Here is a 71,102-nt window from a genome sequence, read left to right as displayed (position 1 = left end):
GAATCATTAATAGCTTGTATGTGATAGAGCACTTTTCCTGGCCTTAAGTTTAACCCCCAATATTGAAAGAAAGACAACTCTGCTCTTGTGGACTTTTACAACCCAATAGGCACAGCCTGAAAACCCCACATCAGCATTTAGACACAGGAAACTCATGTTCTCTCCCTCTTGGCTTCCACTAACTCCCGCCATTCTGGGGCCTCTGGGGCCCGTAGTTTATCACCCTGTCCAGAAGAGAGCATATTCTCACTTGACTCGATGTCATCCCAACACTATGGCACGCCTTGGGGAGAGAGAGACAGAAATAGGGTCTGGTTCTATCCTTGGCACAGAGTGTGAAGATTTAAGGCACTCGAAGCTGGAGACCAGTCTGCTTGGCTGAGCCAATGGCCCAGAACCTGGGAATATCAATGACCGGAAATGTGCCTGAGATACCAGGAAGACATTCCCTCTACTGATACGTTATGACACTCGTGTTTATTTATACTATAGTTATTGGCATCTTCGTGATGTATCCCACTTTTTGAGCCCCCAGGCCTAGATAGCTCTGTTTCTACTCCCATGTCATCTGGTTATATGATTTTATGTATCTATATAGGACCCACGGTGAACATGCTGTATTGGTCTTCCTGAGGCTGAATCAGTTTGCTTAGTATGATTATGTCCAGTTGCAGACAGTTCCCTGTTCTTTCTGGGCTCAAATTCTTTGGAATCCACCCTGTTTGGGAGGGTGAACAGTTTCAGGGGAGAGTCATGCACTGGGGATGGACAAGTTTTAGCAATGCTGCAATTGAACACACGGGGGTGCGCTCTCAGAGGCTTCGTGCCCTACGCTACCTATGGCTGTGGGTGGAACAGGACTCTCGAATCCGCTAACGTGATTTAAGACAGAGAGCGATTCCCTCTCCTTCCTGGGCCTTGGTTCCTTGAGATGTAAGATTCAGTGTCCTTGCAAACAGGGTTAGGTTGCAAACTGACTGCCAGTTTAGAGGAAAGAACCTGCCGAGGTGCAGTTCCACGATGTGCCAGCAGAAGGCAGCAGGCAGTAACCAGCCGGTGCCATGCTGACTTTGTAGTTCCTCTAGCTGCCTCCTCTTGTCATAGAGTGGGCTGACTACTGACACCTAGTGGTCCGGCATTCTTTTGGCAACTGCCCCTTTCTCTTCTGGAATTCAGCTCTTGCCTCTTGCAGCTAAGGACCCTAACCCCTCTTAGTAGAACCCCAGTTCCTTCTCTGCATTTATTCTCATCCCTGTGTTTCCACACCCATCAATTCATAGCCTGTCCAACGTTGTCTCCTTCCCCTTGCCACACCCCCCAGTACACCATCCCTCAGGGAAGAAACAGCCATGCCCCGTCCCGCTGGCTGCCATCATGACATCTGGGAAAGGTGAGCTTGTCCTCAGACAGCTACATGCAATGTCTCAGTTCTAGACACATGAGGGACGTTCTCCACAAGCCTCTGCTTACCTGTCCCACCTTCTTCCATCCTCTGACTCTGCGTGTTGTGCTTCCTCCAGGGGGTACTCGGGACGGTTGCCCATTGATAAGTCTCACTTTAGAACTCAGCTCTGTGACCTCTTCCCTTTAGCTAACCTCCCTGTCCATCCCTCTGCACTCTTCACTTAACTAATCCAGTTAAAAGAGCAGCATCCATTTATGGGACTTAAGCAAAGGAGGAAATGGTGTTAGAGATTCCAGGCATCTTCAAGTACGGACCAGAAATTGTAGCATCAGAAGTGGGAACTGGACAGAATGACCTAGTTGTCCAGTCTAGGTAATCCCTGGAGTGAGCAAGCTTCCCAAGTCGCTCAGAAAGCAAGCAAGAAATGGCTGCTTTGGGTGGCGTGACAGGTTCCACCTTCCAACAGTGTCATGTGGAGAACCAGGCTTCTGACACAAAGGCCTTAGGGACGCGCTCAACCCACATCCAAACCCTAGCAGAAGGGCTCTGAGGACCAAGACCCACAGGGAGGTGAGCACACAAACAGGAAATGCCGGGAGGAGAGCTTGCGCTGGGCTGTGGAGCAGCTGCCATTTTGCCACTGCTCCGGGTTGGGGTAGTTTCCTGGAGATGCAGTGTTTCCTGCCGTTACTGCTGACAGAGGATGCCACGGGCTCTGGCTGGCTGAAGTAAAGTGCTCCACCAGGTTTCAGGGCTACCGTCCCACATTTTTATTGATATGTGACTAGGGGTGCCAAATACATTTGGTGATTTCTAACATAAATTCCATTCCATCCTGCTGCTTATTTCAAAGTCAGGATTAGTTTGTGTTCGCTGGCAAGCACACCCACCTTGTGTCCTCCATCAGGACGGTGAGCTGGCAGGGATGAGGTGTCTGTGAGCAACGGGCCTCTCCCAACCAAGGCTGGTGACAAGACTCCTGGATCCCCTCGCCTGGTGCACCATGCACGTCCCATCCCATCTGCTCATCGTGGGCACAAAGTGAGGGACTCGGGAGACGTTGGTTCTGCTGCCATAGCTCATCTGTCTGCCTGGTATGTGTGGTTTCAGGAGTTCTAATACCCTTCCCCCATGTCCTCAACAAGAAAATTTAACTGATACTTCCCCCCCGCCCCCAAAGTACTCAGTGAGCATCCAGTACACTCCAAGCAGCTGTAGCAGCATCTGGCAATCTCTCCTCTCCAGGAACTCGGCCTCCCACTACCCTACCCTCCACATCACTTATCTATTTCACTTATTGAACACAATGTAACCCTCACTGAAAAACCGAGGCAGCTCTTGAGGAGAAGGCAGCCTGGTCTTAGCTTGAAAACTGGAAGTGAAACCTATCTTGCCCTGTTGCAAAAGTATCTACTGACATCCTGGGGCCTGAACCATCAGCTCAGAGTCCGGGAGTTCTTGTAGAGCAAACTTGTCAGGCCCTCATCGATTAGAAAACAGCAATCAAACCGTCGCTTCCGAAGGGACGCATCCCTTGACACCACCCTGTCCATGACATCACTTGCACAGTTGGCCTGAGTGACAGGATGCTCCTTGCTCACTTGCCTGTCCTCAAGGCCACCGATGACTCACTGGCCACTTGCTTTGTTGTCCACTATTCCTTTATTTTCTTGTGGGAAGGAAGGTTGTAACAGGAGCAGAGCTGCAGGGGTGTTTGGGCTGCATCAGGAAGGACAGTGTTAGAAAAACCCCAGCAGCTTTAAATAACCACAAGGTTTAGGGAGCCCAGTGAATTATTTCAGTATGGCTTTGTGTGTGTGGCTTTCTGTGTCATGTATTTTTGCAACTCACCCAGTGTTACCCTGCAGCTGCTTGGGGCTACAGTAAATATGACAGCTGACACCTGGGAAGGGGCAGGCTGAGGGACCACGGAGAGCAGGAGAGTTGCTTTTCTCTGAGCCTACCCTCTCCACACTGTGTGAGGGTGGGGGTGGGGGACACACAAAAATAACCTCAGAGAGATTGGAGGGGACAGCTAACCTCAGTGCAGAGTCCCTGCGTTTCTAATGCATTAACACTCAGAAGACAACTTTACCCTCAATGCCTTCTTTGTCCTCATTTCCCTCCTGTCCCTTTCCAAGAGGACTCCAGGGCTGAGCGCAAGCTTCAAGCAGGCTGAATCACAGCAGGCTGAGGCCAGGGACCATTCTGATCCTGCCTATGGACTGCCTGGCTAGCTGGTGAGAATTCAGCCACCTCTGCTGTGTCTGAGGCATGCTCTGAACACACACTAAGAGGCACGCAAGGAGGGAACTGTGGTTTGCTGACTGTAGCTGCGACTTTTATAACAAATCATCCTGAGCTGGCAAAGGTTTTCTTGGGTCTCTGCAGGCAATTTGATTGTGCAGGTCAGGAGCTGGGACGTTAGCTGAGTTGAGAAAGCACTCGCCTTGCAAACACAAAGATCTGAGTTCGGTTCCCAGAACCCTTGTTACAAACATTAAAAAAGAAAGAAGAAAAGCAGAGGGTTGTGATGGTAGGCAGCCATGCTCAGGAGGAGTCAGCCAGAGCTCTGGATTTTGTTGGCTAGGCAGCCCAGCCTACTTGGTGAGCTCCAGACCACCAAAGCAAAGCTACTTTGTTTAATTAATCAATCAATTAATTAATTGTTTAATTAATTATTAGCACCGGGAATTGAACCCAAGAACTCAAACATGCCAGGTTCTCTGCCATTGGTACAGACCACCCCAGAGCCTCTTAAACAGTCTTGACTCCATTATCAGGTCATGTAACTAAATGTGGGGTCAGGAGAAATTTGACAACAGTCACAGGAGTCTTCCAATCCAGTGACCAAAAAGCAACTCAAACCTCAGCGAACAGTACATATGAGGTGTCTCTGAAAGCTGTGCTATACTCTGCGGGTCATGGCAGCCTGGACTCTCACCAGTGGCCCCTGTCCGAAACAGGCTGCTGGGATTCGACACCCTGAACCTCAGTGTTTTTCACTATACACATGGATGTCTATGCTCTTGTATTATGAAAAGACGCAATGTTTTCCAGCCGCCGTTCACCACCATATAAGTATCAAATTAGTGTATCTTGGGATGTTCTGTGTAAGAGAAGCAAGATATCCGTCTCATTGGTATGCAAATTTGCTTTTTATCTTTCGTAAATGGTAAAATTATATGTATGAGTGATAAAATTATATGTATATATCAAAGGAGTACTTTATGCTGTTTGGGGTTTTGGTGCATGTCAAGTCATGCTGTGGATGCAGAACCCAGTTCTCTCCCTCCACCACATGGTCTGCAGGGATCAAACTCAGGTCCTCAGGCCTGGTGTCAGGTTCCTTGGTGAACAGTCATCTCAATGGTCCCAAAAAAGGACTGTTTTAAATCTGTTTCTTTATGGTTTATTATCAGTAAAATCTGATTTGTAAACCCATTTTATATACCTATATACCCGGGGTTGTATTAAAAAAAATTATCAGGTGAAAGGGGCCATGAGTAAAAAGTCTTGGAAGCTTTGAAATAAAGCAACATCAGGTATAAAGGGACAGGAGCGGGACACCGACACAGACGTGGAATCCCACTGCTACTACCCAAGTGACAGTAACCCCTCCTGAGCTCTAGAAGATCCCTGGACACTCCTGTCTTCTTAGGGAAAGGCCCAGTGACACTTTTTGCTGTCCTTGTTTAGAGTAGCAGCCAGTATCTATTCTAAATAAAAATTTTAGTAAACAGATAAACATAGCATATTAAAAAGACAAGGTGCCGAGAGACGGTTGATTTGTAAAGTGCTTGCCTCCTCTGTGGCAGCGTGCACCTGTAATCCCAGTGCTGGGTAGGTGGACAGCAGGATCCCTGGGGGTCACTGGCCGGTCATTCCAGCTGGGATAGCAAGCTCCAGGTTTGGTGACAAGCTCTGTCTAACACACACACAGACTGAGGGATACATTCCTTTTTAGAAGCAAAGGTAGCATGGGGGAGGGATGCTTCAAGAAGCTGAAGAGATGGGGGTTAGCACGGTTTCCCCATTGCACCACCTTCTCTTTGTTTTCCCAGTTTGTTCTGCCTTCATGAATCTGGCAGACAAGCCCAATCCCTGAACCCACAGTGGGTTCACCTCACACCATTTCTACTTTGCCACCAGTGTCTCCTCCAGTTCTGGAAGCTCCTACCAGAATCCCGGTAGTTCCTGTCTGAGGGCTAATGTGGAGGAAGCAAGGTGGGCTTGAGCAGATATCATGGAAGTCCAGATCCTGGAACAGCCCAAGGGTGTGTGAGCCCCTGAGTCTCTTGACACCATTCTGTGCACACACCCCACCACCTTTCTGGAAACTCACTTCTGGCAGAAATGGCTCCTCAGGGAAATCATAGCAAAGCTAATTAAATGAGCAGCCCAGCTTCAAGCACAGCACCAGAGAGCCTGTCTCTGATAGTCTCCTGAGAAGACAAAGCTGAATGATTTTCTATTCTTTCTTTTTAAGACATCAGGTCAAAATGTGTTCCTTGGCAACTGGCATCATGGAGTTGTCATGGTTACAGGTGAACCAGAGACTGAGTTGTTACTGGCTTAGGCTCTGAGCTCATGGAGCTGAACACGTGAAAGACACACCCATGGTCCTCTTGCCATGACTGAAAAGAAGCTGGAGGGGAACAGAATTTCCAAGCTGGGTGCAGCCTGTGGACAGATACACAGCAGAAGAGGAAAGTGGAGCTTCAGGCCTCTCAGAAGCCAGGGCAAGGTGCCCATCCTTCATTTGTTCATCTCAGGGAACAGAGGACAAGTACCCTGTGCTACTAACTCTGAAGGAAGAAACTGGTCAGACCCCAGAAGAACTTCTTGGTAAGAAACAAGAAGCAATGCTCCCCCATTGCTTGCCAGGCTGCTGCTCTCTTACAGGAGCCCAGAGCAAGCCCTGGTGTAGCTTTGCAGCTTCTGGGAGTCATACTTTAAAAAGTTAAAGAAACTATCACAATTCCATGTCTGTCTGTCTGTGTGTCTATGTTTTTAGTCTAGTTGGCCTTGCACTCTCAATCCTCCAGCCTCAGCCTCCTGAATGCCAGGATTACAAACCTGTGCAATCATTCCCATATCCAAAAATAATTTTATTTAAATTATATTTAAATATATATCAAACATATATATTTAAATATATATCTCACTACATCAGCATGTTGTTGTGGGATTTTTACCAGAGAAGGCTATGTTTAAGACACATGTTTAAACCAAAAGGAAGTATTAGCTGCTGGCAACTACACTGGGATCCCAGAGTAATCCTGAGCCTTTCTCAGGGTGGCTTTTAAGCATAAAAACCATATCCTAGGCCGTTATCCAGAAGTGGAAACTACAAAGACCAAAAGCAGTGTTAGTACATTTAGAGACTTTCCCAGAACTGTAGACTTTGATGGATGAGGCCTCTGTTTTTGGCAGGTGGCGTTGTTTATGTGCTGAGTTTTGTAGCCTGAGTGGTATTTCTATCACGGTGTCAGTCCTGCTACAGTCTGGAACCTGTTACAATGTAATACAAAAACAAGATTTTACACTGTTACAATGTAACAGAACAAGAATTTATATTGATTTTATGCTATGTCTTTGCATTGTGTTGTTTGCACATTTCAGGTTTGGTTTGGTTTTAAAACACACTCACTCTGTAGCCCAACCTGGTCTAGAACTCAATATACTGTCTAGGCTGGAGTCCCACTCATGGCAATCCTTCTGCCTCAGCCTCTCAAACTCTGAGATTACAACTTTATCTTACTTCTCAATTAATCATATAATTTGTAAATGTGTTATCTATATCGGGAATGTATAAAGCTTACAGTTTAAAACACTGATTTGTGTACTCAAATGAATCCAAATATTAGATGTTTTAGATACAAAATGAGTATTGCTTTAAACCTTAAATTTAGAAAAATCACATGTGCCTCTGACATCTCACCAGCTGCCAGAGACTGCGGGTGACACTGGTGTTGCACAGCACAGATCTCAGGTTCTAATTCTCAAAGTGGTGTCCTCAGCCCAGTGTGAAGACCCTTCCTTCACGAGGCCCTGGTGTGGCTAGTGAACTCCACCTGTGGCACAGACAGCGTCAGTTGTTTGTAAAGATAACTAGTTTGACTCTGCCTCGGCTGCCTCATCATCTCCTGACCAGGGGCACTGCTCCTGCACTGAGAACACAGTGTATTCCCAGTATGCACTGCTCCTGTACTGAGAGCACAAGCTGGCAGCTGCCCAGGTCAGTGGCACCCAGAACCTCTGGCAGCTGCTCAGCCTTCTCCTGGCTCCCACAGCCCTACCACAAGCCTGATGTATTCTCTATGTCCCTGAAAATTCCTGAACCTTCTTTATTGTAATAAATTTAAGAAATTAAGTAGAAAGGAGGTTGTTTATTTTAACAGAGCCCTCAGCAGATCTGAGGCAGGTGGGGAGGGCTCAGCAGCAGAGCACGTGGTTGCTGTCCATTGTCCTGAACGAGGGCCTCCTTGAGCTCGGCTGCTTCTGCGTACCCAGCACACTGTGCCTCCGGAAGAACTTCAGATTCTAATGTGAAGGAAAGAAGACAGGAAGTGTAGCTGGAGAGCTCAAGGCAAGGAAATCCAGCCTGGTCTACAGAGTGTGCTCTGGTATAGCCAGAGCTACATAGATTTAAAAACAAATGCAGGCAAGGAAGTGGGAGTAAAAAATGCATGGGATGTGTTGATGGGAATTTATAAACTCGAACAGCCAGGATAGAGATCAATATGGAAACTCCTCATAAAACAAAACTCAGAACTGCTACATGACCCACCTGTGTGTACTATTCCTGGACACCCAGCAGAGAGCATCTAACTTAGCTTACTATTCTCTGGCTTTATGATTAGAGTCTGGCTTTGTCTCCTACCTTGGAACTCAGTTCTCTGACTCATAGAGTAAAGGGATTGGGCTACAACTCTGCTAAGTTCCCTTCATCTCAGTGGAGTAAAATATATTACTGTTGGAGAAAGTAAATCAGGTACACATAGCAGAAAAAAATGAACTTATTAAGCATAGAAAAAGATAATTTTTAATTGTCTGTGCCCATTTCCATGGTGTGTAAAGAAAAGTGGCTTTGGCTGAAGCTGAGTCAGGTCCCTCATTCCAATGTTTGTGATTCCCTGAGAACTATGGTCACATCCCAGCATCTTGCCAAACACTGCATATTGGGGAGGGCCAAGGGCTACAAAACAGGGTGCACAGTGTGCCCTCATTTTCACGTGCAGTTCCTACCTTCAAGGAAGGTATTGCTAAAAATCTACCCAAGGGCTGCCTGGTCGGTGGTGTTAAGGGTGACTTTAGATCATATCGTTTTAGCTCTGCTGACTTCGCCTATGCCTATAACAAGTATGTGTTGTGCTTCACTGGGAAGAGAAGACACACTTTCTCTGGGCACTCTTTATTTCCAAACTAGCACCCTGAGTAGTTCAAGCCTTTCAGAAGGACCTCAACTCATGTGTCATTTTATCAGCAGAGATCCAGCCACCTGTACCTGTGTGCTGGCTGCCACCACCAGCTAGGTGCAGCATATGCCCTTAACATCCCCAGGAAGGGCAGAGGGCCATTTATTGTCTTCAGGTTTCTGTGCTGTGCACACACCGCACCTTGATTGGCTGTTGTTAGAGTAGCACATGCCTCAATCCCAGCTCAGAAGCATGACCTTCTGGGCCACTGGAATTGTAAACTTCCATGATCAATACATGCAGAATATGGATCAATACTGATATGGACACTTGTCATTTCTGTGAAAGGAACACCTCCCAAGTCCCCAGGCAATGGGGAATGTGGAGCAATCCCCCTCTGACCCTGACCAACCTGCTTCAGCCAACCTCTGCACACAGGAACAAGCCCTGTGGGGAACCACAGAGCCAGCCTCTGTGGACAGACAGATGTGTGAGTTAAACAACAAATGTTGCTCCCTTTACGATCCTAAAAATACAAATGCATGACTCCTGTGAAGAGAGGGAGCGGGAGGAGAGTGGAGCTCGAGATGGTAACGGAGATGAACAAAAACCAGACCACAGCACATGTCTATGAGACTCCCACAACAAAACGATCGTCTTACAGAATACATACTAACCAAGAATATCGTCTTTAAAAGTGAGACTAAGGGCATAGTTACAGAGGCTGCTGGGGGATGTGCATGAACAAAAGTAAAAGGCACTGTGAACCAGACACCGGGGTAACTTATGAAGCCCTAGTCCCACCATCTACAGCACAGTGTTACTGTATGTCTTCCTAATGCTCTGTCCTGTGGGGAAATTGTAAGATGTGAGGGTGACACCGTGGTCCATTCCCAGCCCAACAGGGAAAATACGCTGTTATTGCAGGGCATCATGGTAGTCCTCATTGCCATTTTACAGACGAGGAAACAAGCAACTTGATGAGATCAAACAGCCTCCATGTGGAGAGTCTAACTAGAAACCAGTTGCCTCTCATTACAAATCCATTCACTGAGTTGCTTCTGCTGAAGCATCTGTAATGAGGAGTGTGGTATAGGTAGAAGGATGGGGAGCTGTGTAGTACGGACAGAGGAATGGGGAGGGGTGCAGTGTTGGTAGAGGGATGGAAGGGTGCCATGTAGGTAGATGGCCAGCCTGAAACTATTCTTCTCCACCTCCTCATTCTTTGCCCAGCTGATCCTTGTTTTCTTAAGCATTTGTCTTTTAAAAATCAGAATCTGCCCGACATGTTATCTGAGACTTTTAATTCCAACACTCAGGAGGCAGAAGCAGGTGGATCACTGTGAGTTCAAAGCCAGTCTTAACTGCATAGTGAGTTCCAGGACAGCTACGGCTATATAAAAAATCTGTCTGAAGAAACAAAAACAAACAACAAGACCTATCAACATTTACTGATATTGAACTTCAAAATATTATGCTAGGAGAAATAAGGCAATGAAAAAAGCGAAATACTGTGCCAAAGAGACAGTTCAGTAAAGACACTTGTCAAACCTAGTGACCTGAGTTCAATCCCTTGGATGTATATAATAGAAAGAGAAGTGACTCCTGCATACCACAACATACATAACACATACATCACACACATATCATACACAGGCACACACATACACACACCACATACACAAACACAGGAACACACCACACACACAGGCACATAGGCACAACACACACATAGAGGCACACCATATACACATATACACACATGCAAACACAGGCACACACCACACACAGGCATACCATACATACACCTTACATACACACATCACACACAGGCATACCACACACACACAAACAGGCACACACCACACACACACAAACAGGTACAAACTACACACATAGGCATACCATACACACATCTTCACACACACACACACAAAATAAACAAACAAACAAACAAATATAATAAAGTAGTTTTCTGTTTGTCTCCTTATTTGTTTTCAACAAAGGGTTTCTCTATGTGGCCTTGACTGTCCTAGAACTTGCTTTGTAGACCAGGCTGGCCCCAACTCACAGAAATCCACCTGCTTCTGTCTCCTGAGGGCTGGGATTAACAGAGTAGTTTTTAAAGGCACATATTGCCTCATTCTACCTGAGACACAGAGAGTAGACAGGCTCACAGAAAGCATAGGGTGGTGTCTGGTGTTGGGAGACCTACAGAGAATGGGAAGTTATTGTCTAGGGGTTTCAAAGTGTCTATTTTACAAGATAAAGGGATTCTATAGATAGACATTGGAGTTGGTTACCCATTACAATGTATTCAATACCACTGAACTGCCCATTTAATAACTGATACAGTAAATTCTGTCATGTCTATATTGCTACAGTGGAAACTGAAAACATAAAATACAATTATGTGCTGTCCCAGCCTAACCTATTTCTGTGGTCTCCCTCAAGCCTTGAGGGCAGCTTCCATGACTGCATTCTCTGGCTCAGACTAGCCATCTTGTCTCACTGAGCTCCAGTCCTTGTTTTCCAGTTTCTTAGCTGCATCACACAGTTCCTGGTGCCACAGGGCCTTTCCACACGCTTGTCTTCTACCTTAGGTGCAGCCCCCATAGCCCTTATGCCTCAGCAGTGTTACCTTCTGAGAAACTCCAGTTTCTCTAACAATGGTCTGCGTTGTAGCTGTTCCCTCCCCAAGCCCTCAGGGGTCCTTTCTGTAGTCACTGGTGTTATTGTGTGTGGGGGGGTGTTTCTCTGATGAACCCTGGTCTTCCCAGCCACAACCTGAGCTCAGCCACAGAGTATCTGCCTTATTCTTTGCAGCAGACACAGTGTGTGGCACAGGGCTCCCTGCAAAGGGATACAGTAGTGGAGACACTTCAGCCAGTGCAGCAGGTGCTGTTAGTGCCTAGCCGCCTCCCTCTGCAGAGCTTCTGAGGGTATGGAAGGCTCCCTAAGGCGTCGATCTTCAACGCCCAGTATCTCTGTGATTTTTCAATGGGTGCATGTGGAGGAGAAGGAAGTGCTAATGCTTCCAGAAATAGCCCTGGCCCCTCCCACTCATTAAGTGAATGACTGAAGAACATTCTTCTGCCACCTCCAGGGCTCTCTGAGCTGCACCACTTCCCTTTCTGCCTCACTTCTTACTCCTTAGTTGTAGCTCCCTGTTACCACCTTTCAATAAATCCAACTTTGAAGATAGACACAGCATAGGGGGAAAGATGGGGACCAGCGCACATGCAGCTGGATTCGTTCAGGGAGGTTTCATGTAACATTGTATATGTTAGCTAGGCTGTGAACACCTGGAACTGAGGCAGGAGCCCGGAAAGAGCTCTGGGCTGAGCCTTTGAAAGCACAGGGGACAGGCAGCTAATGTTGGATTCCTTCCCACCTCAGGGAAGCAGCGACATCTCTGCTCTAACAAGCTGCCCTTGGCTCGTTTTGAGACTTCTCTTTCCCTCTTAGGACGTGACCTTCCTCTCTGAACTGGTGAATTTTAAAGCATTGGTGAGACCTCTGCTGTCTCAGCCACATGGGCATATCAGCGTTCTTACTATTTTTGCTTTAACAAAATGATGGGAGCACAAAGTATAGGACAAAATAAATTAAGGAAACCGGTCTTCAGCTGACAAAACAAGCCAAGGGCTGGCAGTGTCTCCTGAGGACCAAGAGGGGACAGTGAGGGCAATCCAAAGAGCAGGACAGAGGCCTCCTCACCAACCCCAGAGTCCTTCAGAATGTCAGTCAGGCGACTGCCCTAATTCAGCTTGGCTGTGAACCAACAGGATTAAATCACTCTGGAAGCATCTCTCGGAAAATGGACAAAGCAAGGCCAGTGAGCCTTCACCTTCACTTTGACCGACGAGGGGCACAAACGCCTTGCGTGAGGTCATGTGGTCTGCGATTGCACATTGCAGACGCCCTGAACAGTGGATGAATGAAGGAACCCTGGCACAGACCACAATGGTTAGTCCTCATCGTCAGTTTAACTGGATTTAGACAACAGGGCAGTGCCAGACTCATCAGGGTCTTCCCGGCTCAGTTAGTCCTCACAGACACATCCAGAAGCGTGCCTCACTAATCTCCCAGGTTATTCTGAATCTGGTCGAGTGAACAGTGTGATTTTGACAAAGCTGATAAAAAATACACAATAGTCCTGACTAAAGGGGATCCTGGAGAAAGGACCGAGTGGCTTGGCGGGTACAGGCGCTTGCTCAGAAACTTCAACAAGTAGATGCTAGTCGATGTCAAAGCCATTTGGAAAAACAGGAGATTACAGAGGGAAATCCTCCCTCTATCCCTCCTCCCCCTTCCCTCCCTTCTCTCACTTCTGAAACATCTTCACTTGGAAACGCTCCCCAATTTCGACAGGTCAGCCCCACAGGCTAAAACGTACACTGTCCCAGAGGCTTATTCTACCTGCCACGTTGCAAACCTATCCACAAAACTCCCTTTATGAAAGGAAGAATCCTTTTGGAGGTACGATCTGCTCGACGAGGAGCTACAGCAGACTACCTAGCTCTACTCTCATCTCAGAGCCCCTTTGCTATGCCCTCCACCTTGGAGATCAGGAGCCATGGACTCAGTTTTCGGGGCTCCTTACAGACAGGAGTCTCCCTGAGATGCAGGCTCTGCCCAGCGCATGCGCACTGCGACTCAGATGAAGGAAGAGCACTCCACGTGATGACTCCTGCGTGGGGAATGATGTCAGAGAACGCTGACCCCTTTATCGACAGCGTGGCGTGGTTCTTGGACATTGTCATCAGAGCAGACCCTAGATGCAGAGTCTGTTCCTCCTCATCCTAGTGAGCCCACATGTCGCCAAATGTTCCTTCACGTATATTGTTCTGCTCAAGCCAGACAGGGGAAGACATATTTCCTGAGACGAAGATCCCTCTGAGACAGGGCAAAGTTGAGGTCTGTAAGGGCCAGGGACCAGTTATGCAGAGCTTCCACAGACCAGGGGCCACCTTCTATGAGACCAAGAGAAGAGATTGTGGCTTTTTAAAAAGCCAAATTGGGGGGGGGGTAGAAAAAAGAGGAATTCAGACAGCACAGATAGGGGCTAGAGGAAGCAGGAGGCATCAGAGCCCTCTTCATTGTTACAGGCAAATGGTGCCCAGTCCAAACATGATCTGCCTTGTGGCGAGTGGCATTGTTCCAACTCTCTGTGTCAGTTCTTCAGTACAATCTGTTTGATCTTTTCACCCCTCTCTCTCTCTCTCTCTCTCTCTCTCTCTCTCTCTCTCTCTCTCTGTGTGTGTGTGTGTGTGTGTGTGTGTGTGTGTGTGTGTGTGTGTGTGTGTGTACAGGGCGTTGTTTAGAAGGGAGAGGAAGGGGGAGAGAGAAAGGTTAGTTTGGGTGAGTTTGCAATTACAACCATTGAGTGTGAAGCCAACTGAAGTTCTGGGATGGCTTTGAGCTAACTGGACCAATGAAAAACAAGGAGTGCAGAGGGTCCCTTAATATATACCCCACCCCACCCCCACCCCCACCCCGGTTCTCAAAAGGGCAAGGCTCCACGTGACATTTGGGGCATCATGTCAGAAGTGTCACGACTTCCATTTCCCAAGTGAGAAATCAAGCAGTTTCAGTCAGATCCTCCTGATGTCAAATCCAAGCTCCAACACTGTCCTCCGACACCCACTCATAACAACACCCACCAGTTTGGTTGTAAAGCCAACGGCAGTGCCCAGAAAGAGCATATGGTAGACATGGTAAGATACCCGACAAGAAGCCCGGTGAGGGAGGAGAAATCCATTGCCTCGGGTTTGAGGGGAGACGATCCGAAGTTAACTGAAACCTACAGTAATGACCAGGAACAGCTCTGTTCAGTTTTTGTGCTCATCTGCAGTGACTACATTTTTGTTAACGGCACCTTCGGCGGCCAGAAGAGGACTTCAGATTCCATGGATCTGGAGTTACAAGCGGTTTTGAGCTGCCGGACACAGGTACTGGGAACAGAACCCGGGACCGCCGGAAGAGCCGCAAGTGCTCTTAGCTATTAGCTATCTTTTCAGCCTCTTCATGAGTCTTAAAAGCGTGTCAAGGTATGGATTATTTTTCCATAGATTACGTATGGATATTGCTGTATCTTGCATTTAAATTTATTATCAGAACTCTCATAATTGGGCAACCTGAACACCAAGTAGAGCTTCTGGTCTTCCTAGTCTCGCTCATGCGGCTCGCTTGAAAACTACAATTCCCAGGATTCTGTGAGCCCAAGAGATGATCCTGGCCGAGGTCCGAGAGGCGGGTCCCGAGGCCCGCGCACGCGCTCCAGATCCAGAATTTGAGCTCGCCAGCAGGGCAAGCACACCGGGAACACCTGCGACACCCGGCCGGCAGGTGGGCAGCGCGGGGTCTGTGGCGCAGCTGGACCCCAGGCTCGGAGTGGACCGGGCACAGAGCCCGGCTTCAGGTGAGGCGCTGGGCCGGGCTGGGCTTGGTGCCGGGCCCTGGGCTTCAGGGGAGGCCGGCAGGCTTGCGGGACCCAGGGCGGTAGACGCCGCTTGGAGCAGGCGCCGAGGTGGGAGGGGTGGGCCTGAACAGCCCAGCCCCGGTGGCGCACTGGATCTTTCAGCTGGAGCCTGCACTGCCGCTGACAGCGGGGACGTACATGCTTGTGCCTGGGAAAGAATGGTGCACATTTGGCACAGGTGGCGTGAAGCAAGGAGAGATGAGCAGTGGGGGCCTGGGCTGCACCAGCTGCGTTTGCAGCGGTGCCTCAGTCGGCCCATCCCTGACCCTTAAGGCAGTTGGGGCTTCGTATGGAAGCACCTGGGTGGTTGGGAGTTAGGAGTTTGTCTGCTTGACAGTGCTGGGGGTAGGCGTGGGGGTGGGGGAGCACTGACGAAGGACCCTGATGGGCTTGCCTGTAGGAACCCTTCTTCTCATCATTAGTGGGAGTCTGGGGTCAAAGTTTGGGGCCCTCGACTAGAATCATGTTGCAGGTGTTGGGCAACCAATATCCTCTGACCTTATGCCAGCCAGCCCCCGGAGCTTGCTGGGGTAGATGATCTTAGGCTTCTGGGATACGTGAATATCAGCACAGTTCATTTTCCATGTGTGGACGGCTCCAGGCACTGGACAAATCTTTTCTCCATTACCGGCCATGTCCCCTTAAGTAACTCATTCACTTTCTCTGGTCCCCTCCTTCATCCTCTGTAAGAAGAGTTGCTGTGAGGATTCCACAAGGTGATGCTGGCGAAGCTTTCTGTCTGGGTTCTGAACACAGTGGATGCATCAAATGTTAACATGAACGACCACCATCTATAGAAAAGGAAAGGTTGGAGTTCCGGTTCCGGGTCCTGGCTTTTCCACAGACTAGCCGCTTCTAGGATCAGCCCACCCTTCCACCCGAAGGATCAGGGCTCCAACTGGTGACAGAGTTAGGAGAGAATTGGGACCTTTATCCTCAGTTGAGAACTGAGAGCCCCTGGGGGCCTTGGGAAAGGAGAGAGCCGGTGAGTGGATTCACCCTGGTGGAGCATCATCCTGGTGTGCAGGACTGTCCGGGCCATCAGTGTTTTGTTTGTTTGCTAAGGGTGAATCCAAAGCCACATGGGTGCTAGTACACCCCGTTCTCTCTCTACCCTTCGCTTTGATTCAGTCTCGCTAATTTTCCAGGCACACCTAAACTGGGATTTTCCTGCTTCATCCTCCCTAGCCGCCAGCCCAAGCTGACAAAGGGTTTCTAACCAACCTTCTGGTTGGCAAGTTCTTGCTTTCTGAAATAGCAGTAATAAGCAGAGGCTTCTAGAGAATACTGAGAGAGCCAGAATATTAAATTACTCCACACTCTGTTCCCCAGAGGCCTTGTCAGTCACCTCAGCTTGGTTGTCTGGAGGGACACTCTCCCTCAGGAAACGCTAAAATGATCCCCAGGGTTTTCTCAAGTTGGGTGAGAGATAACAGCGGCCTGCGGGGCGGGGAAGGAAGGATCCAGACGTGCTGCCATGGGCTTTGCAATAAAGGCCTGAGTTTGAACTTCAGCCCCATTCCAGAACAGCTGCAGTGAACTGAACAGTACATGTAGCAGTGACAAGCATATGTCCTTTAGTGCGAAATGGGTTTCACAACACCTGCCTTAGGTTGTACCAGGGATGAGACCACGTATGCAGAGTGCTGCCTGCATAGAGTCAGTCAATGGGTTTTTATGCCGCTGTTGTCTTTTAGTCTTGGACAATTGCCATCTGTAGAGCTTTGCTTCTGTGGGGTCGCTGGGTCCACAAACCTGGAACCTCCCCCGTGGAATAGTACAAGTGTCCTGTCAGACCAGTAAGCTAAGGTTCGAAGCAGTTAAAAATTGGTGTTGTTTCGCTGCTAAGTGGTAGGGCTGGAACTCACGTGACCTCTCTGGTTGGGCCATTCCACTCTCCCCTGCTGCCTCTGTGCTCTCCTGTCCTGGGGCCCAGTTAGGACGAATAGCAGACATTCCTGTGTTACAGTGGGGTCTGAGCCACACATTTGGGTTAGAGCTTGACTCCACATGTCCCGTTGTCCCATGGATGGTCATTCTGTAGGAGGTGGTCCCCTGGGTGAGGCCAGGGGTGAAGTATTGGGAAGAGGCACCTTAGCTCAGAACCGTGTGGGTGTGTGAGTCTACAGCCTGGGTAGGACCTAGAAGGCTTGCTTTAGGGGTCAGAGTGGGGCTTGTTTATCTGCTAGGAAAAAACATGTGAGTCGTGTGCATCTCAGGTAGGACCCTGCTCTCGGAGCAGAGCTCTTTGGGCGTGAGGTGAGGGAATTCTGCTGCAGTCTCCACGCAACCACTGTATCCCTGGCTGCCTGAGAGACCTCTCTTATAAAATGAAGACTTGAGAGAAGAGCCACAACTTCCTAAGCCACCAGCCATAGCCAGGCGCTTCCTCTGCCTGGCTGGGTGAGAGTAATTACAGCAAGAAGCCCTGAGTTGCTAAGTTACCATTGAAGGCCCGTGGGTCTGTGTTTCCAGAGCCTTCCACATCTGCTCAGCCCTTGAGTCATAAAACCTCACTGCTGTGAATTCTGCCCTGCTCCAATGCTGGAGATTCTCTCAGATAGGATGACGGCTGGGCATGCACAGGACCTAAAAAACGACCCTTGGAGTCAGAGGCCACCTCCATTGGGCTACAAGACCTGAAGGTGCAATTTTCTTATACCAAGAGAAAATTAAGGTCTGGGGTTGTAGTTCAGTGGTTTGCCTAATACATAGGCCCAAGTTCCCACCACAGGGAGTTGGGAACCCCCCAGGCTGTGCCTCAGCAGATGAAGCGAGGTGGTAGTCCAATTAGCCTTCCCCTTTTGCACTGGAGGCTAGAAGTCTCTCCCTGATCTGGACAAGATGTGGATAATTCGTTCATTTTCTCTGGCTTCTCACATTCTTGCCAGGGCCACCCTCAGGCCCCACGTGTCTATAGGCAAACCAGGTCTTCCATGCTGCCTGTGGCGACAGCTGTTGGTGTAGCCTCATGCTAACACTTGGTCCTTTTCTCCACTCTGTAGAGCATCGTCGGGCGTTCCTTGCCATTCAGTGAGCACTTGGGCCTGAGTCACGCCTCAGGAAGGAGGTCACGACCCCAGCCTGCTAAATGAGTCTCTTCTGCTGTTGTCATGGTAGTACAGGCTTTCTGTGGATTGCCAGTGATGAACATTACCCAGGGGCCTCAGTGGAAGTGTGAACAGGGACCAGGGCACATCCTGAGGTGGCCTCGAGAGCCACCAGAAGCTGTGTGGGAGGGAAATGCAGCAGCTAAGGACCTAGAGACGCTGTCCAGCTTTTTCTCAAGAGGCCAGCAGGATGACGTGACACTGCCAGTGTCCCTCACTGGTGGCTGTTCAGGCCTCCCTCCTTTTACCTGACTTTATCTTGCACTGCTTTTCCGCCACAAGCAATGGTGTCTACCTAGGCCGAGATAGCTTTTCTAGAAAGTTTCAGTGTGGACTTTAGTCATGGGAGGGGAACCTAGGCTGGAGCTGTCATTTCCTTGTGGTGATAGAAATTCATTCGGAGCATTGTGGTACCGTGTGATGGTGTTAGAGCAGCTTCACATCGAAACTGAGAGCATGGCAGAGTCATCTGGAAGTTTTATAAAAACATGGGTTCTTAGGAATCTGGGCCATTCGTATGTGGGCCGCATGCATAGAAAGAGTTGAGTTCTACCCCTAGTTGTTCTAGAACCCTGTGGGGTCCTGGGGCTTCCTTTCCCCAGGGAAGTGGCCTGATTCTTTACAGTCCTACATAGGGGACACTTTCTAGATCTTTCCCCACCTGGGCTGCCTCTAGGTGAATGTCTCACTAAGGTTCACAGAGCGAACTCAGGGGTCAAGCGTGTAGACTCTGATATGAAGAAACACCAGGTAAACCCAGACCGAGGCACATGCCAGCAAATATCTGTCTGGCTTAAAACTTAAGGTTGGTGCTGGAGAGACGGCTCAGAGGTTAAGAGAGAGCATTCGTTGCTCTTGCAGACAGCCGGTGTTTGGATCCTAGGACCACACAGTGGGTCATAGACACCGATAACTACTTGTAGAGTCTCCAACACCCTCCCTGGCATCCATGGGGACCGTACACATAGTACAGCATGCACGTGCAGGCGAAACCCTCACATGCATAAAATAAAAACAAACTGTCAAGCTCGTAGAGAAGCTGTCCCAGATTGGGAGTTAAGATGTGACTTTTTGTCCTGGGTTGGATTCTGGACACGGCATAGGGACCACTGACGAAAATAGTATCAATATTAATTTTCTTAATCTGCATTATATAAGAGAACATCGTTTTCAGAAATACAGACTTAAGTAGTTATGGCTAGAGAGGAAGATATCAGCAGAATATTCTTGGTGGTGGTTTTGTTTGACATGAGGTCTCACTAAGTATCCAGGCTGGTCTTAAACCCTCCTGTCTCTGCTCCCAAATGCCAGGGTTGCACGTGTATACCACCCCACCTGCACCTAGTTCATTTTTAGACAGTTCAGGAAAGAGTTTATATGTGACAGAGCACAATAGATGTGTTGACTTAGGGAAGAATTTAGGTAAGAATGAAGCAAAGGTTTCCTGCAGTCTCCATAAGTGTGAGGTTGCTTCCCATAAGAAGATGAAGGTGATCGCAGGTTGCAGACACTGGAGCCAGCCCCCAAGAGCAGGAGTCTCATGAGAGCTTGAGCAGGAGTCTCATGAGAGCTTGAGCACCTTCTGTTTCACCATCTGTAATATAATGAAGAGTGTCACTGTGGTAAAGCAGAGGACCCTGCACCCAGTAACCAGAGTGGGCATAAGCCATGGACGGCAGCGGCCTCGTCGTTAGGACAGGGGAGATGCCAGAGAAATGAGACTGCAGGAAACCCAAGCTGAGGCTGTTTCCACTCTCCTGTCGCAGGTCGCAGATTCCCTAGATGCCTGACAGCCACCCAGGGGTCTTGCCTACATAGGGCTTTTTAAGTTCCCCTTGAGCCTGGGGGGTTTCTCTGGTGAAGCCAGTGATGTGTTTATAAAAAGATGAAGAAGATATGTTCTATGGAGGTGTGGGGGAAGGGGGTGCCTCGTTGAGGTGTGCTGAGGCATCCCTTGCCCCTGAGGGACCAACCACACCACGGTATAGTATAGAATAGAGTTCAGGGGCTGGAGAGATGGCTCAGAGGTTAAGAGCACTGACTGCTCTTCTGGAGGTTCTGAGTTCAATTCCCAGCAACCACATGGTGGCTCACAACCATCTATAAAGGGATCTGATGCCCTCTTCTGGTGTGTCTAAGGATAGCAACAGCATATTCATATACATAAATAATAAATGATTCTTTTAAAAAAAGAATAGAGTTTATTCAGGGCATGGGGAAGGGAGTCAAGAGGTTAGTAGAGGCAGAAAGAGAGAGGGAGAGAGACAGAGACAGAGACAGAGGAGTAGAGGCCAGCCATGACCATGTGGAGTGGGGATGGGGGTTGGGGAAAGAGTGGGAGCAGGAAGGTAAGAGCAAGAGAGGAGCAAGAAAGAGAGCAGGGGACAAGCAGCCCCTTTTATAGTGAGTCAGGCACACCTGGCTGTTGCCAGGTAACTGTTGGGCGGAGCTTAGAATGCTAACAGCCTGGCTTCCTGGCAGCCTCATCTCCCTGCTGTCTCCACCCTGAAGTTCTCAGTGACCTGTGCATGCCGTGAGCTCTGCTTAGGCCAGGAAAGCATCCCAAGACGTAGAGGTCTCGTGGTTTGCTGGATGGTCAAGAGAGCTGGACACAGCCATACAACCAACCCACACGCCTCTGAGCTGTTGCCCAGAACTCGCCCAACCACCTCCAGGTAGAGCTTCTCTGGGTCTCCTGTTGTACCTGTATGTGGTGGACACTTTCTGGGGTCCATATCTGTCTCTCCAACCATGGGCTTCTCCTGGAGTCTTGATGGATTCTTTCTCACTGGGGTCTAAGTCCCATGTGACATGGATGTTTTGGGGACTGAGTATGGATTCACACCCTTCCTTTCCCATCCTCAGCCCTGCGTGTGACCACAGTGGTGCTGCTCTGTCACCAGAGAGGAGGTCGAGTCAGCTTCCAGTGACCCATTTGTGTCAAGCCGAGGGGGGCACCAGGCTGTGAGTGGATAACTGTATCACTAGAGAACAGTGCCTATTGAGAGGGTTGCAGGCCAGCAGGGAAGGCTGAGCCCACCTCCAGCTCACCCCAGCCCTCCTTCCTTCTGCACAAGCAGGGCAGGGGCTAATCGCCCATCACACCAGAGCAAAGGAACTTGAGTCCCTTGGGAGTTTTTCCTTTAGGAGTTGGAACTCACACTAGCTGCTAACACAGGGTTCACAGGCCAGCTCTGATTCCAGGGGGTCTCTTCCAGGTCGAGATATTAGCGTATGAATGTGAACGAGGCAGGGAGCGAAGGACGGAGAGGTGGCTCAGTGGTCAAGATCCCTAATATCTCTAACTCCAGCTCCAAGGGAACCCAACACCTTTGACCTCTGACCTCTGACTTCCATGGCAACTGTACTTTTTGTGCCTCCAATTAAAAATAAAACAAAAATCTAAAAACAAAACAAAAACTACAAGCACTCGAGCTCAGAACTGTTCAGTGCACCTTCTTAGTTAACTGCTAGTTTACGAGGATGCTGGGGCTGCCACATCTTACTCAAGGGTGACAGCTCCCAGGAACACTAATGTGCTTTACATGAGCATGATTTCCCACATCATGTAGTTTTGGTGCACATACAACCATCATGTAACACACCAGACTCTAAACTGGAAGGTTGTAGGGGGTCGGAGTGTTGGAGGAAACTGTTCTGAGTGCAGCCTGACCTGGTAGGATGAGTTCACCCACTCAGAGCAAAGGGATCCAAAGCCTTGGTAGTTTACCAGTAAACACATGCTGTGTCTAGGCTAAAAGTGTTTCTCAGTGTCAAAGAAGGGATGCTACCATTTCTAGTCATAAATGTGGACAGCTTTTAAAAGTTAAATTGTTTCAATGTTAGTGTAGAACTTAGCCAGGAGCCCTGCTCTTGCCAGGAAAGCTGTTTCTGACACTCCTGCGGCTCTTGGGGCCAGAGCTTAGGATCCTGGCAGGTGGTGTGAGGACAGCAGGCCCATTCTTGTCTACAGTTGCTCAAAATTACAGATGAGAGCTTTTCACATTTTACCTGCAGGAGAGACTGAGCTGTGTCGAATCCCTGACCACGATCATGAACGTTGGACTCCATCCTCCAGTGCTGTGAGGATGTTTCTGTTGTTTAAGGCCCCAGCCCATGGTGGTTAGCTGCCGTCGCCTCAGGTGGGCACCAGGCTTTGAGCAAGCGTCTGCTGCTCTGCCAGGCTCTCAGCAAGCTAGCTGTAACTGCCTCCATCCCAGGCCGGAGGTCATGTGTTCTACCCCGCCTTTCCCTTTCCCCCTGGTTCCTGATCTGCAGTTTGCAACCTGCACTCTCATCTAGGGACCCTGGGCTGATGCTTCTTCTTTATCAGACTTTAAGGCCCATGTGAGCTTTTCTGCGTGTGGTGCTGGCCATGGCAGTTAGGGAGTGGAGCCTGTGCCAGATGTCCAGGTGAGTCCTGTCAGCACTAGAGCCTACCCTCACTGCCTGGCTGTCTGCAGGTGTCAGCATTATTGAGAGTTCAATGAAATCACCTAGGGTCAGTGGGACACATCCTTATATTTAAAGGCCTTGTGAGGATATTTTTAAATCTCCTATCCATTTTCTTTCTTAAAAACAAAAGGAAAAAGTCTTGTTCTATCAGGATGTGTCCTGGCTGAGCCACTGAATTGAGTTCAACCTAACCACACTTCACTAAAGTTTCCAGTAGGAGGGAGACAGTGCCCGAGTCCTCGGATGAAGAGAGAGGTCTGAAGAGGGAAAGGAACCAGACCAGGCCTTGAACCTGTTCTCGGCAGAGTCTGCCAGTGACTGTGTGGCACAGTGAGGCAGAGGGAGCATCAGATGGGAGTCACCGGCAGCTGTCACTGCCCCTCAGCACATGTGCCCTGCTCTGGCCACTGGATCAGGTCAGGTGTTACCTCAAGTCTCACCCGCCACAGAGAACTCTGAGGTCAGCAATGTCATTCTCCAGATTTGTGTCTGACACATGCACAGACTTGGCCCCTGCAGAACCTCACTTCCTGTTCTGTTCACATTGGCTTACGATTCTGTACTCTGTTCCATAAATACACTCAGATACACACACACATACACACATACACACAGATACACACACACACACACACACACATACACAGATACACACACATACACATACACAGATACACACACATACATATACACATAGATACACACACACACACAGAGTCACACATACACACACACACAGTTGCACACACACATACACAGATACACATATACATATACACACAGATACACATACACACAGATACACACACACATACACACACAGAGTCACACATACACACACACATACACACACAGAGTCACACACACATACATACACACACGCAGATACACACATACACAGATACACACACACATACAGAGTCATACATACACACAAATACATACACAGATTGACACATACACACACAGATACACACATACACAGATACACACAGAACAAATACACACATATACACACACACACACATATACACACACACACATGCACAGAGTCACACACACATTTACATGTCTTTGACATAAACTTCCACATGCATATATACTGGGTATGCATGTGTATGTATGTATGCAAGTACACACATACTGTACCAGTCACCTCGACACACACTGACTCGTACTTACGATCAGTGGGAAGTCAGATTAGCGAGCCATGACCCACCCTGAGCTGCCCTGGGAAGCCGGAATGCAGGTTCAGCAGTGTTGGCTGGTGTCCATTCTGCTCCTGGTAGCACACCATGCTGTGGTTGATCATGTTCTGTGTGGAGCCTGTCCCCATCCATCCATCCATCCATCCGTCCATCCATCCATCGCCTACCATTGGGACGATGAAGGAAGTAAGCTTTTGTCATGGAAGATTTGAGGACGCAGCTCTCCACCGAGTCACAGCTCCAGGCCTCAGCAGGCATTATTGAGGGAGGCTTGTCTCCAAGGTGATTCTAGATTCTGTCAAGCTGCCAGTACAGACTCACCGAGAGCCAGGCTTCTCATGGAGATGGAGCGTGGGGTTCTCAAGGGGCTCCCTATGCTCTACCTCCCCTGGACATCATCCTCACCTCTCCTGGAAGGGAGACCGGGTACACAGGTCAGGCTGCTGCACACAGCAACAGGGCAAGGGATATAAGCAGTGCTTTTCCATCTCCCCCTTGCCTGGGACACCCACACCAGAGAGAAGGGGTCCTGAAAATGACCTGACTCAGGCCATGGTGCTGTGCCTCCCTTCCACAGCAAGCGTCTTTTCCATGGAGGAAGTTTATTTCTAGGGGTCTGGGTTCCTTGGGTAAAGCATCCTGAGATTGAATTCTCAGCACCCACATAAAAGCCGTGGACAGTGGCTTGTACCTCCGTAATCCCAGTGTTGAGACTGGGTGTGGGATCCAGACAAGTGGTTAAAATCCCTCAGTGGTTAAAACACTTGTTCTTGCAAAGAGCCCAAGTTGTGTGCCCAGTTCCCACATGACAACTCACAGCCATCTGTGACTCCAGTTACAGAGGATTGGGTATCCTTTCCGACCTCCAAGGGCCCCATGCTCTCATATGGTGCACAGATAGAGATGCAGGCAAAACACTCATACACACAAATAAAAAGGTCTTTAAAAATTAAGTAAGACAGAGAGGGATCAAGGAAAGTAGTCGTCGTCGACCACTGGCCTCCACAGGCATGTGCACGTATGTGCATGCACACCCTCACGTGTTTACTCATTCACACACGTTTGTTTCCCAAGTTTGTTTGCAGTCCTCTCCCTTCCTGATGGCAGAGAGCAGAGACCACAGAAGTCACTTCTGCTAAGGGGCAGAACGGTGCTCTGAGTCTACTAGAAGCTCTGAGGCCATCTGCTCTCAGAATAGTGTTGAGATTAGAGCTGCCACATTTGAACTTCTATGCCCTCATCCAGACTTGGTTTTATACCCATCTCCATAACAAGAGTTGGTTGGGAAAATCAGCAGGGAAAAGTCACAGCCCCCAGCCAGCAGTCGGGGAGACTTGTGCAAGGGAATTACAGATCTCTTACATGCGCGGAGGTGTGTGTGGGTGCTCCGAATTAGGGATCCTTTTCCTGGCATGGTACAGGCAGGGGTTTTGTTTTAGGTGTGGCTGTCATGGGCGCCACATATGCAAAGACACTGAGCAGGGCCTGGCTGGAGGGCTCTTACTTTAAGATGTTCATGGTGGCCTTCCCCAAGCTGGAAACAGACAGACAAGCCTACTTTCTCCGTGTGAGATGTCCATCACAGACCCTCACCCTGTCCAGAGCCTGTCTGTTCAGAAGCTCTGGCACTCGGAGCCCAGAGGGTGGGTGTCCTTTGGTTTTCACAGCACACTCACCTGCACCCTAAAGAACCAGCATAGGTTTTTAGGGACAGTGTATGGAGACAAAATATGTTTTCCCAGGTGGCTCTGGCCCCCACTTACCTTTGATTAAAGCTCTCCCTGCCTCTGTCTGATATCTTGGTTCTGCCAAAACTTTTGATCTTGCCGACTGAAGTAGAATGTTACAGTGCTGTTGGAGTGGTGTGGGGTCATGCAGGAGAATGTGAGAAAGACAGAATTTTATCATGACCACTGACTGCCCCACACTTTTTCTCCTCCACAGTGACAAAATACAGGACCCCATTAGGAAGGATGGTGAACAAGTCTGTTGTCTGTCCTCAGTCCTGGCTTACCTGAGTGAGTGTAGGCAGTCAGAAAGGCTAACCCACAAAGCTGCAGTCTTGTCCCATGGGTGAGCCCAGAGCCCTCAGAGAACAAGCCTCCTCCTCAGGGTCCCAGCAGGGAGGAGTGTGGGTTAGCTCCACACTCGGTCTCTTGGTTCCAGTCACTCGGCCTTTGTTCGGGCTGCCTGACTGTAAGTTGCAAAGTCGGCTGACATCCCGTCAGTCCACTCTATGTTTCAGACCACAGGAGGTTCTGACAGAATGTTTTCTCTACTCTCAGGGCTTCCCATCCCCTTCCATATCTGTCCTATCCTCTGCCACTGCCATATTGGAAGGCACAAGACGGGTACTCACATCTAACTAGAAACACCTTTGATCCTCTGAGAGTACAGAAAGAGCCAAGTCCTGTCTCCCTTCTCCAGCCAGGGTCCTATAGACACTGGAGCTGACAGTCGCCTGTTTTCTCCTGCAGTCCTGCTTCTCTCCAGCAGATGGCACTGGTGTCTAGCTGCTGATGCTCTGTAACTGGTTTGCTGTGTCAGGTAATTTCTAAGGAGAATTGGGGCCCAGGGCAGGGAAATGGGTACAGCATTGTTCTGCTGGGGCTGAGCACATCACTCAGAAAGCTGTACTCTCCTGTCATGTGCCTGTCTGTGATAAGCCAGAGCTCCAACTCGGTCTGGCTTCAAAAATGAAGAAAGTTCTCTGAAAACAGGGTCCCTGTGTCTCTCCTGTGTGCAGTCCTTAGCATACTATCTGTACCCTCAGGCCAGTTTGCTTGTGGTTAGTAGCCATGGGACACCCCCATTCCTCCTGTCCATTGGATAGGAACACGGACTGGCTTCTTCACCTAGTCTGACCAGTCCCTCTTAGACAGCAGGCCACTGGGTTGAGCCAGAAATCCAGAAGTAAGCTCTCTGGCACCCCAAGGGCAATGTCTCTGCCTCCTCTGAGTCCCAGGAGATTCAACACAGGGCTTGGAGGAAGTGTGAACACACCGAGGAACTCCTTAGGAAGAGTGGACATAGACAGAAATGACCATCCCACTGCTGGCCTAACCTGGAGACCCAGGAAGGGAGGGTGGGTGCTGCTCCAGTCCAGGGTGCCTCGGTGGCACCTGGCCAAACTCGATCCCTGGTCTCTGTCTTCTCTGGGGAGATTTCTGTGCTTACATTTGAAACACTGTTTCAAGGAACAGTGATGGGTAGTCCCAGCCAGCTCCTGCCTAACACTGGCCAGCCTCAGCGCTGAATCATGAAGGTAGGAGAGTGCCTTGGGTGCTTCTGAACACACAGGGCTTCTGTGGCCCTTTATTGACTATGAGGTATCCCAACCCTTTTCCTTGCACTGGAGGCCTCACCTCTTAGGGAACCTAACTGAACGAAATGCTTCTTTTTGTACATCAGAAAATGGTTGGGTGCCAGAATTTCAACCAGTGTTTCATCATAGCCCGTGGCAAGGCCGCCAGACACTTGCTCTTACTAACAGGTGCCTGGATTCCAAAAGAAAGGCCACTCAGGAGGCCGAGTGAGTGAACGTGCCCGACCCTCAATCCCCAAATGCCTCGGTACTGGCACTAATCACTACACAAATGTGAGGGGTTCTGTTTGGAGATAGATGTGGCCCAAAACCCGTACCTCACTGAACTTCTACAGGGCTCCGGTGGTGGCAATGTCTTCCCTCCATAGCACAGGTGTGTGTAGGATACTCCTCTTGACATCTTCAGAGGCTGCTGAAGGCACAAGGTACTTTACCTTGAGGCGGGACAGATTCAGCAGCTACTAATGAAGGGGGGAGGGCCAGGGCACTCATCCAGGTAGAGGACTTGCTCTTCTTGCAACAGCTGAGAGGCTATCTTGATCCTCCCAGCTCAGCAGCTGAGTGGTACCGGTGTAATTAGAAGGGTGACTGGGGGCCGGTTCATCTAAACAAATGGCTCATGGGGCGCCCGTTAGGCTTGAGGATCTATGTCAGATCCAGCACCCACATAAGAAGTTGGACATGGTGGTGATCTCTAATGCTAGCACTGAAGAGGCAGAGCTGGGGGACGGGGGAGATCCTGGAGATCCCTGGCCAGCCAGTCCAACTCAATCAGTGTGACCAAGTTCAGTGAGAGACTCTGTCCCCAAAACACAAGGTGAGGAACAGTCAGGGAAATATACTTGATGCTGACCTCTGGCCTCCAAATGTTGTACACGCACACATGCCCTGAACACACACACATACAAAAATAACTCAAAGAGCCCAGAACCTGTGATTTGACTCACAACATGTCACTGGGGAGCTTTGCTGAAGTAGGTGTGTGGACGTGGAGGAAGCACACGGCGGGAGTGTGCTGAGAGTCCTGGCTGGGTTGACTCCTCTCTCTCACCCTTTGCAGGCTTTTTCTGGTCCTCCAGCACACTTAGGGATGGATGGGTGAAGCCCACTTGGGCTGTGGCTCTGCCCAGCAGCCATCATCTCGCTGAGGCCCCCTGGTGGCGATAGGATGCACCTCTCTGCAGTATTCAACGCCCTCCTGGTATCAGTGCTGGCTGCGGTCCTGTGGAAGCACGTGCGGTTGCGGGAGCATGCGGCCACGCTAGAGGAGGAGCTGGCCCTTGGACAGCAGTCCCTGGATCCAGTCCCAGGGCTGAGGATCGACTACCCGAAGGCCCTGCAGATCCTCATGGAGGGTGGCACCCACATGGTGTGCACGGGCCGCACCCACACGGACCGCATCTGCCGCTTCAAGTGGCTCTGCTACTCCAATGAGGCCGAAGAATTCATCTTTTTCCACGGCAACTCGTCTGTGATGCTGCCCAACCTGGGCTCCCGGCGCTTCCAGCCGGCCCTGCTGGACCTGTCCACTGTGGAGGACCATAATGCCCAGTACTTCAACTTCGTGGAGCTGCCTGCCGCAGCCCTGCGCTTCATGCCAAAGCCAGTGTTCGTGCCTGATGTGGCCCTCATCGCCAACCGCTTCAACCCCGATAACCTCATGCACGTCTTCCATGATGACCTGCTCCCCCTCTTCTACACACTGAGGCAGTTCCCCGGCCTGGCCCAAGAGGCCCGGCTCTTCTTTATGGAGGGGTGGGGCGAGGGCGCCCACTTTGACCTCTATAAACTCCTCAGCCCCAAGCAGCCGCTGCTCCGTTCGCAGCTCAAGACCCTGGGCCGGCTGCTCTGCTTTTCCCATGCTTTCGTGGGCCTGTCCAAGGTCACCACCTGGTACCAGTACGGCTTTGTCCAGCCCCAGGGCCCAAAGGCCAACATCCTGGTCTCTGGCAATGAGATCCGGCAGTTCACCCGCTTCATGACTGAAAGGCTGAACGTGAGCCACGCGGGGGCGCCCCTCGGGGAGGAATACATTCTGGTCTTCAGCCGCACCCAGAATAGACTCATCCTGAATGAGGCAGAGCTGTTGCTGGAGCTAGCACAAGAGTTCCAGATGAAGACCGTGACAGTGTCCCTGGAGGACCACACCTTTGCCGATGTCGTGCGGCTGGTCAGCAACGCCTCCATGTTAGTCAGCATGCATGGGGCCCAGCTGGTGACAGCCCTCTTCCTGCCCCGTGGGGCTACTGTGGTTGAACTCTTCCCGTACGCTGTCAATCCTGACCACTACACCCCCTATAAGACGCTGGCCACACTGCCTGGCATGGACCTGCAGTATGTAGCCTGGAGAAACATGATCCGGGAGAACACAGTCACGCACCCCGAGCGACCCTGGGACCAAGGGGGAATCACCCACTTGGACCGGGCTGAGCAGGCCCGCATCCTACAGAGCCGAGAGGTTCCCCGGCATCTGTGTTGCCGGAACCCAGAGTGGCTATTCCGAATCTACCAGGACACCAGGGTGGACATCCCATCCCTCATGCAATCCATTCGGCGTGTGGTGAAGGGCCGGCCGGGGCCACGGAGGCAGAGGTGGGCAATCAGCCTGTACCCTGGTAAGGTACGGGAGGCTCGATGTCAGGCGTCGGTGCAGGGCGCCACGGAGGCCCGCCTGTCTGTGTCCTGGCAGATCCCGTGGAACCTCAAGTACCTGAAAGTGAGGGAGGTGAGGTACGAGGTGTGGCTGCAGGAGCAAGGGGAGAACACGTATGTGCCTTACATGCTGACGCTGCAGAACCATACCTTCACGGAGAACATCAAACCTTTTACCACCTACCTGGTGTGGGTCCGCTGCATCTTCAACAGGAGCCTCCTGGGACCTTTTGCAGATGTGCTGGTGTGCAGCACGTAGCTAGCAGGCCATGGCCAGGCCTCAGGAGGGGTCTCGAGGCTCTGCTTTCCCAGGCTCACAGTTCTGCTAGCAACTGTGGTGATTGAGTATCTATTTATTGAGTAGGCTTGCACCAAGCCTGCTTCCCGACGTGTGCTGTTTGCAGAATTCCCCTAGCTCTGAAGAGATAGTGCCCGTCCCCTGTGCCACACCGATCAGCCCCACCCAGGAGGAATTCCTTAGCAGTGAGGAGGAGGCACAGCCGGGTCCCGGGGATCTGCTCTTGCTAATAACCATGCTGTTTCCTGCTGTGGCCTTGGTGCAGGTCCTGGCTTCTAGAAATGGTGGTCGTGTGGTTGGTGGGCTAGGCAGATAATCCCTGCGAATTTCATCTGTAACTGAGTGACAGGTGTGTTTGGAGCCGTCATTAAATGATTATGAACATCTCGCCCAAGTCTTCTGATGCTTATTAGCTCGCACGGATTACACCTCAAGTAGGTTTCATACGATGTTCTGTGCATATTTATAGTGCACTTCAACACTGTTCCCCTCGGTAACCTTTCCTGTCCCCTCCCTCCGAGCTTCTGCTCCATCCCACCCCTCCTATTTTCAAGTCCCTTTGTGTCTTTGTGTGTCAGTGAGTTTCTTAGGGCCGCTGACAAGCACCTGGGTGAGGGTTTGTCTGCCTGGGCTCCTCACCATTGACTGACTGTACAACTAGAGAAAATGTCTCTTTCCATCCACTAACCATATAAATCCTCGTTGTGGGGTGCGGTCCCAGGAGCTCCTCCCATTCCCATGTTGGAGGATAGATTGGCCTGATCATGATTGATCATCACGGCTGCTGTGAGTTCAAGAGTACAGAAGTCTAGTCAGACCCAGAAGTTCGTGTTTCACACCTAGGAGAGGGTGACATAGCCGCCCACGAATGAGCATTCAGTAGTCACTCTCAGCACTGTAACCAGTTCCTCGAGGTGCTGTTGGCCACTGTAAAAGGAAGGCCTGGCAGAGCCGACGGCAGCACTGATCCTTAGGCATGAAGTTATTCAGAAGATAATTTCACAGGCGTGTCATGTCCATGAAGTCCTGCAGCAGTAGCTTCCCTACGAGAGCCCGTGCCCTCCCCAACCACAGGCTTTTGAACAGGTTCTAGCGTCAAACCTGTGGGATCCCCTCATGTGGAACGGTTCTCAAAGCCAACCAGGATGTGGTTGGTTTCCTCACAACAGACCCTGAAGCATCCATGGGCCCATCTTGCCTGGCTGTTTGCTGTCTGCAGCCTCGTAAGGTGGTTGATGTGCCCCCACCCACGGCCTGCGTGACACCTTACACTATGAGGGCTGGGAATCCAGGTCCATCTTGGCTTCTCGGTGCCCTGGGACAGGTGTTGGGTGTTTTTCAGCACAGGGGTTTCATCATCTTATTGTGGGGTCAGCTAACAGGCGTATTGGGAGTATTTGCCTGTAGTTGGGAGTGGCCTAAAGAGCTGACTTAAGCTGTAACTTAGAGAGAGGGCACCTTTGGGCAGGTCTTATTGGATAGCAACAAGCAGAGTTGGCTCTCAGTACTTTTCATTTTGACTTTCAAAGGAGAGGACTCGGTAGGATAGTGTCAGGACTGTGAAGGGAGAATGCTGGTGGAGCTCATTGATGTGCAGATGCATGGGCCAAGTCCCACCCAGGCGGTGAGGAGGAGGGCGTCCGCTGTGGGGATGTCTATAACACCCACATTTGACCTCAGTGCTTGGCGGTGCGCTCTCCCTGCTCATACACAACAGTGAAGCCACGGACATGCTCTCATTAAAGTCAGGAGTGAGATATGCACATGGCTGAGCCTTCTTTAATCTCAGAAGATGACACCCAGCCAAAGTCCTAAACAGCCTAAATAAGGAGAAATTGAAACATAAAACTATTAAGAGGCATAAAAATATTTATCTAGAGGACTTAAAGAGAGAACCCACGGAGGTCCGGGGAACCAAACCAGTTCCTGGCACTCACGAGGCAGCTGACAACCATTGTAACTCCAGTTCCAGAGGCCTCAGTGACATCTCCTGTCTTTCCCAGGCGCTGTGTGTGTGTGGTGCACAAATGTATGTGCAGACAAAGCACTTGTGTACACAAAAGAGATGTTTAAGGGGGTACATGCACTACCAAGCACAATACTGGAACTTGGATTAGAACAGTGTCCAGTTTTGAAGCAGGGACATAAGACACCCTGTGAGTGGAGCCCAGCGCAGTTCACAGATGGGCCTCTGTGTGCTCCATTTTTATCTGGTGAGGGTACACTTTCAAACGGAAACAGAATAGACTCTTGAATGGAATCTGGGGCCATGGAACTTAAGTGGTCTCCCAACACAGACCTCTCTCAAATGGAATTCATTCAAATGAGCCCTGAAGTAAAAGAAGTAAACAAGTGACATTTCAGTGATCTGAAGGAGCAGGGCCTCTCTAAGGCAGGAGCCCTGAGAGATCGCGGGCTAAAATGAACAGATTGGACCACACAGAATAACAGTTTCCTGTTGCACAAAAGACAAACGGGTCAAGTCACAAATGGCGGACTGAGAGGAATCACAGACAAGCCTAATGGCGGAGTGCAGATTCGAAGCTCTCTAGTGCACAACCAAGCAAGGGACAAACACAGAACAGTCGGCCCAGACACACAATGGCTAGCATGGGAAGGAAGGTGATGGCTATGGTAATAAAGGGGATTCCGGTTTTATAATAGGCTTCTCCCTGCTGGAGGGATGGCTCAATGGTTTAGGGCATCAGTTGCTCTTGGAAGGGTCTACAAAGACTTCAGTCCTCAGCGCCTGTATGGAGTGACACACAACCCCCTGTAACTCCAGTTCCAAGGAATCTGATGTCCTCTTCCAACCTCCATAGGCACCTGCGCACAGTTGGTACATACTCACAGAAATAAACATAAATAAAAATAAAATTAGTGTCCGGAGAGATGGCTCAGCGGTTAAAAGCACTGCCTGTTCTTCCAGAGGATCTGGGTTCAATTCTTAGCACCCACATGGCAGCTCACAACTGTCTGTGACTCAAGTCCCTGGGGTTTGACACCCTCCTCTGGCTTCTGTAGACACCAGGCACATATGTGGTGCATGTATGTGTGTGTGTGTGTGTGTGTGTGTGTGTGTGTGTGTGTTGCACAAAACACCCATGCACATAAAAATAAGTTTTGAAATTAAAAAATGAATCTTAAAAACTAGATTTCTCTGTTGGTATGTAGTTCCATTGGCAGAGCTCTTGCCTAGCATGCACGGCATCCCAGGTTCAGGCATATACCTACATGTCTCTGCACACATGCACACAGCACTGCATGTACATGTGCAGGGGACAGTTCACAGAACATCCTTGGACATATATATTGGTACATGGGAGTAAACTGCCAGAGGTGAAAATGTAGTCGCAAGGCCCTCCATCATCCTCGGCCTGTGAACAGTCCCATGGTGTTGTAGGCTCTTCCGGCTCTGACTTTTCCCATCTGTCATCGGGATGACCAACTGTTTTCAAGGAAACGCTGTCGTTGAGAGGGACGCTCACCAGCTGAGGTTTACAAGGTGTGAAATCCTCCAGGAAGGTGTGCTCGGTCCCGCCAGCCATGGGCTCACAGGTCCTTGTCCCTGAACAGTGTGAGGTTGTGCTTCTGGATGTGTCTCAGCAGGACCTGTCCTCGACTCTCCAGTGTGTCAAGGATGTGCTTTACACCTCCAGCCCCACCCTGGCTCTCCCAGAACACCTGGTCCATCTGCAGTGACTTGAACAGCAGGTTTGGAAGACACCCTGATGCGAGAACCTTCACAGCAGACTCGGGAAACCTGGATCCAAAGCCCCAGAACCCGTGCAAGAAAGGAAAGGCATGAATTAGCTCAGAGTCTTCACAAAGTGTGAATCCAGAACTTGCCCAGCTGGGGAACCCAGCACAGTCAGCCAGGGCAGTCCAGGTCTGTACCTACAGCTCCTTATCAGAGAATCCTTGACCTGCTGTGCCCTGAAAGCAGAGGGTTCCCTCAGATGGGTCCCATCCTACAGTGAAGCCTGGAGAGCCAACTCAACTACTCTGGGCTCAGCCAGGCACACTTGGGGCCTCCAAGGGGCTGAGAAGCCTGAGCTGCCTCCTAGGAGTGAGGAAGGAAGGATGGATCCTTACCTAGCTCTTTTACCCAGACCCAGGATGAGCTAGCCTTCACACTCGGAAGCAGGGCAGCTGGTATTCTGCAGGAACTGGAAGTCCTCTGATGTGAAGGACAGGCCCGCTGACTGCAGCCCCTCTCTGCTGTCTGCAGCCCTCTGCAGCCTCAGTTCTAGCTTTGGTCTGACACGACTTTAGCCATCTCAGGAGATGTAGTTAAAGGTTCCCCCCATCTACAGCAGGGCCATCAAGCCTCATCCCCCCAACCTCTACCCAACACCCCAGATCCTCACCCATCTATGCCTTCCAGTAACCGAAAGTTAAGCTTGTCCTCTGGATGCTGAAGGTTGCCGGCATTGTCTATGTACACCAAGCGAGATGGATCACTGCTCCGGACCTCAGAGGAAGAATATGGACAGGGACGGCTATTAGGTAAGGGCAGGGTGTGACAGTACCACTCAATCATTTTGAAGGGACACCATGAGCATCCTCAGCTGCCTGTGCTGTAACTGCCCCACCCCCACCCCACTTATCCACATGGTCCCATGGCTAAGGGCTTACTGTACACTGTACTGTGTACCATCTCTATGGATCCTCCCAGCAGCCTTAGGAGCATAAAACTGTTATGAGGACCTGAAAACTCAGAACCCTCATAACAAACCCATGTGACATTGTGTGTGCCTGCAACCCCTGTCTGAGGAAGAGAGAAGAGAGGTCCCTGAGGTTAAATGCCAGTCTAGCTGAATCGGTAAGCTCTGAGTTCAGTGAGAGACCCAGTCTCCAAAAGTAAGGTGATGAGAACTGCTGCCTCCACATGCATGCACTCACCTGAAGGCACACATGAAGGTGCATACACTCGTGCACACACATGTATGCATGCACACATGTACACATGTACATACACATGCCTGCACGCACACTCATACATGTGCATGCATGCACAGTGCACACACATGCTTGTGCACACATGTATGCACACACATTCATACATGTGCATGCACGCACAGTGCACACACATGCTTGTGCACATGCCTTTAAGGTTTGGTGTGTTCGGAAATAAGAACCCATCTCTTCTGGCCCACACCCCCAAGCACATAGTGTTCCTACATTCTCCATGCTACTTTCTATGAACTTTGACCTTCACGACCCAATCATGCCCTCTCTCCGCCTCTTCTCCCTTCCACTCAGAGCCCAGTTATCAAACTCCACCTCTAAAAGACCTCAAAGTTCCCCGAAGTGTCTTGAGGCACAGTGAAAACAGGGCTTCACACACACCCACTCCGCCCCAGCCACATATCAAATATCCCTTTTTTCTTTTATATATCTGGTTTCCTAGAAGTGTTATTTAAGCCAAGGTTTGCTGCCAAAGGGGGAGGGGAGGAGAGGATTGGGAACCCCTGTGTCTAGGCATCAAGCACATCCTCTGCAGGAGAGCAGTGTACCCAGGGCTCACTAACAAGGGACTGTGCGTGCACTGGAGACATACCAGGATGTGGACCAGACGCAGCTCCTCTGGGTTCTGACATTTCTCTCGGAGCCCCTCCTCCACGCAGGGGTCTGAGGGCTCTGGCTCAAAGCCACAGCAGTAGCGATCCAGGCGGTCATGGACCTGCAGAGAAAGCTAGGATGGTACCTGTCTTCTCCAGACACAATATCAAGGCCATTTGGCTTGCTGGGCTCCGCTCCAGCCCAGGGACACTCTAGAACAGTCTTTAGGGGCTGCCTGTGCCAGCCAGCTCTGTACTGGCCTCCAGTGAAAGGCAGGCATCTACTCGAATTCTTTAAGAATTCTTAATTAGCAGCGTTTAAGCCTGATGCTCCGTCAGATGGCCTTGGGGTCCCGGGATCCCTCTATCTGCCCCTCTCTGCATTTTACCAGGACTCATCTCTTAAGTTGGCCTGGTAGGAAGGGTAGGCGACCTTGGCCCATGAAGGCCACCAGAGCCAGGACTCCAGGACCCAACAAGGACCCCGGGTTGTGTCTGGCTGAGTTGATGGACAGCAGGTTGGTGCTGCAGAGCTACTGATGTGTGAACGAATATCACCTCGATGTCCAGCACTGCCATCACTGCCACCTCTACCTTGTTCCCTCCTCACGGCGGACCTACAAGATAGGAACTGCATCACCCTGAGCTCAGACACATGTCATATAAGAGAACGCACACCACTGGGTTTGAAGTTGAAGTTGTTGAAGCCTAGGTGCGGTCCCCCATTTGTGGACACTGGGGACTGCGTGTGGAAAAGGGAAGGAGGATGAATCAGGTCTATAGTCCCGGCTGGCTGAGCAGCAGCAGATGACAGGTGTGAACCATGCAGTCACCACCCAGGCTTGGTACAGTCACCACCCAGGCTTGGTGCAGCCTCCACGGTCACAGGGTGATGGGCCTTGATTCTTTGGAATCCTTTCCAGAAGCCTTAACTAACAAGACTAAGGCCAGAGCAAATGATCCATGATGGGCATGATGAGCAAAGCAAGAGATCCATGATGAGCATGATGGGGATCCCATGATCCCTGTGAGGAACTTACCCTAGTCTTCCTGGAAGCAGGGCATATCTCAGAGAGGGCGTGGGCTATTTGGACTTGCACACTGATCAGATGCACCCAGACTTCTTGCATGGGAGCCCCCTTCCCACTGAATCATGTCTGCTAGCCTTGCCAGCAGGTTTCTTAGACTGTCAGTCACAAGTGCAGATGGACCCAGATCCCCCACCCAACTCCACCCCGACCATACACTCTCCCTCCTGTCCTGATTCCTCAGACCCTGCAGCTTCATCCTTTCTCCGAAGTTCTTCCCTCCCTTCCTGAGTCAAGCAGAGCCTTGTTCGTCAGAGTCCAACGCTCGGTGCTGTGCCCCTTTCTCCCTTCCAGGTCCAGGCCGCTTAGGCGCTCAGGCTTAATAGATATACCCGATGTCCAGCCCGTGAGCCTGGGTTCACCTGCAAGGTCCCTGTCATCCCATCCCCAAGTTCAGAGGAGCCTTGTGGCCGACTGGAAGTAATACAGAACTACTGCTCCTTTCACGGAGAGGCACCGTCCAACCAATGAGCTGTCAGGGATGGTATGCAGACACCTCGTCCTGGGGGCTGATGTGCTGCAGAGGTCTTTGTAGTCTCCCACAGACGCTCACTAAGGTTTGGTCTCGTTTGTGGGTGCTGGAGCCTCCTCATGGTCACAGTTGGGCTTTTCTTCCTGTTCTGCCTCTCTTCCTCACTATGCAGCAGACTTCCTGGGACTGACCACCTCACAAATAGACTGCTGGCACAAATCCTACCGTTTCGAGGGAAACCCCAGTTGGAGGGAGGCCCCTCAGCGTCACTGCTGGCTGTACAACGCTCTTCTAGGTCCAGTCTCATTGCACCTCGAAACGCTCTGACCTCCATGCATCTCACCCCAGAATAAACAAGTCGATTTCAAAAATGTTTAAGTGGGGTGGCAGTACTGCATGTGTTCACGCTGAGAATCACGTAGACACAGGGTGTATTTAGAGCAGGGTAAATGCTTTGAGCATATGGTTGCAAGAGTTCCAAGGACAGACCGACCAGAGGCCGCCCTCCAGAAGCACGAGCTTTCCCCAGCTCCCTCAGTGCAGTAGGCCCAAGGCCCAGAGTCCACTGTGGTGTAAGGACTTTGGGGGCATGACTACATGCAGGCCTAGCATTTGCAGAGCAATGGTGTATGTGATATTAGGGTGATGTTGTTGTTGAGGTGGTGGTGGGAGAGGGACCCTCAATTGAGAAAATGCCTCTATTAGACTGTCCTGTAGGCAAGTCTATGGGAGAATTTTCTTGATTAACATTTGATGTGAGATGGCCCTGCCCACCGTGGGTGGTTCCACCCCCAGGTGGAGGTCCTGGGTTGTCTAAGGAACCAGGCTGAGGAAGCCACGGAGACCAAGCTACATTCCTCCATGCTCTGCTTCAGTTTCAACTTCTAGGTTCCCACTTTGAGTTGCCCCGTGACTTTCCTTCCCAAGATGCTTCAGTCACGGTGTTTATCGCAGCAATAGAAAGCAAACTAGGACAGGCTAGCAGAAACCATGCCTGCTGCATTGCTAGGAGCGGTTTATCAAGGCTGGAACACGGCGACTGCTCTGGCCCGTGTTCTGCCCTCCCTCCACACACGGTCAGAGCCAGCAGAGGCCTCTGCTCCTGCCAAGCCCGCCCTGACCACGTCTCGGGCTGCTCCATCCAGATTTCCCGTTATGCAGCATTTATTTGCCAGCCAGCGTAACACAGACAACACTGGCCTCCTAAAATGTCCGCCCACCTAGGTGCCTGGCAGAAAGAGCGTGCCCGCTGAGGTGCCAGGCTGATTACTCTGTCACTCTGTCTGCTTTGTTTTCCCCTCAGCTCCATCAGCAGCTCAGATTCCTTCAGGACTTCACCCTTCCTCCACTCTTCGAAAAAAATGAGAAGTTACTCAAAGAAACAATGATTCCACGCCGCTCCAGCGCACTGAGCCAGCCCGGCTGTGCTGCAGACTGTAATTCAATCTGGAGCCTTCAGTGGCAAAGGCCTTGCAAAGCCCAGACTGGGTAGGTGCCACGTGGACGCTTTACCCAGCACAGTGCTCTGGGTCCCTCAAGGCGGCTGAGAGGGACACTCATTCCAATTATGAAGTGAGCCATGGAGGGAGACGGGCTACTGTGCTGAAGGCCACATTGCTACAAATGGTGATCCCTGGATTTCAAGCCAGGAAGCCTGGCTGTGACCATGAAGACAGGCAAGGCAGTGTGGCAGGCATATATTCTCTGGCATTCAGAGCTGTAAATTCTTGGACAAGAACACAAATGACTGAAGTAAAACAAATAAGTAATTTAAACAGTCTGACCCCCAAACCCAGAATGCATTCAACACAAGATGAGACTTAGTGAGGTATTCTGGACACAAGAATGAATGAAGCATGAAGAATGACCACAAGAATCCCCAAGGAGGCCTGAGAACCACAGGGTCCCTCTAGAGGACTGAGGTCACAGGGTCCCCAAGAAGGCCTGAGGTCACAGAATCCCCAAGGAGGCCTGAGGTCACAGGGTCCCCAAGGAGGCCTGAGGTCACAGAATCCCCAAGGAGGCCTGAGGTCACAGGGTCCCCAAGGAGGCCTGAGGTCACAGGGTCCCTCTAGAGGCCTGAGGTCACAGGGTCCCTCTAGAGGACTGAGGTCATAGGATCCCCAAGAAGGCCTGAGGTCACAGGGTCCCCAAGGAGGCCTGAGGTCACAGGGTCCTCAAGAAGGCCTGAGGTCACAGGGTCCCCAAGGAGGCCTGAGGTCACAGGGTCCCCAAGGAGGCCTGAGGTCACAGGGTCCCCAAGGAGGCCTGAGGTCACAGGGTCCCCAAGAAGGCCTGAGGTCACAGGGTCACCAGGGAGGCCTGAGGTCACAGAGTCCCCAAGGAGGCCTGAGGTCACAGGGTCCCCAAGGAGGCCTGAGGTCACAGGGTCCTCAAGGAGGCCTGAGGTCACAGGGTCCCCAAGGAGGCCTGAGGTCACAGGGTCCCCAAGAAGGCCTGAGGTCACAGAATCCTCAAGAAGGCCTGAGGTCACAGAATCCTCAAGAAGGCCTGAGGTCACAGGGTCACCAAGGAGGCCTGAGGTCACAGGGTCACCAAGGAGGCCTGAGGTCACAGGGTCACCAAGGAGGCTTGTAGTCACTGGCCCATCATACCTACCACTTGGTTTCAGGGAAGGCCTGGCTCTGTCATGTCCCAAATAGAATATCTAGGTGGGACAAGGCACTGCAATTGGCCAAGGAAGGCCATAGGCCCATCTGACGGAGATGGAAGGCCAGTGGGTGGGGGCAGCACAGGGTGTGGGTGGCCCTATTCCTCTGACTAGACTCATCTGGCTTCTGGGCCAAGCCAGACGGATTCCAGAAGAGATGTCTGGTATTATTGTGGCCCACGCCCTTCAGATGGGACCCGCCTCCATTTCTTTCCTACTTGGCAGCCCAAGTGTCCTAGGGTTTGCTGGGGGTGGGATTCACTCTTTCCTTCATATGAGCATTACCTTTCCCAGAGTACATTCTTCAGGCACACGCGCACATGTGTACACCTATGCACATATGCATGCACACGAACAAAATTTAAAACAAATCAAGCCAACGGATTCCCTAGGCCTGCTGGCACGTGCGCCTGTGTGCGGTGCGGGGAAAGGGAAGACAACGGCTCTCCGGGATCAACCACAGCCAGGAAGGCCTGAGAGGCTGGCTACAGGCCAATGAGTTCAACAGGCACCTAAGGAAAGCAACTCAAAAGCCGGCAACCTCTGGCCTCAGCACGTCCACACCCTGCCCACCTGCCCACGTGGTATGGGTGGAGGATGAAGTTAGTACAGGAAGACCATATAGAAGTCACAGCCCAGGGGCTGGGGATTTAGCTCAGTGGTAGAGCACTTACCTAGGAAGCACAAGGCCCTGGGTTCGGTCCCCAGCTCCGAAAAAAAGAACCAAAAAAAAAAAAAAAAAAAAAAAAGAAGTCACAGCCCCTCCACAGCCAGGGAGCAGCCACTGTGGGCGGATGCTGGAAGGAAAGATCCTGTCTTTGATGGCCACAGGGAGAAGAAATATCCAAGAAGAACTAAATGACAAAAGTGAAGGAAGACCCGGTCTTAGGGCCATTGTCACTGACGAAACACGGGAGGAAAGGCTTTATCTGGCTTACACCTGTAGCTAACACTCCATCCATCACTGAGGGAAGTCAGGGCAGGAACCTGGAGGCAGGAGCTGATGCAGAGGCCATGGAGGGATGCTGCTTTCTTGCTTGCTCAGCCTTCTTTCTCATAGAATCCAGGACCACCACATCCGAGGGCTACCTCCACCCACAGTGACCTGGACCCTCCCCCATCAACCACTAATCAAGAGAAGGGTTGGCAAGTGGGTCTCATGGAGACATTTTCTCAATTGACTTCCTTCCTTTCAGGTATCTCCAGCTTGTGTCAAGTTGACATAAAACTAGCCAGGGCAGACCCACTGAAGAAGACGCAAATGCTTCTCAGAAACATGGGCAGATGGAGCACTAGGACCCTGTCCCTGGCAAGTATGAAACAAGCTTGGTTGGTTGGTCGGTCGGTCGGTTGGTTGGTTGGTTGGTTGGTTGGTTGAGTTGGTTTGGGTTGGTTTGGTTTTGAGTCTGGGTCTCTCCGTGTAGCCAGCTGTCCTGGAACTTACTATGTAGACCAGGCTGGCCCAGAACTCACAGAGATCCCCCTGTCTCTACTTCCTGAGTCCTGGGATTAAAGGTGTATGCCACCACCATGCCCAGTGAGTGGTACATTTTAGGGTTGCCATCAGTTCAAAAAAATTAATTTAATTCCAATGAAGTCCCAGAAGGATTTGGGGATGAAAGAATAGAAGTAACACAGTAATGGTAAAGTCACATGAAAACACTGTCCCAGCAAATTCTGCAAATGAGCAGTGAGAGAGACACACACCCCTTGTAATGAAAGCATGGTGAGTTTGGTAACTGGAGCAGAACACTCTGGAAATAGCACCACATACATGAAGAAGCTGGCTATCTGGGAAAGGCAGCATTTCAAATGGAGGAAATTCGTCTCCAACAAATGGCACTGGGACATTTAGGCTCGAAATACTTCCAGATGGATCCAAGATGCATAAGAAAACAGAAGAGAACTTTTTTAAATAACCAAAGCCAGGGGTGGCCTTTTGAAAAAAAAATCATACAAGTCCCAAAGCAAAGCTTAATCATTTTCACAGAGCAAAGTGAGATTTCTACACAGCAAAATGTGTTCACAAAGTACTGACAGTTGCTACTTGGCGTGTGTGTGTGTGTGTGAGTGTGTGTGTGTGTTGGGGGTTAGTACAAGCACCCTAGCCTACTCACCCTCCCCAGACCAGCCTGGAACCCACCAGTCATCTCCCACCACTCCTGAAAGTTTCACGGTGGGATTGGGTCCCATACTCCTTTGGATGGCTTCCTTCTCTCCTACAGGTAGATCAGTCTTGCTGGGATCCTGGTGTCAGACTCTGCTGCTGAGGACTGAGATGAAAGCATTGGGTCTCAGTGAGGAGGCAGGGTTGGGCAGGCTGTGACAGAGGCAAAAAGACACAATGGGAGCCACTGTGTTGGCCCCGAGAAGAGACAGTGCTCAGACAAGAGTCCTGACAGCTGAGGCCTTCTAGGTCCTAGCTTTGGGGGCCATGAACCTCCTTCAAATGCCAACATAACTCACGGATCACCTGACTTCTACACTATTCAGACAGTGGCATGTGCCTGGGAGGCAGACTGGAGTGTGCAGCTGTCCCCCAGGTGCCACATGGTCATTGAAAGCTCTAGGTAAGAGTAGTTGTGAATACCCACAGGAGTCCCCACAAGGAGGGTCTCTAACAGCCCCCTGAGGCGGGGTAGAGAACACAAGGCTTATGAGCCCCACCCCCCAGATCTATAAGCAGTTAACAGTTGTGGAGGGTGAGGAACTGTCCAACCCCTCCCCCATGTTCCTGTGAACAACCCCAGTAAACTCAGGTTTGGGGGACTTCAGTGGAACTTCCCCCCTCCTCCTCTCTCTGGAGTGAATAGAAATAGACTCCCTAGGAAACCCATTAGAGAAAGCCCTTTCACAGGGAAATACGGGAAGGTGTCAGACCCCAGCACTTTCTTCCTGGCTTCTGGGTCCCCCAGATTGGGAGTGTGAGGGAGGCTGATAGTAGACCATTCTAAGTGAGCTGCATCTGGGGTTTGTGGTCAGCCATGGGTCACAAAGCACCTCTGGTTCCCGTGCAGAAACGCACATTCTGCAGCCTCCCGGGGTTTCTAGTAAGGGGCTGTCAGCCAAACAGCTGCTTTTCTTGACTGCCGTCCAGCACACTAGGGGGAGGTAGGCATGATCCCAGCCCGGTGCTGTGTGATCACACAGGTGACCTATGTGTGCCTTGGCTGCAGAGATGTCTATCCCCACAGCAAAGTTTGGCAGCTGAGGAGGGGTCCCATGCTACAGCCCCAGAGATGAACAGAGGGGCTCTGTGCAGAGCAGAAAGCTATTGTGAGCATCTTGCTGGAGTTGGGCTTTGCAAGGGGCTGCTCCCTGGGCCTCACGGCTTCACAACTCCCCTGAAATGTCCCCTTCTGCCTCCATTCCTGGCCAACTCAATAGTGACTCTGTGAGACGGGAAGAGAACTCTGGAGCCAAGCTGGACGGGGCCTCAGTCCCCTGGCTGTGACCTTAAACTAGGAACCTCAATGGCTCAGTTTTATTTTTCACTAATAATGTGTGTGTGTGTGTGTGTGTGTGTGTGTGTGTGTGTGTGTGCATGTGTGTGTGCGTGTACATATCTATACATGTCCATATAGAAGCCAGAAGCCAACCTCAGATGTGTTCCTCATCCACCTACCCCACCCAACAGTCTCTCTCTGAATAGACCCCAGGGATGTCCCTCCTCCCCAGCACTAGAATTCCAGGCACACAAGGCCACACTTGGTTTATTAAATGCTTACATAGCAAGCACTTTACCAACTGAGCCATCTCCCCAGCCAGCTCAAGGTTAGAATGTGAGTAAACGTGGCATCCCGCCAGTATGGTTGCCATGGAGAGGGGCTGGGTCTGTTCCTGAATAGTGTTGGCTTTGCTACCTACTGTGGTGTCTAGTATACACCCTCACCAGGGGTTGAGTCCATCCACCAATGGTCTAGCAGGTAAGAGCCATTCAGGCTGGGATACCATCTGACATAGGCAGGGCCCAGATAGACATTAGGACAAGAATCCAAGTGTAGGCAGTTAATTCTTTATCTAACCCCAAGATACGTCAGCCCCTCCAGCCCATTGGGCATGCCCTGGTTTCCTTTCCCACTGCTGTCACCCCAACAAAAGCAACTTAGGAGACAGAGGGTTGATTCTGGCTCATGATTCAGGGGACCGTCCATCATAATGAGGAAGTCCCATTCTCATTGTGGGCAGGGGATTCTAGAACGTATGAAATAGAGAGAGTGAACCAGCCATTACAAAGCATGTCTTGCTCTCTGCTTCTTGGTTGTGGGTGTGAATGACCAGATGCTTCAAGCTCCCTGCCTACAGGCGGTGTCACATGGGCAAGCCCAGAACAGCCACACGTGTACGCGGCAAGCCAACTAAACAGACGGTGCCCACAGCCTGTTGTTAGACCCTCGTCTCGCTCTTCAGCCCTGCCTGGGATCCCACCTCACCCCCTCCACTCAGCAACTTTGGGCTTTTCCCTTGCCAGGCAGAGACACGAGCTCAGTCGAGGACAGCAAATGCTCAGTGCCCAGGCTGACAGGCATCGGCCCTCCTCAGTTTCCTTCCATTCTTTCTCACCTTGCCCCCTCCTCTCTCTTCTATCTCTTCTTTTAAATTATGCAGCCCTCTGTCTCCATGTTGGTTCAAAGATCACTTGTTGATCTCCCCAGCATCAGCACGGTAGCTCATGACCATCTGTGGCTACAGTTCCAGGGGATCCAATGTTCTCCCTCTTCTGGCCTCCATGGTCACCAGGCATGCATGTGGTAAACATACATTCACACAGGCAAAACATTCATACACGTGAAATAAAATAAGTACATCAAAAATTGTAAAGAGTGGTGACGATGGGATTTGGGTGAGGGGTCCTGATTTTGTAACTTGAGATTAAAATGGAATTTTAATTTATTGTATGAATGTGTGTTCTTGAGCACATGCATGTGTGCGTGTGTGTGCATGTGTGTGTTCATGTGTACATGCATGTGTACATGTGTATGTGTGTGTGTGTGCATGTTCACATGGGGGTTTCTCGTGTGCCATGAAGGTGGGCATACATGTGTGAATGCACACGTGTGTGGGGGTGAGAGGCCAACTTTGAATGACCTCCTCAGTTACATTTTGAGACATGGACGCCCACTGAACCTGGAGCTCACTGATTGCCCTGGCTGCCTGGTCCCACACAGTCTGGGACAAGAGGCCTGCACTGCGTGGCTGGGTCTTTCAGTGCTGTGCTGGTGCTGGGTATCCAAGATCAGTCCCCACACTTGCCTGGCAAGCACTCTCTCCCTCCCCAGCACCCACACTTGGTGGCTGAGCCCTCTCTCCCCAGCCCCCACACTTTGGTGACTGAGCCCTCCCTCCCAGCCCCCTCTTCAGCCTTTTCATGCTACTTACTTATCAAAGCTGCATTCTCAGAATCAAAGTGTCAATCAACTACGAGATATGAGGTATTGAAGATGCCCTAATCCTAATCAAGATCTAAGCCAACATCTAACGCTTTATTTAGAAGTAAATAAGCACATACCTCTCATTAACACACACATTCGTTTTTATCTTAAATAAATGACAAGATTTTATGTATACCTGAGAATGGCTTAAAGTAAATGTCTTTATAATTTATCGTCCCTAAATGGTTTATTTATGACCTATTTTACACCCCATTTACTCAGGATCACATGTAAATTTCTTGGATAAAACGGGGTCACAAATGGATTTTTTTTTGATAGTGGTTGGGGTTTTGCTGTTGTTTAGATATTTTGCCTGAATGTTTGTCTGTGTGCTGTGGGCATGTCTGGTGCCTGAAGAGGACAGAAGATGGTGTCAGATCCCCTGGGACTGGAGTTATAGATGTCTGTGAGCCTCCAAAACAATCCTGAGAACCAGGTCCTGGTGCCCAGCAAGCGTAGCCAATGTTCCTAACCACTGAGCCATGTATCCTGTCCCTGAGTGGAAAATGTGAAGATGCCCTGCTTTAGGTTACCACAGGAGAGATAGCCCTGCTCTAGGGTACCACAGGACAGACAGCCCTGCTCTAGGGTACCACAGGGGAGACAGCCCTGCTCTAGGGTACCACAGGACAGACAGCCCTGTTCTAGGGTACCACAGGACAGACCATCCCTGCCTTAGGGTATCACAGGATAGACAGCCCTGCTCTAGGGTACCTCAGGAGAGACAGCCCTGTTCTAGGGTACCACAGGTCAGACAGCCCTGCTCTAGGGTACCACAGGTCAGACAGCCCTGCTCTAGGGTACCGCAGGACAGACAGCCCTGCTCTAGGGTACCACAGGACAGACAGCCCTGCTCTAGGGTACCACAGGACAGACAGCCCTGCTCTAGGGTACCACAGGACAGACAGCCCTGCTCTAGGGTACCTCAGGAGAGACAGCCCTGTTCTAGGGTACCATAGGACAGACCATCCCTGCTTTAGGGTATCACAGGATAAACAGGCAGGAAAATTATCAGAACAGTTGCTTGGTCAAAAGGCTAGCACTGTGGGGAGTGGGCATCCTGGCCTTCACCTGGGACTCCCTAACTCCACCTCACTCCACCCCACTGCCCAACCACACCTACCTGAAGCAGAAAGTCAAAGAGAGCCAAACGTGCCCACTCAGTATGGTGGATGCCTAGGCATGGGATCTGGCCTGGCCAGCTGCAGCCTCGGGCCAGCAAGGCCTGGTACTGCAGCCAGCCCAAGGCCAGAGAGTTCTGGTCCTCATTTGGGTCTCTTAGGTGCTGCACATCTGGCGCCCACCAGATGATTGGCCTCACACTGCCATCTGTGTAGCGGTAGGGCAGAAGGGGACTGTGGAAGCTCCGGGCTACGGCGGGCAGGCTCCGCTGGAGACCCAGCACACGGTCCATGTGGAAGGACAGGACTTCATGCAGGTCCCTGGGCCTCTTAATCAGGCCACAGAGACCCTGGGAGCAGAGCTGGCTGAGCCTGAGAGGAGAGATGTCCTGGTGGGCATCCCCAGCAGATAGTCCAACCTGCAGTACCTGCCCATGGGCAGGTACCCTGGCTTTGCCCACCACCTCCCCGTGGGCCAGTAGCCAGAGAGTCTGCATGTCATGCTCTGTGAACCATGGTGGGACCTGCTCCCATGCTGCAGTGCTGGCCAGCCCAGGGGTCTCAGTACCACACCATGGGGACTTCTGCAGGTCCTCAGCAGAGCCAGGCCACCATGGAGCCCCTGACACTGAGGTGGCAGCCCCAGTCAAGATGTTGTTCTTGGCTCCTGGCAGAGGAGCTCTGCCGTCTGCTGGCTGTGGCCTAAAGCTCACGGCAGCAGCATCTCTCCATGCCGGGATCGATGCCTGGCTGCTCCCTGTGAGTGGGATAGCCATGGTGGCTGTCTTGCTCTGTGTCTCTTGGACTAAACCATCATGGCTAGGCTGGTCCAGAGCTGCTCCTCCCGCATCTCTGACCTCCTCGTCTGTTAGGAGCTCACGATGCTGGGCACTGAGTGTCGGATCTCCTGTCACAGTGACACCTCTCCTGACACTCAGTGGCTGTCTGCTTCTGTCCACTTGCCTTCTATGGCTTTGCTTCTTGGCACAGACCAACATGGGATTTCTGGGCAAAGCCTGTCCTGTCCAGAGGCCCAGGTTCCTCACTGGCTGCCTGCGGCTTGAGTTCAAAGTCCGCTGAATCCTGGGGTGAGACACGCCAATTTCCCCCCGAGGTTCCATGGGACTAAGTCCTGGGGTAGAAGCTGGATGTCCTGGAGGAAAATGAGTGATAGCCACTGCAGACAGTATCATCAAGAGGCAGAGGGCCATCACTGACCGTTTCTTGCCACGAAGCCTTCTCCAGAGCCAAGACGCCTGAGGATGGGGTTAAAAAAAAGATAGTGTGAGACCCGGGACAGTCACCAGCTCCAAACCACAGAACCACCAGGGCAGTGGACAGAGCACAAGGGACAGGAAGCGGCAGGAGGACACCTAGCTGCCGCTCCCAGAGGAGCATGACAGCCCAGACAGCTGCGCTCTTACTTCAGAGCTTGGCTTACTTCTTAGCCAGCCTTCACTGATGCTTAGAGGCATACCTGACCTCTCTGGATAAGCCACCACACAACTGTGACCCCGCCATGCCTCACAATAGACCTCCCCACATCCGCATGTGCCTCCAGCCGCCATCTCGTGCTGACCCCATTTCTTTCAATTCGATGGTCCTTATTACCATTTTGAATACAAATAAATACAAATACAAAATATTCATAGAAAGTCCAAGCCACGGTATGAAAATCAGAGCAAGGGACCCAGCCGTTGAAGCACATACTGCTCTTCCAGGGGACTTGAATTCAGGTCCCAGAACCCACACTGGGCAGCTGCTTATAACTCCAGTAGATCAGGTCACCTCTTCCAGCTTTCATACTCACATAGAAACACACACACACACACACACACACACACACACACACACACACACACACACACAGAGAGAGAGAGAGAGAGAGAGAGAGAGAGAGAGAACCCTTTTCCATGGTTCGGTAACTCCTTTAGCCAACAGAACAACTAGATAAATTGGAATTATATACATTTTCTTTTAAAGTTTAGAGCAGGACAATCAGGCCCAGTGAGCTGGCAGGGAGAGAAACACCCAGATAATACCAAGAGCAAAAGTATCCGTGGGAACATTCGTTTGGATTTTTCTCCTTCTAAAAGGAAAAAAAAAAAACAAAAAAACAAAAACAAGATGTGTTTTGAAGTTGGATTCATAGTCTGTGTTCTCAAAGGGCTGGATACCCCTAGGAAAAATAAATCCCCTTCTAAGGTGGCCAGGAAGGGTGGGGGTGGATCCTGCTGTCAGCCTTACTTAGCCTCAGGAAACCTGGGGGTAGTTGGCAATGTGCAGAGGGAGAGGCTCAGAATGGCCAAGAGCAGATGCCCTCTGTGGGGCCACACACAGGAAGCTTCGGGAAAAGAAAGGCGGCTTTGATCAAACTGAAGAAAAAAATCTCCAAAGACAATCGTGCAGCTAAACAACAAAGTGTGCATGATAAGGGGGAGGATCGTAATGTAGAATATTCTAGAGTCTACGGGCAGAACCTGAGCTGACCTCCCTCCCTGTCTGCCAGAATCTCAATATCCAGGTGCCTGCATGGTCTGCCCTGCGAGGGCTGCGCCAGGCAGAGCTCTGCAACCGCTCTGCTCTGCTCTGCTCTCTGCTCTCTGCTCTGCTCTCTGCTCTGCTCTGCTCTCTGCTCTGCTCTCTGCTCTGCTCTCTGCTCTGCTCTGCTCTGCTCTCTGCAACCGCTCTGCTCTGCTCTGCTCTGCTCTGCTCTGCTCTGCTCTCTGCTCTCTCTCTGCTCTCTGCTCTGCTCTGCTCTCTAATCCCCACTCTCTACCCTGCACCGGGATGCCTTTCAGTTCCTGGGGAAGATGCCATGGGCCAATAGCTACAGCCTCCCTGAGCTGCAGAAAACTCACAGTCCAGCCATCCTGGCCCAGGTCTGAGCTTTAAAAGCCATGAACAATATGGAAGCCGCACACCTCTGCCTCTGTGACTCAGAAGATAAACTGGATTACCATTCACCCAGAGGGACCACATGAGCACTAAGTGAGTCAAATTATGTAACAGGCCTGCTGCACCCCTCCCTGCTCCCTGCTGCAGCCTTCCCATAAGTGTTGAGGTCCCCACTGCACCCCTTCTGAGAGTGTTGGGGTCCCCACTGCACCCATCCCCTGAGTGTTGGGGTCCCAGCTGCTCTCTCCTGTTGGGGTGATAGGCACCACACTTGGTCCTCAGTAGTTGGCCCCAGCTGTAGGACCTTTAGGAAGTCTTGATGGAGAAAGAGGGTCACTGGGGTAGGTGGGCCTTGAGGCTTGACCCCCACTTCCTGTCCTTTCTCAGCTTCCTCACTATGGATGCAATGTGACCGGCTGTCTCATGCTCCTACTGCGGAGCTTCCCTGCCACAGTGGACCGCCTCCCTCCCTTCTCAAGCCATGAGTCAATATCCCCTCCTCCCTTAAGTTGCTTCTTGAGAGGAGAAGGGGGACTACTAGCACAGGCCACTGTTTTCCAGACGCGCTCTTCTCTTTTTGAGGTCTGAAAACCACCCCCTCAGGTTTGGACACATCGTAATGTCAGGATAAAAAGTGGGGATTCCCGAGAAAGGGGCATGAGAGGCTTTTTTATTCTAAAGCCTCAAGTGTGGGCAGTGAGGAGGCCTCCTGGCTGCAGAGGTTCTGTCTGAAGATGAGGGGGAGACAGGCGGGAGAGTTCCTGCAACCACATGTGGGAAAATGCTGCCAGAGGGAATGAGTAGAGAGAGGCCAAAATTGAGATACAGTCCCCAGAGAAGGGTAGGGCTGCCCTCATAGCTAGGTCTTTTGTTTCTTAATTCTTAATATGTTTTGTTTATTTATTTTGTGTGTGCGTGCAAATGCCTGATATGTGTGAGTGTGCATAGTGTGCCTTAAGTGTGTAAGTCCTATGTGAGTATGTGTGTGTCCCCACCTCCATCCAGCTTGGGGCTAGATCCAGCCTCACTCTGTTCTCAGCTCTTCAGTGGCTCCCAGCGGTGCCTGGGTGTCCGAGAGCCTGAGAACCAGATGGGCCTCATCACAGGCCTGGGGACCCCCAAGCCAGTGTCCCATGGCTTCCCTATGGCCCGACACCCCCAGTGATGGCGTGGGGTAAGCATGGTCAATTTCCCTAGTCCTGCCTCCAGGAGAAGCTGAGCCCTGTGGTGGAGCCGATGCAGGACCCCACTAACACTGCAAAAGTCCTGTGCTGTGTGTGTGCTGTGGTGTGTGTGTGTGTGTGTGTGTGTGTGTGTGTGTGTGTGTGTGTGTGAGTGTTTAGTAGATGACTGCTCTGGCTCTGATTCTGGGTCATTTCTAAGGATGTGCCAAGCTTTGTTTTTGGACCTTTGTCCCTTTCTGACCCCTCCAGCCCTTACCACCGACCACTGAGTCATCACTACTGAGACTGGGGCTGGCAGAGAGTCTGGAATGTTGAGATGCTGTATCATTTTCCTCAGGTTTAGTTAAATAACTGTCATGAGGAAAATCTGGCTGGGGTGGGAAGGAACACATGAGCTGACTTTCAGAGACAGATTAAAGCCACATGTCACCATTGTCACAGGTTTCTGTGACTGTGGGACCCAGACACCTTTGTTTTTCTAAGACAGAACAAGGGATACAGTATGGGCACTAGCCTCTGAAACGAAGGCGATGGGCTCAGCCACAGAGCCACCAGGCATACAGAGACCATCTCCTGATCAGATCCGTGGGGCATCAGGAGGCTGAGCTGTCCCTTCTACTGCGGGCAGAGTCCCAGGCTGTCTGTCTCCAAAGCCACCAGCTGACCAGGCTCCAGCACTCAGCCCCTTGGGGGAATCATGATTTTCTTTCCACATCAACAACTCCAAGGCAGGAAAGGGCTTTCACCCCTGTAATTTCTGGCTCAGCCAATTTGAAGGAAGAGAAGCTAAGGAATGGAAACTGAACGTTCACTTGCTGTTCTCTGTGTGCCTGGGGCTGTTTGGGGGACTCGCTTATATTAGGTTGTTGATCCTCCTGCCAGAGTTATGAGCCAGGGACTGGTGAAGCTATTATTCACAGGGGAGGAGAGGGAGGCTCACACAGTCTCAAGGACAGCACCAGGCAGGAACCCAGGCAGCTGGCTGAGCTGATGTTGAATACCCCAGGAAGGCACCCCAGCTTCAACTCGTGGAGATTATGTTGGGTTTCAGGAATGGCCTGGCTCTGAATGGAGACTAAGTGTTTAGACCTGGTCAGCTCATCAGCAACGGGAGATTGGAAAGAAACCTGAGGTGTGTGGCCCTCCCTGGGCATAAAAGCGAAAAATCACTGACAGGAAATGAAAATGGTTTGAGCTATACATTCATTCAAAACAAAAACTGTTGTATCTCTTGTCTCTGTTTTTCCTTAATTTCTACAATCAGAAGACTAACAATATCAAATTAGAAATGTGAGGATCTGACTCCTTCCTACCTAGAGGTATTTGAGAGGCAATGTCAGAAGCCACCTCCTAATCATGTAAGCAAACAGGCAAACAAAAACAAGAACCAGGCAGGTGCTACACTTCCTGGTTGATCCAGAAGCAACTCCACATTCAAGATCTCATGAAGCCCAGAATCCAAAGAGCTCTCTTCCCTAGCTTTCATACAACCCTGTCCTCCTTCCTGCTACGTTCACCCCTTCCCCAAGCTTCCTTCTTATGACTTCACCAAGGCCTTTCCCGTGACTTCACACAGCTCCTTCCTGTGATTTCACAGTCCCTTCCTGTGACTTCACACAGTCCCTTCCTGTGACTTCACACAGTCCCTTCCTGTGACTTCACACAGTCTCTTTCTGTGACTTCACACAGTCCCTTCCTGTGACTTCACACAGCTCCTTCCTGTGACTTCACACAGCTCCTTCCTGTGACTTCACACAGTCCCTTCCTGTGACTTCACACAGTCCCTTCCCGTGACTTCACACAGTCCCTTCCCGTGACTTCACACAGTCCCTTCCCGTGACTTCACACAGTCCCTTCCTGTGACTTCACACAGTCCCTTCCTGTGACTTCACACAGTCCCTTCCTGTGACTTCACACAGTCCCTTCCTGTGACTTCACACAGTCCCTTCCTGTGACTTCACACAGCTCCTTCCTGTGACTTCACACAGTCCCTTCCTGTGACTTCACACAGCTCCTTCCTGTGACTTCACACAGTCCCTTCCCGTGACTTCACACAGCTCCTTCCCGTGACTTCACACAGTCCCTTCCTGTGACTTCACACAGTCCCTTCCTGTGACTTCACACAGTCCCTTCCCGTGACTTCACACAGCTCCTTCCTGTGACTTCACACAGTCTCTTTCTGTGACTTCACACAGTCCTTTCCTGTGACTTCACACAGTCCCTTCCCGTGACTTCACACAGTCCCTTCCTGTGAATTCACACAGTCTCTTTCTGTGACTTCACACAGTCTCTTTCTGTGACTTCACACAGTCCCTTCCTGTGACTTCACACAGTTCCTTCCTGTGACTTCACACAGTCCCTTCCCGTGACTTCACACAGCTCCTTCCTGTGACTTCACACAGTCTCTTTCTGTGACTTCACACAGTCCCTTCCTGTGACTTCACACAGCTCCTTCCCGTGACTTCACACAGTCCCTTCCTGTGACTTCACACAGTCCCTTCCTGTGACTTCACACAGTCCCTTCCTGTGACTTCACACAGTCCCTTCCCGTGACTTCACACAGTCCCTTCCTGTGACTTCACACAGTCCCTTCCTGTGACTTCACACAGTCCCTTCCTGTGACTTCACACAGTCCCTTCCTGTGACTTCACACAGCTCCTTCCTGTGACTTCACAGTCCCTTCCTGTGACTTCACACAGTCCCTTCCTGTGACTTCACACAGCTCCTTCCTGTGACTTCACACAGTCCCTTCCTGTGACTTCACACAGTCCCTTCCTGTGACTTCACAGTCCCTTCCTGTGACTTCACACAGTCCCTTCCTGTGACTTCACACAGTCCCTTCCTGTGACTTCACACAGTCCCTTCCTGTGACTTCACACAGCTCCTTCCTGTGACTTCACACAGCTCCTTCCTGTGACTTCACACAGTCCCTTCCTGTGACTTCACACAGTCCCTTCCTGTGACTTCACACAGTCCCTTCCTGTGACTTCACACAGTCCCTTCCTGTGACTTCACACAGTCCCTTCCTGTGACTTCACACAGTCCCTTCCTGTGACTTCACACAGTCCCTTCCTGTGACTTCACACAGCTCCTTCCCGTGACTTCACACAGCTCCTTCCCGTGACTTCACACAGTCTCTTTCTGTGACTTCACACAGCTCCTTCCTGTGACTTCACACAGTCTCTTTCTGTGACTTCACACAGTCCCTTCCCGTGACTTCACACAGTCCCTTCCTGTGACTTCACACAGTCCCTTCCTGTGACTTCACACAGTCCCTTCCTGTGACTTCACACAGCTCCTTCCTGTGACTTCACAGTCCCTTCCTGTGACTTCACAGTCCCTTCCTGTGACTTCACACAGTCCCTTCCTGTGACTTCACACAGCTCCTTCCCGTGACTTCACACAGTCTCTTTCTGTGACTTCACACAGTCCCTTCCTGTGACTTCACACAGCTCCTTCCTGTGACTTCACACAGTCCATTCCTGTGACTTCACACAGTCCCTTCCCGTGACTTCACACAGCTCCTTCCCGTGACTTCACACAGTCCCTTCCTGTGACTTCACACAGTCCCTTCCCGTGACTTCACACAGTCTCTTTCTGTGACTTCACACAGTCCCTTCCTGTGACTTCACACAGCTCCTTCCTGTGACTTCACACAGCTCCTTCCTGTGACTTCACAGTCCCTTCCTGTGACTTCACCAAGGCCTTTCCTGTGACTTCACACAGTCCCTTCCTGTGACTTCACACAGCTCCTTCCTGTGACTTCACAAAGCTCCTTCCTGTGACTTCACACAGCTCCTTCCTGTGACTTCACAGTCCCTTCCTGTGACTTCACCAAGGCCTTTCCTGTGACTTCACACAGTTCCTTCCTGTGACTTCACACAGCTCCTTCCTGTGACTTCACAGTCCCTTCCTGTGACTTCACCAAGGCCTTTCCTGTGACTTCACACAATCCCTTCCTGTGATTTCACACAGCTCCTTCCTGTGACTTCACAAGCCCTTTTTTCTAACTTCACCTAGGCCTTTCCTGTGACTTCACAAGGCCCCCTTCCCTGGCCTTCATATAACCTACTCAGTTCCAGTGAACTAGAGACACCACCATGGGACCAGATGAGGTTGATCTCCAGGGAGAATCCTAAGAATCACTAACATTGACTTCAGCAGCCAAGAGAGTTGTCTCAGAAGTAAATGAATCCACCTGTGGTCATCTCAGCCGGACGCTCCCAATTGCCAGATCTGGTCTGATCTCAGAGAGGTCGGGCCTGGCTACTGTTTGGATAGGAGACCTAAATTAACCAGATTGCGTCCCAGTTGTTGTTGGTCTTGTTACTTTGACCATGATGGAGATTCTACAGCAGTCACAGGGTTTCCATGGCGGCAGCAGCACCCTCACTGGTGGAATGACCCCTCTGCCTGCTCATGAAAGGAGGGAATCTGCTGGAGATCAGGCTCCAGTCTCAGCCTGGGTGTACAGTGGGACTTGATGACCCGCTGGCTCTAGAAACCTCTTCCCCACAGGTTCAACTGTAGCACCATTTGTCCCAGCTCACAAGAGCACCAGTGTGGGGACACCACGAGCTAGATGGAATGTTGGAGACCTGTCATTTGTAAGAAATTTCCTCTGCCGCACATTTGCTCTCATGTGTCTGGGGCTGGGGTTGGGGTAGAGCAGAATGAAAATTGTCACTGAAAAAGTAAAGACATTTTGCATTCTGGCTGCTGCTCCCCATCCTTCAAATATTTCTTCTCTGGCTGCTCAGAGGCCCAGACACAGAGATAGAGGGGCCCGACTTCATCTTCCCAACACAAATCTCACCTTCTGAAGGGACTCATGATAGCAGGAGATAATCCAACTCCCTCTGACTCTAACGTCCACCCTAGCCTCCAGCAGATGGTAAGAACTTACAGGACAGGACAAAGTTTGTGAACCAAACCCACAGGTCAGTTCTGGCCTGAATATATGTTTTGTTTGGCTTGAAGAGTTTTAAATAAATTTGAGCCGATGTTGAAAATCCTATTTAAAAAAACAACAAAAACAACATTTGCAATTTTCCATGGCAAGTGCATGCATCCTCACAGCTAGAATGGAACATGGCTCCTCCTGACCATGACTGGGTGGCTTGCCTTAGCACCCCCACAGTGTGCACATGCATGCATACACACATACACACAAATATACACATACCACACACATGTGCACACACAGCACACACATGTGTACACACACATGTGCACACACACAACACACATATGCACACAGATAGCACACACATGTGCACACATGTCCACACACAGTGCACACACATAGTAGATACACACAGCACATACATGAGCACATAGCATGCACATGTGCACACATATACACATGTGCACACATATACACATGTGCACATACACAACACACATGCACACAGATAGCACACATACATAGCACACACTGCACACACATGTGCACACACATAGCATACACATGTGTACACACAGCACACACATGTGCACGTACACAACACACATGCACACAGATAGCACACATATATAGCACACACATGTGCACACAGATGTATACACACAGTACATACACACATGTACAAACACACAGTGCACACACATAGTAGATACAAACAGTACACACATGTCTACACACACACACACACCACATACTACACATAGCACCTATACACAGCACACACATAGAGCCATCATCTTCCAGCACTAACCTGCCTTTGACATCTCATTTCCTTCACTTTTTTTCATCATCAGAAGATGTCATTTACACTTGAGAAGACAAAAGACACACAGATCTGTCCTCTCTTCCAGGCCCACCCCCTTTCTAATGCTGCATCCTGGTCCACCAGTCATTCAGTGCACAGTTATTGGCTACCCCGAGTACAAGAACCACTGGCCTTGTGTGACTATCTGCATTGCGTTCAGTTACAACAGCGTGTTTGTTCCTGGGAACACTGGCCACATTCTAAGAGCTCATTTGCCACTCATGGGCAGCTACTGTGTTAGACCCACAGACCAACAATTCTTGTATCTCATAAAGTCCCGCCAGGAAACTCCAGGAGACCTGAATATCAGAAATGTGAGTCTTAACCAGACAGAGAAAACACTGGCTGTCCCAGAACTCAGGAGGTTGAGGTCAGAGGGAGACAGTCTAGGGCCAGCCTGGGTCTCAAAAAGAAAAACAAGAGAGAGGAGAGGGGAGAGGAGGGAGGACAGGGAGGGCAGGGGAGGGTTGGGGAAGGGAGAGAAGAGGATTTTGACAAGTCCTCTGTGGTTGCACCACACTGTGCTGGGCACTGTAGGAGGAATCATAAACATTAGGCTACCGCCTTCCAGGAATTCGCTGTCTAACTGGGGAGAAAGCCAAAGGTAAGAAAGAGAACACAGGAAGCCTCCTCTGCAGCCATCTTGCCCCTTATTCCAAGCCTGAGGTTGGTGGCTACAGCCTCTTAGCTACCATGAGGGCTCCATGCCTGTACCAGACAGAGGTCCACAGGGAGGTGCAGACCAGACATCATGCTATGAGCCTGCAGCGTAACACAGCTGCAAACAGAGCAGCATTGCCTGAGTCTGTCCTGGAGTTACAGCAAGAAGCACAGCCTGCCAGCTCTGCAGACCGTGAGGAAGCGAATGGGCCTGGCCAGGACAATCAGAAGAGACATTTGCACAGTCACCAACAGCAGCTCACAAATCAAGGAGAAGATTCAATTGGGGAAATAAGTGAGCTGAGCTCAAACCATGGTTTATAAGAGAGCATAAGATAGAGTGTAAGATAGTGTATCTCATGGGAAGAGGGGACATGTGGCTGGGGACTCACTTGGCTGGTACTCAGGCCTGATGAGCCTCTATCTACTGATCTTTAAAATGTGTCTGATAGGGGTTGGGGATTTAGCTCAGTGGTAGAGCGCTTGCCTAGGAAGCGCGAGGCCCTGGGTTCGGTCCCCAGCTCCGAAAAAAAAGAACCAAAAAAAAATGTGTCTGATAATTGTAGCCTATACATCAAAGGATTAAGAGTTCAATGAGATAATGAATAAGGAGTCTTGAAACCTCAGTGTTTTAGCAGAATTATAACATTAGTCTGTAATGAAGAAATCCGACAAAGCCTTGGGCATCTATCTGTCTGCCCTTGCCACTGAGGGTAACTGGTCCCACCATGGCCAGCATGGTGCCCAGCACCCAGGAGAAGCTTGCTGAAGATTCTTTTGCTTCTGCTGTTTGTTTGGTCTTTAGATATGTCTGTGTTGTTTGTTTGCTTGTTTTAATGTTTCTTGTTTGAGATAGGCTCTCATGGTGTAACCAAGGGCGGCCTTGAACTTAAAACAATAATTCTTCCTCATCCTCTGTGCTGTGTAGTTTTATGTCAACTTGACATTGCTTAGGTCATTTGGGAAGAGGGAACCCCAACTGAGAAAATGCCCCCCCATGGTGGTTTGAATGAGAATGCTCCCTCACTCCCCATCCTCCCGCCCTCTTTACCCACTCCTCCACCCCACCCCCACCCCGTCTTATATACTTGAATGCTTAGTCACCAGGAAGTGGAATTGTTTGAAAGGATTAGAAGGATTGGGAGGTGTGGCCTTGTTGAATGGGGTATGTCACTGGGGGTGAGCTTTGAGGTTTCACAAGCCCATACCCAGTCTCTGCCCCAGACCCACCGCCCATGCCTCCTCTCTGCCTCTCACTCTCTCTCTGCCCAGGGCTCAGGATGTAAACTCTCAGCTACTCCTGCACCTCACCCCACCATGCTCACCACCACGTTGACAATGGATTAAATATTTTCCTTTATAAGGGTTGCCATGGTCTTACTGTCTCTTCACAGCAACAGGACAATGCCTGACACTCCCCACCAGATTGGCCTGTGGGTAAGCCTTGAGTGCTTACCATAACTAGTGATTGGGGGGGGGCAGCCCATTGTGGGCGGGGCCACCCCGGGCTGGTGGTTCTAGGTGCTATAAGAAAGCAGGCTAAGCAAACCATGAGGAGCAAGCCAGTAAGAAGCACCCCCATTGCTCTGTATCAGCTCCAGACTCCAGGTTCCGTCCTGTTAGGGTTCCTGCCCTAACTTCCCCCATCAATGGACTGTGACAGAACTGTAAGCTAAAATAAATCCTCCTCTCCTCAAGTTGTTTATGGTCATGGTGTCTAACCACGTTATGTTATAGAAACCCTGACTGAGAGACAACCTCTCAAAAGCTGGAGACAGATGTATTTATCTATCATCTGATGTCTAAGAGTCCAGGAGTGGAGGCTGTTAAAAGAACCCTTTCAGGCAAATGGCTTTTGAGTCTCCCAGTGAGTAGATCTCACTGACATATACAACATAGGAACAGTCTAAAATTTCCTAATACCAGGGATTATTTAGTCTATGAAGCCATGGATGGGGGATTCTTAAACACAAATGCAAGATGCAGGGTTATGGAGGTCATTGGTGACAATCAAATGAGCTGCTGAAAATGTGCTAATATAAACAAATGTGTACCCCTGTTTCCCTGTGAGCACCTGAGCACGGGGGGGCAGTGGGCTTTCAAAGCTGTGGCGAGTATTTACGGTGTTTCTGCTCTCCTGACAGAAAATGTCAGTGACTTCTCTTGGTGGCAACGCCACAGGTGACCACATTCATCATCAAAGAAATGCTAGATTTAGCTAGAATTCTGAAGAAATAAAGGTGTTAGCATGTTTCAACTAAGCTTGGGGCTCCCTGAGTTATGTGCCTAGGCCACAGGTCATGAATCCGGGACTAAGCGCCTCTCCTCCATCGCTTTGGGTGCACCCTCTCTAGTTTATCATTTTGGGGAAAGCCAACAGGGCTGAGGTCAAAGCAGTTGTCTCTACTCTGATCCCCTTCTTCCTGGCACCTTGGATAGCACCTTGATATGCCGACTGCCTGAAGCTCCCACCACCAGGCTCTCCTGCCCTGAAGGACCCACTACAAGGCAAGCACTCCTTTGCTGTAAGGATAACAACATTCCTATTCCCATTACTGGGTATGGCTGTATCCAACTCTGCCAGCAGACAGTGATCTGCACGGAAACCGAGGCGAGGGGTTAAATGTTCATAGGCCTCAGGAGGGCAGAGTTTGGATGCAGCCTGTTAGCTGTACTTAATGGCTACTTTCTTGGTTTCTTATATCTACTATCTTTCTCCACCCCAACTCCTCAAAACTAGGTAGATGAGAAAGAGGGTTAGAGGGGAAAGAGGACAGCAGTCACCTCCTCTCTCAGGGCTCTGGCATTTATATACTCTCCAAAGAGTCCCCAGAATTCCCAATGTAAACTATCTGCAGCTGGCAAAATCACTCTGCTGCCAGAGCACAAGATGAATCAGAGTCAGCTGCTATGGACATTCTGAAGCAGCCCCATATCCCACACCTGGTTAAAATAAAAACATATTCACATAATAGCGTAACTGAACTTTTAAAGAAACCAAAATTCTCACTAAGCAGTCTCTATCAGAACCCACCTTCTGAGCCCTTTGTGATCTAAAACTACCAAGGAGGGTACTGTGAGGGTCTAAATCCATTGCTACCAAGGTCAGTGAATGTAACAGAGGAGCCTGGAAAGTCTCCCCTGACTCCCAGGGAAATATCACTGCACTCAGCCGGCCATACCTGCTCCCAGGGGAGAGGAATGATTTTAACTTTGTTTCTGAAAGAAAGGATACAATAGCGTCTTTGTAGTTGCAGTAGGATCTGGGGAGAAATGGGGATGGCTGACCATCAGATCCAACCAGACCAAAGCCTGCAGAAGTCTGCTGTGCAGAGGCCAAAGGAAGCTTCTGTGATGCCCACGAAGAAGCCCTGTGGTGGCCAGTGTCTGAGCAGAGTCCAGGACCCCAGGAAACACACACCAAGCCTCTGTGTGGGGAACAGAGCAACCCTGTCCTGGAAGAGGACTGTGTATTCCACCTACCCTCCCCACACGGCCCCTGCACAGCCGTCCAAGCCTCCAGCTCTCAAACTGCTGACAGATTCAGCTCCAGCTGGTCCCGGAATTGAAGACTTCCAACCACAGCCTCCCACAGCCTGAGCCCCATTCTGGCTCCTGTAGCCCATCTTGCACCTCTGCCTTGGTATAGCTTGCTGTGAGGTGGGCAGCCAGCCCCTTTGCTGCTGCTTTCCAGACAATCACTGTCCAGAGACTCCAAAGAGAGCCAGAAACAGGCAGGATTCCACAAAAGAAGGAACTGCTCATTGTCAAAGAAGAGAAAGGCGATAAAACGAGATTTTCATAGCACAGGTGAGCCCTGTGAGCTTCATCCGTTGTCAAGTTGAATGGCTTTGAATCCCTAAAGGGCACATCTCGGGGGGTGTTGTGAGAGATTGTTTGGAAAGGTTTAACTGAAGAGGGAAGACCCACCTGACTACAGGTAGCACCATCTATGGCTGGGGCTCTAGCCTAAAAAGAAGAGTCAAGCTGGCCCAGCAGCCATCTTGGTTTCCTGACTGTGGGTGCGGTGTGATAGGGCCGACTGCCTGACTCCCACCACCAGGCTCTCCTGCCCTGAAGGACTGCGAGCCCTCTTTCTTCAACTTGCTCTTTTCTCTTTCATTGGATATTTTAATTTACATTTCAAATGTTATCCCCTTTCCCAGTTTCCCCTCCACAACCCCCTATCCTACCCCACCCCCTCTGCTTCTACGAAGGTGCTCCCCCCACCCACCCCCTCTCGCCTCCCCACCCTGGCATCCCCTACACTGAGGTATGGAGTCTTCCCAGGACCAAAGGCCTCTCCTCCCACTGATGCCCGGCAAGGCCCATCCTCTGCTGCACACGCGGCTGGAGCCATGGGTCCCCCCATGTGTACTCTTTGGCTGGTGCTTTAGTCCCTGGGAGCTCTGGAGGATCTCGTTGGTTGATATTGTTGTTCTTATTATGGGGTTGCAAACCCATTCAGCTCCTTCAGTCCTTTAACTCCTCCACTGGGGACCCTGTTCTCAGTCCAATGGTTGGCTGCAAGCATCTGCCTCTGTATTTGTCAGGCTCTGGCAGAGCCTCTCAGGAGACAGCTATGCAAGGCTCCTGTCTGCATGCACTTCTTGGCAAACACAATATTGTCTGGATTTGGTGACTGTAATGGATGGATCCCTGGGGGGTGGGGCAGTCTCTGGATGGCCTTTCCTTCAGTCTCTGCTTCATACTTTGTCTCCGTATTTCCTCCTGTGAGTATTCTGTTCCCCCTTCTAAGAAGGACTGAAGCATCCACACTTTGGTCTTCCTTCTTCTTGAGCTTCATGTGGTCTGTGGATTGAATTAGTGGGTATTCTGAGCTTTTGGGCTAATATCCACTTATCAGTGAGTGCATACCATGTGTGCTCTTTTGTGATTGTGTTACCTCACTCAGGATGATATTTTCTAGTTCCAGCCATTTGCCTAAGAATTTCGTGAAGTTGTTGTTTTTACTAGCCAAGTAGTGCTCCATTGTGTAGATGGACCTCATTTTCAGGTAATTTGTCACAGCAGTGAGCAAAGGAACTGCAAGTCTCCAAAGGTTAATGTTCAATAATCAAACCTGAAGGAGCAGCAGCAACACGGTTCAAGTCTGTCAGAACTGTTCCTCAATTCTACATTCATCAAAAACAAACAACAAACAAACAAACAACATTTTTAGTCTTACAAGGAAAACCCAAGCAGACCGACTGAAGGAGAAATCCAGAAACTGTGCAGACCAGGGGACAGAAGACCTGAGACCATGCTCCATACAGATCATCACAGACACTGCCGCCTCCCTGACAAGGCCTGCCACACAGCACAGCACCTCTGGGCTTCGTAGGAACCATGCCTCTTGCTCTTGACACCACCTCCCTCCCCAGCCCTCTCCTCTCCTTCCTCCTTGCTGCTGGTTTTCCTATGAGCTCCCGGCCGGAGCCCTTCCTTTCCTGTGGGGAAAGGATGGAGAGAGCTGTGGATTCTGTGTGCTCTGAAATCACGGACCTCATCTTACAGAGGCTGTGCGTGCTACTTCAGATGCGTCGCCAAGTGTTCTTAAAAACCAAGTCAACGTTTTATCCCTTGTTGGAAACAGAAAGTCTCCATCAGCCCAGGGCGTGGGAAATCGCCTCACAGTGTGGTGGGACAGAGCCAAGACTGGAGCTGGAAGGAGTCAGACTTCTCCTCTGGCACAGTCTCATTAGCCAGAGCACAAAGCTCAACCTGTGTCTGTGATGAGCACCTTTCCGCTGCCATACCAGTGAGAGGAAACACTGTACCGCTGAGGAAAGCCATCTCAGAGCAGCATGTGCCATAGCCCAGAACTCTGCTCCTGACAGGTACCCTCTCAGGCCGCCAGGACACTCCTTGCTCCCAGGTCAGCTCACAGAGCTAGCCTAGCCATCATAGTCCATGCCTCCCTCTCTAGTCATCATACACAACAGATACACCTCTCTCCTCCCTAGTCCCAGCCCCTCCACAGCTATTAGCCAACTCTTGGCTGATGGCATTTCTGGAAAAAAATCACTCCCCAACTTGGCTCCTAAGCACAAAGCCACAAACATGATGCCCCAGCCAAGACTTGGGGATTTTAATTCTCTGGATGGTACTGGGAGAGGATGTTTGCCCATTGCAAGCAAACACCTCTCAAATCAAACAAAAACTGCCCACAAGTAAACAGCGTGTGACATAGCTCCTTCCAGCTGCCACTTAAGAGGAACCCAAGTCCATGGTCAGTGGCAGAGAAGTGGACTAAAGGTGTCACCACCTGCAGGTTGCACCACCCTTCAGCAGAGGTGGCTAGCTAGGCCTGGAAGCCAGGAGGTAGGGAGCTAGGTGACATCAGAAACCCCAGGAGCAAGGCAGCACTGGGTACGTGAATAGCAACACACTCATTTTCTTATTATTGGAACGGTTTCCAGCCTGCTTTTATGATTACAAAGGTAGCTATAAAAGACCAATTCAGAAGACTAATGGAGAGATATCATTTAACCTTGTTTTGACGGATAATTATTTTATAGAATGTTGTCCACTGAGATGACTGAGTGGGTAAAGGCACTTACCACCTTGCTGAGCTCAATGCCCAGAACCTACATAGGGGAAGGAAGAAGAGACTCCTAAAAATGGCCCAAGATTAGAGGCCACAAACACCCCCTCAGAGTACACAGGTCATAAATTTTGAATGGGAGACTTGCTCCTAAACTAGGAATCCAGTAACACCTCAGCCATGCCTCCTCTCAAACTCAAGAGCTCTTACTCACTTGGAGAAACCTGTAAGGCTATAGAGAGGCCAGGAGCAAATCCAGATCTCAGGGCTGAGCCCCCAGCTCTCACTTCAGGGTCCTCACATCTGCACCAGGCACTGCTCCCATGTTGACCTACTTCCTGCAAAGGTTGATTAAGTTCCTGGCCCATGGGTCAACTTCCCTTGAAGCATCTCTGGGGAATTCCCATTTGCCTCCCAAAACCTGGAGAGAAAGGAATCCCTCCAGAGTCACAACAAAGCAGGCAAGAGCACTCCAACCCACTTTCTCACACTCTGGAGCCTGGGCTGCAGGTTTCTTGTTTTCCTCTCTTTGTGAGGTTGGAAGAGGATTAAGTCCACAGGTCCTAGACTTTATCAGTGACTCCTCAGACCTACAGGCTCCCCGTGCTACTCTATACTCAGTCCAGCAGTCAGGGTGGGTGGAGGGGGAGTGGGAGGGAGTAAAACTTTAACTCAAAGGTGATGCAAGGCATTTTTTAAAGCATCAATACACCACTTCGCCATAGAACACGATGAAATTTACACACCTTTGAGAAGGAAGGAGGTGACTTGAAAGGCTCTCACCCATCAGGTCTGCCTTGAGTGCTCAAAGGAGTCCTTTACTCTCCTGCAAGCATTTTGCCTAGATAACTGTTCAGCTACATGTGAGGGGTCCTTGACGAAGACTCCCCAGTTCTGGGCACAAATGAAAGTCACTGTGGCCCCACGAGAAAGCTTAAAGGATAACTGTGGCCTGGGATGCGGCATGTATAACTCATGCACGTCTTCGAGGCCACCTGCCCTGGCGCCCTCCTGGACCCACCGCCCCGTCCAGCAACTCCTACCATGTCCCCACGGTACTCCAGCAGGTTCCTGGGGCTCAGCCTACTGGCAGACTCATCCCTGGAGCCCAAACTTTCCAGGCTGGGCTGGGCTTAGTTCCACACCTTTCCCGCCAGCCAGATCTCGGGACAGGACACACCACAGGATGCTCCACGTGTGAGTCTACATTTGAGTCTGCGGAGTCCTGCTGCCACAAGCCACCTCCAACCGCTGGGGACCTTTCTAGAGTTTGCAAAGCCACAGCCAAGCGGCATAGCCCAGCCTCCCAAGTCCCCAGAAAGCGCGGAAGGGGGAGGTCCTTTTCATAATAAAAGCCCTACCCACTTCTGGCCAGCAGAAGCTGCCTGGAGCGAGGGTTCTGGTGCTAGGAAGGAAAGAGTCGTCTTCCCCCCACCCCCCCACCCCCCCACCCCCCCACCCCCCCACCCCCACCCCCGCCTGCCAGGTTCAGCGCCTGGGCTGGACTCAGAGGAGCCCTAGTGAAACCTCTAAGGTGTTTGGGTGCAACTCACGGGGCGGGGCCCGGACAAGGATTCCCTACACTGACCCTCTCCTCTGCAAAACTGCAGGAAGACCAGTTTGCCACTGGCACCTCTCCAGTAGCTTTGGGCGCAGTGCCCAAGGGCGGTTTGGGAGGCAAATTCATTAACCACTGAAGGGCATTAACAATGAGCAGAACCTCATTCAAGGGGCCGGAGTAAGGTATCAATACTGGATACTGCTCTGGCTGCAGATACTCTCTGTGTCCCTGGGGCAGCTACAGTGGGTGCCTGAATGCAGGGTCTGCACTGGGCTTGGTATCTATAGTGCAGGATCCCGCTGGCCTCACTGTTAACAGCTGGTGGCTGCCAAGGAGGACCTAGACCTCTGAGAGACCTGCCCCTAAGAAGTATGATATTTGAAACTAGGGATTCTTAAGGGGAGGTAGACAACGGTGGAGGTTAGGACAGAGTGGACGATAGGAGGCAATCTTAGAACCAAGCTGAAAATGACCTGCCAGGATTTAAACTCTCAAGGTCACCACTAGATGGATGAGCCACCCTCAGGCCTCCCAAGACTCACCTCCCCCCCCCCCCGCCCCCGATAGATCAACAACTATCAGGTTGTTGCTGATAGGGGACACAGGAGCCATGTGGGGTGCTATGCCAGAAGTAGTCAGCCCCAGATGCCTTCCGTACATTGCAGCATTGAACCACCACAAACAATGCCAAGGAGCAAATCTACAGAGAAGGAAACCCTGTTGGAAAGTCAGAACCAGGAAGCCAGTCTATAGCTTAGTCTAAGCCTACCTGAAGTGAAAACACAGAACTAATAGGAAACGGGGGTGAGGGTGGGGAGGGCGCTGCTAATTGCAGCCTAAAAGTATATAGACTCCTGGAAGGGCTGGCAACCGTGGTGCTGGAGGAGTGATGCAAAGAGGGGCACAGGGATAGGGCAGCCACCCCGTGTTCACTCAGGGGTTTAAGGAAAGATTGGATTTGGTTTTGAATTTGTCTCTCCACACTGAATACACAAGTGTGCCATGACCCTCTATGAAAACATTTGAGGATCCATTCTGGGAAACATTACTTTCATGGTTAATTATTTTGGATTTATTTGTTATATGTGTCAGCCTTTGCACGCATACGCCGATGTGTGCAGTGCTCGTGGGGGTCAGATGTCAGATCCCCTGAAACTGGAGTTACAGGTGGTTGTGAGCTGTCGTGTGGGTTCTGGAACCAAGCCCAGTTCCTCTGCAAGAAAAGTCAGCGTTCTGAGGTGCTGAGCCATCTCTGCAGCCCTGGATGATTAGTGTGAGTTAAGCTGGTATAATCTAGAGTCACCTGGGGAGAAGTCTCGGTGAGGGGGTTGTCTTTATCAGGCTGGCCTGTGGGCACACCTGTGAAGCATCTTAATCGTATTGAGTTAGGAAGTCCCACAGAGTGGGAGCACCGGCTAGAGTTGTGGACTGCATAAAATAGTCAGTTGAGCACTAACACATACACTGTCATGGCTTGCCTGGCTTCCTCTCAGTGATAAAATGTAACCTGGAAGTGTGAGCCAAATAAACCATTTTTTTCTTGAAACAGCTTTTGTTGGCGTGCTTTACCACAGCGACAGAAGAGAAAATGAAAACAATTACTTTATGTGATATTCTCATATATTTTCATATTGTATTTAGTGTGTATGTGCATGTGTACACGCATGTGTGTGTGTGTGTGTGTGTGTGTGTGTGTGTGTGTGTGTGTGTGTGTGTAGGTCCACCATCTGCTGGAGTCTGCTGCTCTCTCTGTCCACCTCGTGGAGCCTACGTAAGCAGCTCCAGTCATCTGGCTCGGCACTAATTGCTTAGCTGCTGAGCCTCTCACCACACTGTGATATTTTTATACTTTATTCTAATATTCTTAATGGTGACCTCAGGATAACTTGACTTCACTGTTATCTACTAAAGAGTCAAGTCTGGAGAACCTGTGCTAACAAATGGAACAGATGGAGTGACTGCCCCACAGTTAAGGGCGTTCTCTGCTCTTCCACAGGACCTGAGTGATTTCCAAGTCCCAGCACCCGCATCCGCTGGCTCCCAACTGACTGTAACTCCAGCTTCGGCAGATCCCATCCTGCTTCAGACTCTGAATTTCTCTCAGTAGACACGGTCACTGAGCCCCCAGGTTGGCTGGCAGGGCTGGATCCATCCAGGCTGTTCCCAGAAGCAAAGGTGCAAGAAATGCTTTTAAACAAAGCTTGGAAGGGAATGGCACCCTCGTGTGGCCTACTTTCCACACAGACATTATTCTGGGCTTTGGTTTAATGAGTCTCTCTCCCCCAGCTTCTGTACTGTGCCCTGGTCTCGCAGTCAGAACTCAGTTCCAGACAACAAGCAGAAATGACCCCACTCTAGACTCCTCAACAAGGTCTAGTCCAGTCCTTGCAGCTCTTATGTTCACAGCCAGACTAAGCCCACAATGGTTCCGTTGGGCACCTTACAGGCACTCACTGGATAAATACTGCCCCACTCGTACTTGCTGCCATGAGGCAGTTCAGAGGGAGTCTTGTCTCCATAGCACATGGCCACTATCTGTGGCAGCAAGTGCAGCAGGGACAGTTACAGCTCGCATTGTGAAAGCTCCACAGTGCCTGTATGTTAAGGCTTGGTCCCATGACAGTGCTGTTAGGGGAGAGGAGAGCCTTTAGACGATACCCTGGGGTCCACTCTCCAAGGGAATGTTAAAACACAACAGCAGTAGTGAAAGCTGCACGGTGTTGCCATAAGAACAGACAGGCTTGCCAGTGGCATCAAATCAAAGACCCTGAACTGAGCCTGCACACCCACGGACACTTGCTTTGTTTTTTGTTTGTTTGAGTTTTGTTGTTGTTGTTGTTTTGTTTTTGTTTTTGTTTTTTTTTTTACAAAGAAGACAAAACCATACAATGGGGGAAATGGTATCTTCAACAAATGGTGCTGGTCTAACTGGATGTCAGAACATAAAAGAATACAAATAGATTCATATTTATCAACCTGCATAAAACTCAAGTCCAAGTGGATCAAAGACCTCAATATAAAACCAGATACACTAAATATAAAAGAAGAGAAACTAGGGAATAACCTTGAATGCATTGGCACAGGAGACAATTTCCTGAACACCCATCGCTCAGGCTCTAAGATCAACAATTAATCAACAAGACCTCATGGAACTGGAAAGCTTCTGTAAGGTAAAGGGTGCTGTCAATAAGACAAAATGGCAGCCTACAAATTGGGAAAGGATCTTCACAAACCCTACATCTGACAGAGGGATAATATCCAAAATTTATAAAGAACTCAAGAAGTTACACATCAACAACCCAGTGGAATACTACTCAGCTGTTAAAAACAAGGACATCATGAATTTCGCAGGCAAACAGACGAAACTAGAAAATATCATCCTGAGTAAGACAGCCTAAGCCCAAAAGGACATGCATGTGTATACTCGCTTATAAGTGAATATTAGACATCAGGTACAGGATACCCATTCTACTCTCCACAGACCCAGAGAGTGACACAACAAGAAGGGCCCAGGGGAGGGTGGTTGAATCTCACTCAGAGGGGGAATAAAATAGACATCAGAGATGGGGGGAGGGAGGGGACTGGGTGGGAGTGAGGATGGAGAAAGGAATGGGGTAGGGGCAATCAGGTGTAGAGGGGGAAAGAGAACAAAATCAGTAGTGAGTGTTGGGGCATCTGGGATGGTGTAGGGAGGCCCCAGGGAGTCTATGGGGGGCCGACTCTAGCTGAGACGCCTAGCAGTGGAACACATAGAGCCTGGAGTGGCCATTCCTATAACCAGGCAGGACTCCCAACTCACCCACAAAACTTTTGACCCAAAAGGCATCCTGCCTGAGATGTGCAGAGACAAAGATGGTCCACTGGCATCCGTATGCTGTGCTTTCTCCTTTTTAATGAATGAGCATTTTCACCAGACTTCAGTGAGTGGGACACTGTCCTCAGGGTACCAGGATCCTCCTTGGCAGTGCCAATTTCCTTTGAACAATGACAGCTTTAACAAGTACAGCTGCTGTCAAACTCAATTTATCTGTAACAAACTGCTTTCCTCACTAAACTGCACTTTTAAGCGTCTACTCTTTGCTGACTGCAGACCTGGATGGGAGAATTATCCGTGTCACACATCAGATGCTATCTTCCCTCATAATTTCTGTCACCAAGTTAGTCCTTACTCTTATATATTCGCCTCGCTCAAGTTCTTGGGACATGTGCAGAAAATTGCCAATTTACCATAGAAATAGCCTTTAGCCCAGTTCCTGATGGAGTCTCTGGTTTGTGTTCTGGTAACCTTTTTAAATGGGACTGCACTGTCCTCATTTCTATCAGCACTGACTTCTAAGTCCCATGAGAATGATCCACCACTAGCCTTGGTTTAGTGTTCTAGGGCTTTCCTATGCAAGCATCTAGTCTTCTAATCCCCTCATGCCATCCAGTTCCAAAGGCCCAAGAACCACATGGTCAGGGTATCGCAGCAGCAGCTTCCTTTTGGTACCACCTGTATTACTTTTCTCACAATGCTGACAAAAACAACTTTCAAAAGCGCTGTTTAAGCTCTAGTCCACCGCACCAGGGAAGTGCTCACAGCAGCACGAGGCAGCTGGTCAGGAAGCAGAAGAATGCTGGTTGCCCATTTTCTCCATTTCAGTCCAGAACCCACCAACATTGAAAGTGGGACTTCCCACCTCAGGGGCTTCATGAAAGAAACTCACTCACAGATGTACTCAGGTTTGTGTCCATCCTAACTCTAGATCCCATCAAACTGACAACCAAGATTAACCATCTGCTAGTCAATGGCCAAGTCTTAACAATCCAAATATCTTAAGTAAAAGTACTCTTGTGGTTTGCACATTTCTGAATTATACTTCTGAAATGGCTCTTTCCGGTCTGCTCAGTGTGGCAGTGCCACTTTAGTACTTCATGAAACAATATTTTGTCTAGACACTTACTAACACTGAAATATCTCAAAATATTTTATAAAGGTTCTTTCACAACAGTCTCTCCAATACAATATACTTTAAGCTACAGTTATTCTCAATGTAGGTCTGTGTGCTGGAGGCTTTCTAACTGCCTCTGCCACTGCTGCCACTGCTGCTGCTGCTGCTGCTGCTGCGGCCCCACCTCCATCTCCACCTCCGTCTCCACCTCTGCTCCTTCAGTTACTCTGAGACACTGCATGCTCTGTGCTGAGTTGGGCTGGCAGGAGGCTGAATAGCCAGTGAGGGGTGCAGGGGGAGCTTCTGGCAGCATTTTCAGGAAAACAGATCTCTTCCCCAAACTGCAATATTACAGTTCTTATGACAAAAGCTCTCAGACTACAGAGTAATTCTTGCACACCTTCTGGGTAAGATCCTTATATACACTTTTGGGGTGGGTGAGGGCCTAACAGTAGGTACTTCCTATTGGCTTGGTCTGAGAGCTTGGGGATACCTCATCTACATGTGGGAGGGCTTGGGGTGCTGCTCCTCTGTGACTGATAGCCACAAACCTCTCAATAAGAGGAGGATTTGGGCAGACTGTAGCTATGTGAGAGGGGCATAGTGCCCAGGAACAGGCAAAATGCCTACCGTCCCTTCAGGGTTACCGGGGTTTGCGTAACCGGGAACCAGGATACCTTTCATAGCCCCACATCTCAACACTGTAGACACCTAAGTGTAGAACAAGTAGAAGAGACACGTGGAGCTTTGGGGATTCAGAGCAAAGATGCATAAATGCATCAGATGCTGACTTTGGTTTAACCTTTAATTTAATTCAAATAGCTTTTGTTTTTTGGTTGTTTTC

The 71,102-nt window shown here is 50.4% G+C and overlaps 2 protein-coding genes across 6 annotated transcripts; one reads left to right on the top strand and one right to left on the bottom strand.

Moving 5' to 3' along the window:
- The first annotated feature begins 15,079 nt into the window (after nt 1–15,079).
- Nucleotides 15,080–30,746, top strand: Pomgnt2 (protein O-linked mannose N-acetylglucosaminyltransferase 2 (beta 1,4-)). Of its 4 annotated transcripts, none has more exons than XM_008766683.4 (3): nt 15,103–15,250; nt 26,561–26,630; nt 28,469–30,746. In XM_008766683.4, exon 3 carries the CDS (start codon nt 28,577–28,579, stop codon nt 30,317–30,319), a length of 1,743 nt encoding a protein of 580 aa, XP_008764905.1. In that variant the 5' UTR covers nt 15,103–15,250; nt 26,561–26,630; nt 28,469–28,576; the 3' UTR covers nt 30,320–30,746. The 4 variants fall into 4 exon arrangements, with proteins under 4 accessions (XP_008764903.1, XP_008764905.1, XP_038937590.1 ...); XM_039081662.2 differs by having other exon boundaries at nt 15,106–15,250; nt 26,511–26,630; XM_008766681.4 differs by lacking the exon at nt 26,561–26,630 and having other exon boundaries at nt 15,080–15,250.
- Nucleotides 30,747–32,110: 1,364 nt separating this feature from the next.
- On the bottom strand, nt 32,111–65,074 carry Gask1a (golgi associated kinase 1A). Of its 2 annotated transcripts, NM_001399327.1 has the most exons (5): nt 64,810–64,999; nt 46,709–47,962; nt 35,922–36,044; nt 34,729–34,832; nt 32,111–34,121 (listed from the first exon to the last, which is right to left on the bottom strand). In NM_001399327.1, the coding sequence occupies exons 1-5, from the start codon at nt 64,810–64,812 to the stop codon at nt 33,911–33,913; spliced, it is 1,695 nt and encodes a 564-aa protein (NP_001386256.1). In that variant the 5' UTR covers nt 64,813–64,999; the 3' UTR covers nt 32,111–33,910. The 2 variants fall into 2 exon arrangements, with proteins under 2 accessions (NP_001386256.1, XP_063121732.1); XM_063265662.1 differs by lacking the exons at nt 32,111–34,121; nt 34,729–34,832; nt 35,922–36,044 and adding an exon at nt 39,719–42,473 and having other exon boundaries at nt 64,810–65,074.
- Between the last annotated feature and the right edge of the window lie 6,028 nt (nt 65,075–71,102).

The sequence above is a fragment of the Rattus norvegicus genome, chromosome 8, assembly GCF_036323735.1.
Source record: "Rattus norvegicus strain BN/NHsdMcwi chromosome 8, GRCr8, whole genome shotgun sequence".
Lineage (NCBI taxonomy): Eukaryota > Metazoa > Chordata > Mammalia > Rodentia > Muridae > Rattus > Rattus norvegicus.
Note: the sequence above shows the minus strand (reverse complement) of the source record. Positions and strands in the feature narration are given on the sequence as shown.

Coding starts and splice junctions, on each gene's coding strand:
- Gask1a (NM_001399327.1), bottom strand. Junction 34,833..35,921: donor TGCGTCTGGTCCACATCCTG/GTATGTCTCCAG, acceptor TCTTCCTCTGAG/GTCCGGAGCAGTGATCCATC. Junction 34,122..34,728: donor TTACTGGAAGGCATAGATGG/GTGAGGATCTGG, acceptor CTTTGGATCCAG/GTTTCCCGAGTCTGCTGTGA.
- Pomgnt2 (XM_008766681.4), top strand. CDS start 28,577: ATGCACCTCTCTGCAGTATTCAACGCCCTCCTGGTATCAGTGCTGGCT.